The sequence below is a fragment of the Schistocerca nitens genome, chromosome 1, assembly GCF_023898315.1.
Source record: "Schistocerca nitens isolate TAMUIC-IGC-003100 chromosome 1, iqSchNite1.1, whole genome shotgun sequence".
NCBI lineage: Eukaryota > Metazoa > Arthropoda > Insecta > Orthoptera > Acrididae > Schistocerca > Schistocerca nitens.
The window spans coordinates 1,025,496,880-1,025,555,734 of NC_064614.1; the positions used below are offsets into that span (position 1 = coordinate 1,025,496,880).

At 43.0% G+C, this 58,855-nt stretch overlaps 1 protein-coding gene across 1 annotated transcript; it reads left to right on the plus strand.

Moving 5' to 3' along the window:
* The first annotated feature begins 6,406 nt into the window (after window positions 1–6,406).
* LOC126222593 (protein unc-93 homolog A-like) lies at window positions 6,407–57,699 on the plus strand. Its single transcript, XM_049942185.1, has 5 exons — window positions 6,407–6,584; window positions 15,942–16,140; window positions 29,113–29,269; window positions 40,883–41,147; window positions 57,410–57,699. Exons 1-5 carry the CDS (start codon window positions 6,407–6,409, stop codon window positions 57,697–57,699), a joined length of 1,089 nt encoding a protein of 362 aa, XP_049798142.1.
* The last annotated feature ends 1,156 nt before the right edge of the window (window positions 57,700–58,855 follow it).

Here is a 58,855-nt window from a genome sequence, read left to right on the forward strand (position 1 = left end):
TATCTCCCGATTATTCTTCTACCAACGCTGACGAAGAACCTCCAGCGGGTATTTCTCAAAGGACTAGAAGAAACTATGGTACATGACAACGTGATCCAAACGACCTACAACTCGGCGGGACACGACTAGGTCACCAATGAAGACTTAAAACATCTTCCCACGAAGCCTCTGGTCCTAATCACAAGAATTTTCAACAGTTGTCTTTAGTATGGATACTTCCCTGAGGCGTGGAAGACGCCGAGGGTGGTGCCACTGCCGAAACCCGGGAAGGATCTCTCCATTTCGAACAATTATCTCCCGATTATTCTTCTACCAACGCTGACGAAGAACCTCCAGCGGGTATTTCTCAAAGGACTAGAAGAAACTATGGTACATGACAACGTGATCCGACCGAGACAGTTCGGATTCCAAAGTAAACTCTCCGCCGAAGTTAAACTACTCCGCATTAGCGAAACCATACAAGACAACTTTAATAAACGATATTCGACAATTAGAGTGTCCTTGGGCCTCGAGAAAGCTTACGATAAAGTATAGCGTGAAAACTTAATTGTCAAGCTGAACCAAAGCACCACCATAAACGACTGCTACGTTTGGTAAGTTCCTTCAATACAGGAAATTGTATGTGCGCATCGACGACAAGAACTTTGCCAAGAACCCAGTACATGCCGGTATCCCGCAGGGATCTGTAATCTCGCCAGCACTTTTCAACGTCTATATCAATGACATACCCACAGTTCCACATGTGTCAGTTAGCCTCTATGCGGTCGATACAGCATTTTTAACAAGAGGATGAAAATCGGATCAAGGCACTGCGAGATTGCAACAATAACTGGATCTCATTGAGCGATGGGCACACTACATAAGATTACCATCAACGCAGATACAACAGTGGCCATTATTTTGACGAGACGCCGACCAGTCATCCTTACGAGGCTCCACATCGGAAACCAACCCGTGGAAAAATATCTGGGGGTTTACCTGAACACGAAGTTACTCTTCACCCATCTCGTCGCAGAAAAGAAGAAAGCCGGACTAAGAATGTTCAGACCTCACATCCCCTTCGTCAGGAGTAAGGATCTGAATTTCGCCACGAAGATGAGACTATACCGAGTCACGGTGGAGTCCACGCTGCTCTATGGAGCGACTTCCTGAGGCACAACATCCGACACCAAGGCGCTTCAAGTCATACAAAGCAAATGTCTCCGATTGACCCTCAGACCACACTGGAGAATAAGGACAAAGGAACTCCACGGTGCACTCCACAAACATACCTGCACCAAAAAATGCAGGAAAGGTCCCAAAAGCTGTTTGACAAGATCGGCGTTCTACGCCACACCACTCTTCAATTAGCGCCTGTAGGCACGATCTTTCCGCAACGATGGCACACATATAAAGTGCTACCATCCATCCTGGCAGAGGATGGAGTTGCACCAGCAGGACACTAAATAGCGGAACCATGCCTAAGAGTGCGCAGTTAAGGAATAGCCTAAATATCAATAGGAAAACAAAATCATTTTAGGTTTATATTTATTAACACAAAATCTACTTGTTCAGAAAACTACAGCAGCAGAGAGGTAATACTTTCATTGAACTTTACGAAAATACAAAAAATGGGAAATGCGCACTCTTACATTCACCTGCGCTTTAGAGAACGCAAAACATGCCCGAAGAGTACGCTTTTAGCAAAGGTCACAAATGAACGCAATATCATTTTCAAATGTAGAGCACTCAGTGCTCTGGATCCCCTCTCGAAGCGCGAAAAATCTATGTTCCCTACTCACAGCTTTCAGTATTTTTTCTTAAAGCAGACACTTTCGTCGCAAGAGCAGCGGCAACCATTGTTTGCTGTCTCCATTTTCGCCGGCCGCTGTGGCCGAACGGTTCTAGGCGTTTCAGTCCGGAACAGCGCGCCTGTTACGGTCGCAGGTTCGAATCCTGCCTCGGACATGGATGTGTGTGATGTCCTTAGGTTAGTTAGGTGTAGGTAGTTCTAAGTCTAGGGGGCTGATGACCTCAGATGTTAAGTCCCATAGTGCTTAGAGCTATCTGATTTGTCTCCATTTCCAGTTTATTGTCTGGCCTCAGTTTATATGAGATTCCTGTCCGATTTTCGTACTTACTTTGAAGTGATTCGGAAACAAAACCTATCCTTCCGACTCCACAACGGCCGCACGGGGTAGCCGTGCGGTCTGGGCATCTTGTCGCGGTTCGCGCGGCTCCCCCCGTCGGAGGTTCGAGTCCTCCCTCGGGCATGGGTGTGGGTGTTGTCCTTAGCGTAAGTTAGTTTAAGTTAGATTAAGTAGTGTGTAAACCTAGGGACCGATGACCTCAGCAGTTTGGTCCCATAGCCCTTACCACAAATTTCCAATTTCCGACTCCACAACGCAAATTTGCAGTAGTGCCCAAACAAAGACGGAGCAAGATGGCACAGTGGTTAGCACACTGGAGTCGCATTCGGAGGGGCGACGGTTCAAACCCCCCGTTCTGACACCCTGATTTTCGTTTCACTAAATCATAGCGCCATCTGGTTTCCCCCTTCAGGCTAGATGAGTTTCGTTCTTTGTAGATTTTTCCCTGAATCACTTCAAGTAAATGCCGGGATGGGTTCTTTGAAAGGGTACTGCCGACTTCCTTCCCCATCCTTCCCTAATCCGATGAGACCGATGACCTCTCTATTTGGTCCCCTTCCCCAAATCAACCAGCCAACCCTAAAGAGAACTCACGCACTGTTTGCGGACGTAATTTGCGCGCTCTTTCGTAGTGAAAGAATGATTCAAAGTCAAGTCAAAAAGGGCAGCATACGTCTCATTGGCATAACATGTGGATGCAGTATGGTAATTTGCAAGCCACCCTTTCAAAATGCAGTCAAGAATTAAAGGCTATTGCTCTTGTGTTCTGTGTATAACTTATGCAACACTGTACCAGAACTGCAGCAAGAAAGCTAAAACGTTATTCTTACCTGTTTCACTTGGGGAACACAAGACCTCTTCAAACAACTTCTGCGAGGTGTTTCTGATACCAGGCTGAAAACAACTACGTCAGTGGCGAGCTGATCAGTTCAGTCAGCTGTCAGGAACACAAGCTGCGATCTCTTTGGGACTGCGCACTCTTTGGTACATTTACCGTAACCTCAGTTAAAGTATGAATCGTAGTAAAAACAATAACCAAAATAAAATAATATAAAACAAAACAATAACGTCCACCATCCCTACAGGCGAAACCATCCCGTTGTATGCACAACACCTGTAAACAAAGAGCAATAAATAAAGCCTGAAACCTCTCACTTACTTAACATATAGGCGGCAAAATCGCCATAGGTGATAAGGCTCCAACGGAACCCATCCCCCCCCCCTCCGCGCGCGCGCGCACACACACACACACACACACACACACACACAAACCGCAAGCCTGAGTGTAGTTTTTAGATAGTTTCCGACACTCTTTTACGTAAATGCTGGGCTAGTCCCCGAATTCTATTCCAGCAAAACGATACGCAGTTAAACTACTACCCTAAGTCACATACAGTCGGCGCATACAACTTTCCTTCCTTACGTTACCTTGACGACTATGACGTGAAAAACACATCCAGCCACAAAGTTACATAAAAAATAAAATTTGACAGATCTTGAAACAACGTATCTTGAACTGGACGGTCTAAACGCTAGGGAAAAGAAAAGAACGGTGTATCTGTGCAGTCCGCAGCTCGTGGTCGTGCGGTAGCGATCTCGCTTCCCACGCCTGGGCTCCCGGGTTCGATTTCCGGCGGGGTCAGGGATTTTCTCTGCCTCGTGATGACTGGGTGTTGTGTGATGTCCTTAGGTTAGTTAGGTTTAAGTAGTTCTAAGTTCTAGGTGACTCATGACCATAGATGTTAAGTCCCATAGTGCTCAGAGCCATTTTATATTTGTGCACAGTATTATGTACCACGGCCTCTCAAATGGTTCAAATGGCTCTGAGCACTATGGGACTTAACTTCTGAGGTCATCAGTCCCCTAGAACTTAGAACTACTTAAACCTAACTAACCTAAGGAGGTCACACACATCCATACCCGAGGCAAGATTCGAACCGGCCTCTCATCTCAGAACAAAGTTCTTATCGAAAAATATAATTAGTTATATAGTTATAACAGAAAAATCACATAATTCCACCATATTTTTCCAGATGAGCTTGTACTCTTCCTGCCGAGTGGTTCTAGGCGCTTCAATCTGGAACCGCGCGACCGCTACGATCGCCGGTTCGAATCCTGACTCGGGCATGGATGTGTGTGATGTCCTTAGTTTAGTTAGGTTTGAGTAGTTCTAAGATCTAGGGGACTGATGACCTCATATGTTAAGTCCCATAGTGCTCAGAGCCATTTGAACCATTTTTTGTACTCTTCCTCTAGTGATGTCGACATTGACAAACCATAACCGTATGTTTCTTCGTATATGCTGTGTTCAGCAACGGCATAGATGAATTTTTCTATTAATTGTGTGTGTTTGTGGGGGTGGGGTGGGGGGGCGGTGAATGTGAGGTTGCGTAAGCTGAGACGAACGGCAGTTAAGACTTTTGGTACCTCAGACAGTAAGGTCGACTTGCAGTAGATGTCAGACTGATACCTTGTGCTTTTATTCAAATTAATCACCTATAAATAACTTTAATAAAAGGGTAGCTATACCGACTTCAGCCCGTTTTGACCTTAATTTGACCTTCAAGCTCACCACCTAATGTACGTACATGTTTTTCTTACTGCACACAGTGGCATTTAATTGTTCAAATGGTTCAAATGGCTCTGAGCATTATGGGACTTAACATCTGTGGTCATCAGTACCCTAGAACTTAGAACTAATTAAGCCTAACTAACCTAAGGTCATCACACACATCCATGCCCGAGGCAGGATTCGAACCTGCGACCGTAGCGGTCGCGCGGTTCCAGACTGTAGCGCCTAGAACCGCTCGGCCACATCGGCCGGCTAATAGAAGTGTAGCTATCCCGACTTCAGCTCTTTTGACCTTAATTTGACCTTCAAGGTCACCACCTGATGTCCGTTACATGTTTCTCGTACTGCACACAGTGGCATTTGAAATCGCAGCACCAACACGTTATAATTAGAACTCGAGTTAGTCAAATACCGGGTGATCAAAAAGTCTGTATAAATTTGAAAACTTAATAAACCACAGAATAATGTAGATAGAGAGGTAAAAATTGACACACATGCTTGGAATGACATTGGGTTTTATTAGAACCAAAGAAAAAACAAAGTTCACAAAATGTCCGACAGATGGTGCTGGACAGCAAAACGTCAGTGACTGTGCATGACAATCGTATATAAAAGGAGCAGTAATGAGAGAGAGAATCAGATGCGCCAGCAGTCGCAGCATGTTGACGTTACCTGAAAAGGCGCTTTTGGTGAAGCTGTATTACCAGAATGGGGAATTTGCTAGTTCAGCGTTACGAGCCTATTGCCATAGGAAGGGGGTTCGAACGGGTAAAGGTCCATTGAGAAATGCAGTTGTGGCGAGATTGATTTCGAAGTTCGAAGCCACGGGTTGTTTAGACGATAGACCCCATAGTGGGCGACTGAGTACAAGGCGTAATGCTGCTGAGACAGTTAAGGAAGAAATGGAGACTGTAGTGGGTTCGTCTATGCACGGGGAAGTCAGCACTCGTGCAGTCGCACGTCGCACCGGCATTCCATACACTACTGTTCGGTTGGCACTGAGGCGTACCCTCCCATACTATCCGTACAAAATCCATCGGCATCATGAACTGTTACCTGGCAATTCAGTGAAGCGGAGGGGATTTGCGGTGTGGGAGTTTGAAAAAACGGCGGAAGATGACGATTGGTTGAGTAACGTGTTGTGGGCCAAAGAAGCTCATTTCACTCTCCGAGGGACTGTCAACGCCCTCAACTGCAGAATTTGGGCTACCGAAAATCCTAGAACTGTCGTGGAAACTCCATTGCACGACGAGAAAGTCACGGTATGGGTTGGATTTACCACATCTAACGCTATCGGGCCTTTTTTCTTCGAGGAAATGCGTGATTCTGGTTTTGTAACTGCTACCGTGACGAGTGAGATATACTGACTTTTTGATCACCTGGTATGCCCAAGGAAGTACAATGAACAGTTTTTGAATGGTTAGTTGAGATGCAGCCTATTTCTGAATCTATTGTGAACCATTCTGCCTCCGTGTTACGTTCCTACATAGACAATGATCTGAGGTTGGCCCTGTTTCGTCATGTTCCGGTATGTCTAGAAACAGTCGATCAAGACTGATGAGCCACGATTTGAAGCTTGTTTTGGACGTGTGCCAGGTACCTGGGCTACAAGTGGACGCTGGCGGGCTGCATGTTGCTGTACGTGCCGTTCGTGGCGCTGCAGCTGTGACCGCGCTACGAGACGCTGCTGCCCGCGGCTGCTGTGATGGGCTTGGCTAGCGGCCCCCTCTGGACGGCCAAGAGCGCCTACCTCAGCGCCAGCGCGCGACGGTGGGCGGAACTAGCCGCGCGGCCCGCGCAGCACGCGCAGCTGCGCTTCTTCGCAGTCTTCTACGCCTTCTTCAACTTCGCCCTCGTCTCGGGAAACGTGCTGTCGTTTTTAAGTGCGTGACGTATCAAATTTACTTCTAACTTACTTATTTCCTGCTCAAAGTTCATTTTTACTCACACAATCAAACTTTTCTACTCACAGCTATCTACCAACACTTATATTTAACACTATCATTTTATTTCCACACATTCCTAGACACACCTTCCTACCCATTATTTCTACTGACACTTTATTACGATTTTCGTATTCACACTTCCCTTTCTTTCTTTCTTTTATTTATTTATTTATTTATTTACTTTTTTTTTAACAGGCGGCTTTGATGCTGCCTGTCACGACTTACTCTTCTGTGCCAACATTTTTATCTCAGAGTAGCACCTGCGGCGGCGCGGTTCTTTCCGTCCCTATACGATGGACCTGCACCTACCTGTGAACATTGTCTCAGCATATCATCAGTAGGAAAGCCGAGTGGAACCTACCGTACTTCGACGTGAACCAGGCTGCAATTAAAGTCACTAATCTACGTTTTGGGAGAATGTTTTGATATGAAATGAAAGGTTGGAAATTTTGTCCTCAATTAATATATTCTGAAACTTAGGTGAACAGATATCACTGCCAAGCCCGTGCTAGTCTTAACACAGTCACTCACAATCCCTTTCACTCACGTTAGCAAGTTTATCGTGTTGCATTTCCCGAAAACGTAATAGCTACAAAAATACTGATTGTTTTAGATCGATAATGCTCGCCAAATATTAAGTCTGTCGGTGCCAAATGCAGTCACAGTTTTTAGCCACCGACCTGCTCAATACGCCATGCGGAATATATGTCTTATCTCGTCACAAAATTCACTTAAAAATTCCGAAATTTCTATACGCCCATCAGAATAATTATGCCGTCACTTTACCACACTTTTGATGTATGAAACACGGCTAGATCGGGCAACTTAACGTTTCCATCGGAACTACTATTACACACGTCTGAACTGCTTCATGGCTAGGCTCCCACTCTTCTCTAGAATACTCTAAGTCTTCTCTACCAACAGAGAATATTGCTTTACCATTGGTCAGTTTACTTAACAGACAATAGCAAAACAACATTATCCCACGTCAGTCCGCTCTTTTCATCCATAACCAATCGCTAAATAGTAAACCTCACGACTGCACTTTTTACCGACGTAATTATCTAATATGCTGAAGTTTTGTTTATGTATAAAGTTATTTACTATTACTATTTATACCTGAATTAACTTTCCTTTTACCATAAACTTACTTTACAAATCTATTCCACAAAAATCCCCTTTGTTCATACCCATACTTCTTCGAAATGTTCCCACTCTAAATCCTACTACATAACTCGTTAAACAATTATCTTCATATTTACCTTAAACCACACTCACGCATCATTCATACTGCTAAAACACATTTATAACATTTTACATACACAAAAAGAAATAATATCACTTTATGAAAATACTAGAACAATTTATGAAAAACATTCTATTACTGTAGTGCACTCTAGTGGGCACAATCGAAACTAAAATCACAGTCCCCCTATTCAATATTGTCCTCTATCGGCTGATACATAAACTACGTGCGCGTCCAGTCTCGCGTCACCGTCTGTCACTATCCAGCTCTGAGACACATCTCCCACTTAACCGCCTCTAAGGCAGGATCGTTATACGGCGCTACGCCTCACACCTTCAAGCTACATTCTCAATTATATGCTGGATTTATTCCAATCTCTGCCTTCCTCTACAGTTTTTACTCTCTGCAGTTCCCTCCAATACCACTGAAGTAATTACGTGACGTCTTAACAGATGTCCTATCATCATGTCCCTTCTTCTTGTCAGTATTTTCCGTATGTTCTTTTCCTCTATGATTCTATGGGAGAACCTCCTCATTCCTTACCTAATCAGTCCACCTAATTTTCAACATTCTTCTACAGCACCAAATGTCAGATGCTTCGATTCTCTTCTGTTCTGGTTTTTCCACAGTCCATGTCTCTCTACCATAGAATGCAGTGCTCCAAACGTAGTCTCACAAAGTTCTTCCTCAAATCAAGGTCTATGTTTCGCGAGAGCAGACTTCTCTTGTCCAGAAATGCTATTTTCGCCAGTAATAGTCTGCTTTTTACCTCCGCCTTGATCCATTCGTCATGGTTTATTTTGCAGCCTAAGTAGCAGAATTCTTGAACATCGTCTACTTCGTATCACCAGTTTTGATGTTAAATGTCTCGCTGTTCGGATTTCTGCTACTCCTCATTACTTTTGTCTTTCTTCGATTTATTCTCAATCCATATTCTGTACTCATTAGACTTTTATTCCATTCAACACATCCTGCAGTTCTTCACTTTCACCGAGGAGAGCAATGTCCTCAGCGAATCTTATCATTAACATTCTTTCAGACTGAATTTTAATCCATCTTTTGAACCTTTTTTTAAATTTCTGTCATTCCTTCTTCGATGTATGGACTGAATGTTTCTCGTTATGCAAGAAAACATGTACTCATCCCTAGTCTTGGAATATGGCAATATGCACTTGCATGGCTGGAGCAGCGTGCATATTAAAATGCCCCCTCAGTCCTCACAAGAACAATTAACTAACTGTCTGGTTCGTTTCTCCACAGTTGGAGCTCAACGACGCTACAGCTGATGTCTAGCTGAATGTCAGCCGCAGTGAATGCAGTGTTCACACAAATTTCTCCTCTGCATCATACACCAGTTCAGAGAAAAGTCCTCGAAAATTTCGCTCTTGTCTTTCTTGTAGCCGAACTGTCTCCCCACCTGGGTTCTTTCGTTCTCCACGTCACAGCTTTTTTCGACCAATAGGAGCGCCAGTCGGACGTTTAGTGCCCGCTCCAGACGCCTAAAAGTTCCATGCATACATCACATGTCTGTTCACGTGATCAACTGCGTCACTGATTTTGTTCGTATCCATTTGGAATTCCAAAACACAGTTCTCTAAAGCTTGTTTCGGTCCTACTTCTGGTGACCCGTTACTTGCTCTCTAGTTTGCGTCACCTGTCCGGTCGCTGACTCCAGCTGCAGGGCGCCCCCTAAGAGGTTTTCGTAGTGCCTCTCATGGTGCGGCCTCTGCTTCTGTCTGCACCTGCTTCCACACAAAACGTTTCCTCCCGCTGCTTGTTTCACCTTCTGCTCATTGACATGCATTATATAGGAGCAGTGTGTTAATACTGCCGATTGAGTGTCATCCCTTTTGCATTACATACTTATAGGCAAATCTGCTCCTTACTGCCTAAGTAAGTTAGGTGTCATATTCACCTTCCCATTACAATGTATAAAAATCTTACGTAAGGTGCGAAATTGACCTTCATTTATTCTGCCACCTTACAGGTCTGCTCGTCACATAGAAGCCACATGTCAGTGGAATAGCTATGAAGTAGACATATTGATTAATATACTTCCTGTGTGACGAATTTCTGTAACGGTAGTTAGACACCCTCTGTAGACGACGGTTGACACCGGCGTTAGCAACTTCCTCCCCCTCAGAGTAACTTAGAATATGGACAGTTTTGTTGGTTTAAATCTAACTGAATACCTCAAAAATCACTTTCTATTAGTGTTAAGTTCTCCATGAAACCTCAAATTGTGCAGTGTGCATCCTTGCTGTACATCATGTGCTGCAAAGTATTCACACACTTTTTCGTATCATACGACAACAGTGAAACACATTGCACCATCGTTATTTACTGTGGTTTGACGAAATAATTGCATGAAGAACCGCCTCTAAAAGGAAAAGATGTGAGATATAAAGCATTAATAAAAACATTAAACAACATAGTAAGGTATTTTAATTGCATCACAAACTCTCGGGAAAACACAAGGGATTCAGTCACAAAAGGAGCAGGCTGAACACATGAAGAACGTAGATAAAGGAACCATTGGTATAACAGATGTAAATTGTCGTAGCTGTGTTGGGAAAGTACCAGAGCTCCAAGCGCTAATAGAAAGCACTGATTCTCATATCATTATAGGCACTGAAAGCTGGCTAAAGCCGGTCATAACGTCAGTCGAAATTTTTGCGAAGAACCTAACGGTGTTCCGAAAGGATAGGCTAAACACAGTTAGCGGCGGCGTGTTTGTTGGTCTTAGAAGTAGTTTAACTTGTCGCGAAATTGAAGTAGATACTTCCTGTGAGTTAGTATGGGCAAAGCTCATTGTTGGAAACCGGAATAAAATAATAATTGGATCCTTTTACCGACCTCCCGATTCAGATGATACAGTTGCTGAAAGGTTCAAAGAAAACTTGAGTTTGATTTCAAATACGTACCCGACTCATACGATAATAAATTATTTCGAGCAGTTAGTTCATGAGACCACGCGAATATTAAACGGTTGTGAAAACACACTTTACCTCTTAGCAACAAATAATTCTGAGTTAATAATGAGCATCAAAACCGATTCAGGGATTAGTGAACACAGGGTTGTCGTAGCGAGAATGAATATTGTACTCCCCAAACCCTCTAAAAATAAGCGAAAAATATGCCTATTCAAAATAGCAGTTAAAAATTCACTCGACTCCTTCCTGAGAGACAATCTCCACTCATTCCAAATTAATAGTGTATGTGTAGACCAGATGTGACCTAAATTCAAAGAAATAGTATCGACAGCAATTGAGAGATTTATACCAAATAAATTAACAAACGACGGAGCTGATCCTCCTTGGTACACAAAACGGGTTAGAACACTGTTGTAGAAACAACGAAACAAACATGCCAAATCCCCGAGATTGGCGATCTTTTACAGAAGCTCGAAATTTATCGCGGACTTCAATGCGAGATGCCTATAACAGTTTCCACAACGAAATGGTGTCTCTAAGCCTGGCAGAAAATCCAAAGAGATTCTGGTCGTATGTGAAGTATGGTAGCGGCAAGAAACACTCAATGCCTTCTCTGTACGATAGCAATGGAGATACTATCGAAGACAGTGCTGCCAAAGCAGAGTTACTAAACACAGTCTTCCGAAATGCCTTCACAAAAGAACACGAAGTAAATATTCCAGAAATCGAATCAAGAACAGCTGCCTACATGAGTAACGTAGAAGTAAATATCCTCGGAGTAGCGAAGCAACTTAAATCACTTAATAAAAGCAAGTCTTCTGATCCAGACTGTATACCAATTAGGTTCCTTTCGGAGTATGCTGATGCATTAGCTCCATACTTAACAATCATATAAAACCGTTCGCTCGAAGAAAGATCCGTACCCAAAGACTGGAAAGTTACACAGGTCACACCAATATTCAAGAAAGGTAGTATGAGTAATCCACTAAATTAGGCCCATATCGTTAATGTCGTTATGTAGCAGGATTTTAGAACATATATTGTGTTCGAACATTATGAATTACCTCGAAGAAAACTGTCTATTGACAAACAGTCAACATGGGTTTAGAAAACATCGTTCCTGTGAAACTCAGTTAGCTCTTTATTCACATGAAGTGTTGAGTGCCTGCCGGCCAGTGTGGCCGAGCGGTTCTAGGCGCTTCAGTCTGGAACCGCGCGAGCGCTACGGTCGCAGGTTCGAATCCTGCCTCGGGCATGGATGTGTGTGATGTCCTTAGGTTAGTTAGGTTTAAATAGTTCTAAGTTCTAGGGGACTGATGAGCTCAGATGTTAAGTCCCATAGTGCTCAGAGCCATTTGAACCATTTTTTGTTGAGTGCTATTGACATGGGATTTCAGATCGATTCCGTATTTCTGGATGGCTTTTGACACTGTACCACCCAAGCGGCTCGTAGTGAAATTGCGTGCTTATGGAATATCGTCTCAGTTATGTGACTGGATTTGTGCTTTCCTGTCAGAGAGTTCTTAGTAACTGACGGAAAGTCATCGAGTAAAACAGAAGTGATTTCTGGCGTTCCCTAAGGTAGTGTTATAGTCCCTTTGCTGTTCCTTATCTATATGAAGGGAGACAATCTGAGCAGTCGTCTTCGGTTGTTTGCAGATGACGCTGTCGTTTATCGACTAATAAAGTCATGAGAAGATCAAAACAAATTGCGAAACGATTTAGGAAAGATACCTGATTGGTAAGAAAAGTGGCAGTTGACCCTGAATAACGAAAACTGTGAGGTCATCCACATGAGTGCTAAAAGGAAGTCGTTAAATGTCGATTACACCATAAATCAGTCTAATCTGAAAGCCGTAAATTCAACTAAATACTTAGGTATTACAATTACGAACAACTTAAATTGGAAGGAACCCATAGAAAATGTTGTGGGGAAGGGCAACCAAAGACTGCTTTTTATTGGCAGGACACTGAGAAAATATAACAGACCTACTAAAGAGACTGCCTACACTACGCTTGTCCATCCTCGTTTAGAATACCGCTGTGCGGTGTGGGATCCTTACCAGATAGGACTGATGGAGTGCATCGAAAAAGTTCAAAGAAAGGCAGCAAGTTTTGTATTATCGCGAAATACGGGAGAGAGTGTCACAGAAATGATACAGGATTTGGACTGGAAATCGTTAAAAGAAAGGCGTTTTTCGTTACGACGGAATCTTCTCACGGAATTCCAATCACCAACTTTGTCCTCCGAATGCGAAAATATTTTGTTTACACGGACCTACATAGGGAGGAACGATCACCACGATAAAATAAGGGAAAGCAGAGCTCGTACGGAAAGATATAGGTGTTCATTCTTTCCGCACGCTATACGAGATTGGAATAATAGAGAATTGTGAAGGTGGTTCGATGAACCCTCTGCCAGGCCCTTAAATGTGATTTGCAGAGTATCCATGTAGATGTAGATATAGATATAGAAGTAGTTTTGTGCCATATTAGTATAATAGAAAAATCGTTATTTTAGGATTAGTCGTATGCCTCCTTTGCTGTCGGGCGCAAAACGCAGATAATGGACATTTTTGTAGGAGCATCTCTCGACAACAGTAAAGAATTTCATACCACCCAACGAGATCGGCGATAGCAGCCGCCTTCGACAAGGGGCTAGGAAACTTAAGAGTCGCCACGGCAGCCGCTGCCGGGAGTTAGTAAATGGGCCCTACATACAGTGGCGTGTGTGGTGTTCAGAGACAGACAGTCCGCCAATCAATCGGTTATTATTATTGGTTGAAACTATTATTACAGGTGTGTCAGAAATTGAAATAAATTTTAGCACTACTATCATTTCATTCATGACTTCAATATTCAGACGAAAGGCCCTATAAAAGTGTATCCAAGGATGGGTCTCGATCGCGTGACCTCGGGTTTTTTACCTTATTTTTTCGTCTAATTTTGTCTGTTATCGTTTGTTGGATTTGTTCGGGGCGAACTTCCCATGACGCCCGTTTTTTTTTCATTACAGGGGACACCTAACCCTCTGACCGAACACTCTGAGCCACAGTGTCAGCGTCAGTAGACCACGATCACAGCCAGAACGAACTCCCTTGAACTGGAAGTAAGACTTCCTCCAGGAAGTGCCGCAGTATACAATGTGGCCAGATGGTTCAGATTGCCGGACTTAGAATATGTATCAGTGTGGCCAGGTTATTTGTTCCAACTCGCGATTGGCACGGACTCAGGATCTGTAGCGGCCGGCCGCCGGCCATGTTTTATGTTGAAGAATGTACCTTGTAGTTAACATTGCCAGCGGTCTTGCCACTGTGATAACACCGGTTCCCATCAGATCACCGAAGTGCTGCTGGGCTTGGTTGGAACCTGTATGGGTGACCGTCCTCCTCCGCCGAGCGCTGTTGACAAGTGGGATGAAATCAGCTCTCATGAGGATAATTGAGTAGCTTCTTGACTGAGATATAGCGGCCGCGGTCACGAAAACTAACAACGGCCGGAAGAGCAGTTTTCTGACTCCATGCCCCTCCATATCCGCGTCCAGTGACACATTTGACTGAGGATGAAACGGCGGTCGGTCGGTATCGTTGGGCCTTCAGAGGCGTGTTCGGACGTGGAGAGTGTATATATATATATATATATATATATATATATATATATATATATATATATATATATATATAAGAGAGAGAGAGTATATACAGGGTGCGTCAAAAAAATGTATACACACTTTGAAGCGTCATAGAAAATTTATTTCCCATTCTACAATGTTAAGTTTCTGGAAATGGAAAGCTTAAAGGCCAATTGGAAAAATAAATGTACTTTGCAGATATGATTAATGTTCAAACTGGTGGCCTTCAGCATCAATACATTTCTGAGTACGAGTCACCACTGATTCTGTACATCGTACCAAAATGTCCAATGAGATTTCTGCCCACACAGCCTGAATCTCATTCCAAAGTGTGTCCAGGTTACATGGTTACACCTCATTTTTTTACTGTGCCCCATAAAGAAGAAACCCAGCGGCGTGAGGTCTGGAGAGCGTGCAAGAAACTGGATTGGTCCCCTGCGTCCTATCCACTGACCTGGCACATTGTGATCCAGGTATGCTCGTACGTCCCTATGATAGTGCGGCGGGGCGCCATCTTGTTGGAAATAATACTCATCATTACCGTATAATGCACGAATGGCTGGGAATATGGAGTCAGCAAGCATTGTTAGGTACGTTTCTCCAGTAACAGTACCTTCAAAGTGGAAAGGTCCAATGAGCCCCCTTGCAGACAAACCACACCACACATTTACACAAGGCAAATTGACAGCCTTTTTAGCTGTAATGTGAGGATTATCTTCAGCCCAGTACACACAATTGTGCCTATTGACAGTTCCATTGAGTTTGAATTGGGCTTCATGCGACCAAATTATGCTATCCATAAATCTCGATTCACGTCTCACCATCTGCTGAACCCATTCACAAAATTCTAACCTTCGATCTGGATCGTCGTCACTTAGCTGTTGCACCAGCCTTGGAATGTACACACGAAACTTGCCTTTCTTCAGAATGCGTAGCACACTACTAGCACTTACATTACTCTCACGTGCCGCTTGCCTTGAAGATTTTTGAGGCGAACGCTGAAACAGTTCCACGACTGCCGTTGTGGAATCATCACTTGTAGCTGTACGAGGTCGCCCTGATCGACGTTTTATGCACATCAAACACTGTCCCATGAATTTCGAATTTGTCTCGTAGACGTGTAATTGTTAACCTTGAAGTTGGTTCTGTACCATACTCACTTCTCCACTGTCTTCGAACCGCAGCTACATTCTCAAACTTCCAGTACAACTTAATTATCTGCTTCCGCGCTTCACAGCTCAAACGCACGGCCGCCATGTTGCAGTTGCTTCCTTGCCACTGCTGCCACCTATAGAAGAAACATAACATTACTTTCTCACAGATATTTAACCTTGTAGAACGGGAAATAAATTGTTTATGACAGTTCAAAGTGTGTATACATTTTTTATGCACCCTATATTTAACATCATTTAGCTGCTATTGTATCATTACTTGTCAGAATTAGCGTTATACCTGAAGCGCCTTCCCCCGTGCTAATGCCGCAGTCCTCACGGCGGGAGGCACGGAGACGGTCCCTGGCGCGCTGTGCGGCGCCGACTTCTGCCCCTCTGACCGCGGCGCCGACGCCAACCCGAACTTCCGACCGCCCTCCACCAGGCGGCTGATCACGCTCTACGGGGCGCTGGTGGCCTGCATCGCCTGCGCCGTGCTGTTCGTCGCTGTGGGTCTGCACCAGCTCCACAGGTACACACCAAAAAAATGGTTCAAATGGCTCTGAGCACTATGGGACTCAACTGCTGAGGTCATTAGTCCCCTAGAACTTAGAACTAGTTAAACCTAACTAACCTAAGGACATCACAAACATCCATGCCCGAGGCAGGATTCGAACCTGCGACCGTAGCGGTCTTGCGGTTCCAGACTGCAGCGCCTTTAACCGCACGGCCACTTCGGCCGGCGGTACACACCAAGCAGGCGTCTTTGTATCACTATCTGTACTTCTCACAACGAACTAGTGGGACACACATGCCTCTTTTGTCCCTTCCTTTCCAAGAACAACCCAGGATTCCAGTGACTTTGGTTACACAGTTGTGCTGTGTGTTAAGCTCCCACTCATCTGTTCAGTGATGTTAGATTTCTCCCTATTGTCATTCCTAAAGACAATCTCCTAATTCTACATACTTGCAACTACTCATCAGTACAGCTTTATGAATGTTTCCCAGTAGGGGGTGCTTTCTCTGGATGGTGACAGCTAGAACTTTGCGGAAGACCACGGCTTATGTACTTATTGATAAAACAGTGAAAGGTAAAAATAACTGAGCCATTTTGAAGCACTACATATACATTACATTGTGTCTTGTATCGTTTTAATTTTGTTCTTTGCAAATAAACTGCCAGAATAGTTCAAATACTGTAAGGTAGACCAGTAGAACGCGCATATTTCATAATGGCTCAAGCTCACCCATATAGCTAATGCCTGAAAAGTTCTGTAGCTAGATTTCAACAAGACCTTAGAAGGGATCATCCTATTGAATTTCAGACAGATTGACAGTTTGTAGCAGATACCAGAGACGTAAGAGGGGCGTTCAACAGTTAATTCAACACACTTTTCTTCACCCATTTCGGCTTAAAAAATGTGGAATTTGTTACGCGACATCTTTGAATATTCCCGATTCAGCTCTTATAGTTTCATGAATTTCCGATTGTTGGCGGCTCTAGAAGTAGCCTTCCAAATGGTATCTGTAATGGAGGTGCGTTGGAAGCAGAGTGCTATCATTAAGTCTCTTTTGGTGGAAATCCAGAGCGTCGCATGTAATCATAGCTGCTTCTGGAATGTCTATGGAGACATGGCGGTGAACAAAACCACGGCAAGCCTTTCGGCGAGACGTCTTTCATCATCGCGTGTCGGCCAGCCACATACAGCTGTGACTGCTGCAACGTTGGTACGTGCGGACACTCTCATTCGAGATGACCGAAGAGCCACAGTCAAACACCTGGCGAATGGTCTTTTGGGACTCTAAGGAGGTTATTCTGATTGATCCCCTCTCTTATGGTGCAATGACCAACTATGAAGTGTATTGTGCCACCGTCAGGAGATTGAAGAAACAGCTTCATGTCGTTCGTCGCCACAAACATGCAAACAAATTTCTCCTTCTCCATGACAACGCTACACCTCACAAAGGTCTGTTCATAAAACTTTATTCGACTGTTCTTCCTCATCCACCCTACAGTCAGGATCTCGCTTAGTGATTAAAATTCTTCTGGAAGTGGAATTATACAGAGCAGCCGAAGGTAAACTGGGACACAAAGTGTACTGGAAACCAACGCACACTAATCGGTACCTGCATGCGGAGAGCCACCGCCACTCAGCTCAAAAGTATTCTGTTCTGCATACATTAACTGTCCGAGTCTACTCGATAAGCGATGAATATGACATTAAAGAAGAACTAAAGGAGCTACAACACACGTTTCGTGCCAACGGCTATGATGACAACATCATAAGAAAGGTAGCTAAAACCAAAGGGAGCAGAACACGAGAAGAAGGCAAGAGAAGCTTCCACTGGTACACTTACCATATGTAAAAGGCGTCAGTGAAAGGCTAGGCAACGTCCTCTGCCGATGAAGTTTGAAACTGATTTTTCGGAGCAGTCACAGGATCCACGAAATGATAGGTTCCACCAACAATCTTAACACTGCAGGTGTTTACGAACTACGGTGTGAGTGCGGAACTGCCTACATAGGAGAAGCAGGGAGACCTGTCAGCTTACGAGTAGCAGAACACGAATGCTACGTACGATTACAACAACATAATAAATCGGCGATAGCGGAACACCACTGTGACTGTGGACAGCCTACCATGTTCCAGGAAGCCCGAGTACTGACGAAAGAATCGTGGATGCGAGAACGCAAAATACGGGAGGCGATCGAAATTATTAAGCAGCCTGACAACATCAACAGAGAAGATGGCTACAAACTTCCGGCGCCATGGCTGCCGGCCATCCCAGCCCAACGGGCCGCGAGCGGTCGCGGGGCAGAAGCTACACGGGACTTTGACTATCTCCACAAACAACCGTAGAACAACTGTCAGTCCACTTCCGCGCACACCAGGAGGAAAACTTGCCGACCAGAAGCCGAACGCTGATTGGCGGACAGCTACCAATCGTTGACGACATGGACATCCATGAATAGCCTCTTTCCTTCCTTCTTCCCTTACGTCATGACTAGCCAGTCATATTAGAGAGCAAATTAAAAGTTTTACAACCTTGACGTCAGACATCGATAGTCTGTAATAAATAGAAGCACCTATCCCCATGCAAAACCAGTCGTGCCCTGAGGAAGGCCGTCGCAATTCGGCCGAAACGTCGCTTTTAGTTTATTATTGTTGTCAGTTTTTAGCGATGACGCGGCATAATACCCAGAAGAATTTTAATCACTATGACACCGGCCGCGGAAGCCTACGTTCTTATATCAGGAACTCGCATCTTTCGACTTCCATCTGTTTGGCATAATGACTGATGCACTCGGCGGAGAACACTACGTGGATGATGGGAAGTTTATTACTGTTGACTCCGACATCGACCAGCAGAATTGTATCTTGCAGACATACAGCCCTTTCCAGTAAGGTGGCGTAAGGCCATCGCATTGAACGCATATTACATCGAGAAGTAGGGGTTTGTAGCCAAAGGAGTGGGGAATAATATAGTGTATTGCAAACCCTAATAAAACCAACATGCTTTCAGAAAAAAGATGTCATTGAACGCCCCTCGTCTGCTATTGGTTACTTTCTAATTGTAACAGTCTTTTTAAGGAGTCGTAGTATTCATAGGGATGTCACGAAGAGAGTTATTCTTTTAAAAGCTGATCTAAGACCTCATTTCGATTTTTTAAGTACTTGTCAGCTTTATGAACTGTATATAAAAACTCCGGTTTATTTAGCGTATTTTCACATCTTCTCCAACACTTTTCGTTGGTTATATTTTAATCTTTAATCTTCCTTTCGATACAATTACGGATCCCTGTAAAACAATTAAAATCAGTAAAATATATCCTCCTAGAAAGCGTAAAAGAACAATATTGTGTTATATTAGAAAATCAAACAGCATTCCACATACATCTTCGAAGAACTTGGATTTTACCACTCACTTCATTTACTTCCTAGTTGTATCAGCAGAACACACATCTTGAGACAAATAAAACGTTAATGGCATAAAATCACGATAATCGTAAAAGGAAGTCGTACATTTAAAACAGAAATTATGATACATATTTGAAACATCGGGTCATTGTTGTTGTTGTTGTTGTGGTCTTCAGTCCTGAGACTGGTTTGAAGCAGCTCTCAATGCTACTCTATCCTGTGCAAGCTTCTTCATCTCCCAGTACCTACTGCAACCTACATCCTTCTGAATCTGCTTAGTGTATTCATCTCTTGGTTTCCCTCTACGATTTTTACCCTCCACGCTGCCCTCCAATGCTAAATTTGTGATCCCTTGATGCCTCAAAACATGTCCCACCAACCGATCCCTTCTTCTAGTCAAGTTGTGCCACAAACTCCTCCCCAATCCTATTCAATACCTCCTCATTAGTTACGTGATCTACTCACCTTATCTTCAGCATTCTTCTGTAGCACCACATTTCGAAAGCTTCTATTCTCTTCTTGCCCAAACTAGTTATCGTCCATGTTTCACTTCCATACATGGCTACACTCCATACAAATACTTTCAGAAACGACTTCCTAACACTTAAATCTATACTCGATGTTAACAAATTTCTCTTCTTCAGAAACGATTTCCTTGCCATTGCCAGTCTACATTTTATATCCTCTCTACTTCGACTATCATCAGTTATTTTACTCCCTAAATAGCAAAACTCCTTTACTACTTTAAGTGTCTCATTTCCTAATCTAATTCCCTCAGCATCACCCGATTTAATTTGACTACATTCCATTATCCTCGTTTTGCTTTTGTTGACGTTCATCTTATATCCTCCTTTCAAGACACTGTCCATTCCGTTCAACTGCTCTTCCAAGTCCTTTGCTGTCTCTGACAGAATTACAATGTCATCGGCGAACCTCAAAGTTTTCACTTCTTCTCCATGAATTTTAATACCTACTCCGAATTTTTCTTTTGTTTCCTTTACTGCTTGCTCAATATACAGATTGAATAACATCGGGGAGAGGCTACGACCCTGTCTCACTCCTTTCCCAACCACTGCTTCCCTTTCATGCCCTTCGACTCTTATAACTGCCATCTGGTTTCTGTACAAATTATAAATAGCCTTTCGCTCCCTGTATTTTACCCCTGCCACCTTCAGAATTTGAAAGAGAGTATTCCAGTTAACATTGTCAAAAGCTTTCTCTAAGTCTACAAATGCTAGAAACGTAGGTTTGCCTTTTCTTAATCTTTCTTCTAAGATAAGTCGTAAGGTTAGTATTGCCTCACGTGTTCCAACATTTCTACGGAATCCAAACTGATCTTCCCCGAGGTCCGCTTCTACCAGTTTTTCCATTCGTCTGTAAAGAATTCGCGTTAGTATTTTGCAGCTGTGGCTTATTAAACTGATAGTTCGGTAATTTTCACATCTGTCAGCACCTGCTTTCTTTGGGATTGGAATTATTATATTCTTCTTGAAGTCTGAGGGTATTTCGCCTGTCTCATACATCTTGCTCACCAGATGGTAGAGTTTTGTCAGGACTGACTCTCCCAAGGCCATCAGTAGTTCTAATGGAATGTTGTCTACTCCCGGGGCCTTGTTTCGACTCAGGTCTTTCAGTGCTCTGTCAAACTCTTCACGCAGTATCCTATCTCCCATTTCGTCTTCACCTACATCCTCTTCCATTTCCATAATATTGTCCTCAAGTACATCGCCCTTGTATAAACCCTCTATATACTCCTTCCACCTTTCTGCCTTTCCTTCTTTGCTTAGAACTGGGTTGCCATCTGAGCTCTTGATATTCATACAAGTGGTTCTCTTCTCTCCAAAGGTCTCTTTAATTTTCCTGTAGGCAGTATCTATCTTACCCCTAGTGAGATAAGCCTCTACATCCTTACATTTGTCCTCTAGCCATCCCTGCTTAGCCATTTTGCACTTCCTGTCGATCTCATTTTTGAGACGTTTGTATTCCTTTTTGCCTGCTTCATTTACTGCATTTTATACTTTCTCCTTTCATCAATTAAATTCAATATTTCTTCTGTTACCCAAGGATTTCTATTAGCCCTCGTCTTTTTACCTACTTGATCGTCTGCTGCCTTCACTACTTCATCCCTCAGAGCTACCCATTCTTCTTCTACTGTATTTCTTTCCCCCATTCCTGTCAATTGTTCCCTTATGCTCTCCCTGAAACTCTGTACAACCTCTGGTTCTTTCAGTTTATCCAGGTCCCATCTCCTTAAATTCCCACCTTTTTGCAGTTTCTTCAGTTTCAATCTGCAGTTCATAACCAATAGATTGTGGTCAGAATCCACATCTGCCCCTGTAAATGTCTTACAATTTAAAACCTGGTTCCTAAATCTCTGTCTTACCATTATATAATCTATCTGATACCTATTAGTATCTCCAGGATTCTTCCAGGTATACAACTTTCTTTTATGATTCTTGAACCAAGTGTTAGCTATGATTAAGTTATGCTCTGTGCAAAATTCTACAAGGCGCCTTCCTCTTTCATTTCTTCCCCCCAATCCATATTCACCTACTACGTTTCCATCTCCACCTTTTCCTACTGACGAATTCCAGTCACCCATGACTATTAAATTTTCGTCTCCCTTCACTACCTGAATAATTTCTTTTATCTCGTCATACATTTCATCAATTTCTTCATCATGTGCAGAGCTAGTTGGCATATAAACTTGTACTACTGTAGTAGGCGTGGGCTTTGTGTCTATCTTGGCCACAATAATGCATTCACTATGCTGTTTGTAGTAGCTTACCCGCACTCCAATTTTTTTATTCATTATTAAACCTACTCCTGCATTACCCCTATTTGATTTTGTATTTATAACCCTGTAATCACCTGACCAAAAGTCTTGTTCTTCCTGCCACCGAACTTCACTAATTCCCACTATATCTAACTTTAACCTATCCATTTCCGTTTTTAAATTTTCTAATCTACCTACCCGATTAAGGGATCTGACATTCCACGCTCCGATCCGTAGAACGCCAGTTTTATTTCTCCTGATAACGACGTCCTCTTGAGTAGTCCCCGCCCGGAGATCCGAATGGGGGACTATTTTACCTCCAGAACATTTTACTCAAGAGGACGCCATCATCATTTAATCATATAGTCAAGCTGCATGTCCTCGGGAAAAATTACGGCTGTAGTTTCCCCTTGCTTTCAGCCATTCGCAGTACCAGCACAGCAAGGCCGGTTTGGTTAATGTTACAAGGCCAGATCAGTCAATCATCCAGACTGTTGCCCCTGCAACTATTGAAAAGGCTGCTGCCCCTCTTCAGGAACCTCATGTTTGTCTGGCATCTCAACAGATACCCCTCCGTTGTGGTTGCACCTACGGTACAGCCATCTGTATCGCTGAGGCACGCAAGCCTCCCCACCAATGGCAAGGTCCATGGTTCATGGGGGGATCGGGTCATTGAGTAATAGAAAAACCATATCATGTAACTACAAAGACTTTTAACTGTAGTTAAACGAAAAGATGAGACATGTTAAAAGATGGACAACGTCCATTAGAAGTGAAAACGAATAGTGATTTAAAAGTCGTTTAATTGTCTTTGGCACTGTATTTACACAAACATTTGACGGTGAAATTGTTTATAGAATAAACTGCTCTGTGTTAAATATGTATTTAGTGGTGATAATTACTTTTCTCACTGCCAAACTTTTTTGTATATTTTTTTTAGTTTTGTTTTTTGCGTGTGTGTGTTTTTTGCATGAGTAGTAGTGTCCCAGTCTTGTGCTATGGTTGGTAATTATTTATGCGGAAGCTTGGCCATTTATTCAGGATATACAATCGTTCCTTTCTGGGATACCGTAATTGCCCAACTACAGTACTTCCTTAATTTGTGCGTAATTATAGGGTTACGGTCAGAAATAAGCAAGTGGCTGTGCAGATGTTACTCTTGGAGCTACGTTGCTGTAAGCTAATCTTTTATTTAGGCTGTATTCCTCAAATGCAAAAGTGGCGTTAATACGAATATTGTGGAGCATATGATGCCTAGATATTTTATAGCTGACATTCATGTACCATATCTACTTGATTTCGAAGATTTGGAAATGTGGTTATTTCTTCAAGAGATAAGCCATTTCATCTGACAACATTTCTTAATCAATTTTTTCTACAGTAAAGCTGAAAATTTTGGTGTTTGTGTAATACCGACATTGTTGGCGTGCCGAAGCAAGAAGGTGGATACAAAACTGGATATGTAACTTCTCTTGTCCCAAAGCTATAGCCTCTCTGATTGTAAGATAAGCGTTAATTTAAACTTAATCAGTCTTCATAAGCATTTTTGTATCTCCTTCTTTCGTGTCACATTCTTCTTTCATGTAGGTCACACTAAACATATTGTAAGTGTTTGAAAGGCTGACTAAGAGGAATGACTGAGACTGTGAGAAAAAAATTTCACTTAATTGATCAATTTCTAAGTTTCGTTTTACACATTTCGTAAATATTTTAAGACTGAATTTAATTTTTTCCTACTTAGCAAGAACTTCGCTACGAGAATCTTAATGTTCTTTGTGAATATTTCTGGAAGTTCTTTCCATGTATCGTCCACTACCTTCCGAAATTAAAGAGCGCCCTCCGTAATTTGATTTTCTAACGTAGGACATAAGTCATTGGTTCTTCATTGAACAGTTGCCTGACTATGGTTCGTATTATTGTCCATTAGCTTCATATACTCCAACAACTGACTAAAATCAAAATTTACCGGTTCCTTCCAAACTATCGGCGTAGTTGCTTTTATTCTTGAATTTATTACTGGTTCCCAGTGTCTTGGTTGTCACGCAATATATTGATGCTATTTATATAAAGTCCAGAATTCGTATCTGACTCTACATGATCTGTTGATACATAAGTGAGGATGGCCAATGATCCCTCCCGTGCAGATGCACCGCCAAGCTCAAAGTCTTAAAGGAATTGGCGAAATGCCGTGAGTAATGAGGATAATAGGCAAGGGACACTATATCAGTAGCGTGTGGGTAGGTTGAGAATTTGGGTGTGACAGGAGTCGTGCGAGGGTAGTCTGTGTCCACATGGCGAAGTGGTCAGCGCATCTGCCTAGTAGGTAGGAGACCAGGGTTCGGATCCTGGTCTGGCACAAATTTTCATCTTTCCCCGTTGATATAAATCAATGCCCACTCGCAGCTAATGTCTTTAATTCCTTTGTGTCTTGATGAACTGTTGAACTGTTCTGCATATTTACAGCTTATATGCTATTGTTGATATCAATAGGGTCACTAGTTAATACTATTTAGAAACGCGTATTCTAGAACAATTGTATTGTTTCCGTACAAACTTCACAAGTCACGGGTAATTGTCACACTCCCATTCAACACAGTTTGCATGGAAACGAGAAAATGATGGACCATTATACTGAAATGCTGCATACTCGCCAAATACGTCACCAAATGACATTGTAAATGACTAGACGGAACTAGCCAACAAATTGTTTCTAAGAAAGTTTCGTAATTTACGTTTATAGCGCAAACGTCAAATGCAGTCCTGAAAAAACGTGATACTAATAGCAAATAAATGGTCATACATTTCGTTCTCTCGTCTAATATTAAACCATCCAATCTATGTAATGTTATTCATTTGTTCTGTCTTTATTCTTTCTAAATGACAGTCCAATACATCAGTTTATGACTGTGGGTAAAATATGCAATCTTAATTCCTTAATATAAAATGTTCGTTATTGTTTTTGTAATATTCAGAACAATTTAGTTAACCATTCATTACTATGCTTGGTAAATTACCATGCGAGTCAATTGTCAAAGTATTAAAAAAAACACATACGGAGTAGAAGAAACGGTTACAGGCGAACATACGCTTCGTACTAGGAATGAGACAGGAGAGAACAAATTGAGTTCTGCAACAAATTTCACCAACCAATAATGAATATGTTCAAGAATCAGAAGAGGAGGAGGTATACTTGGAAAAGGTCGCGCGATAAGGGGAGATTCCAGTTAGATTACATCATAGTCACGCAGAGATTCCGAAATAAAATATTGGATTTTAAGGCGTATCCAGGAACAGATATAGTCTCAGATCACAATTTAGTACTGATGAAGAGTCGAGTGGAGTTTAAGAGTCTAGTCAGGAAGAATCAGCAACAAAGAAATAGGATACAATAATAGTAAGGAATGAAGATATCCCCTTGATGTTGTCTAAGAGTAGATACTACAATAGTGAATGGCTCAGTTCAGTTGAAGAGTAACTGATGTCTCTAAAAAGGGCAATCTCAGAACTTCAAAAGAAATTCATAGGTAAAAGAAATTAATTGCTTGGAAACCATGTGTAACTGAAGAAATATTTCAGTTGATCAATGAAAGAATAACTCATAAAAATGTTCAGGGAAATTCAGGAATACAAAAATATAAATCACTTAGAAATGAAATAAATGGGAAATCCAGGGAAGATAAGGCGAAATCGCTCTATGAAAAATGTAAGCATTTCGAAAAGGAATAGTTGTCCGAAGGACGGACTCAGCATATAGAAAATTCGAAACAACCTTCGGAGAAATTTTAAGCGGGAGTGGTGACACTGAGGGTGCAACAGGAATACCACTGTTAAATGCAGAGGAGAGAGCGGATAGGTGGCAAGAGTACACTGAAGGTCTCTACGAGGGAGAAGAGTTATCAGATGACATGATAGAAGAAGAAACAGGTGTTGACAGGAAAGAGATGCGGGACTCCAGTTTTTGAATGAAAATTTAGAAGAGCTTTGGAAGACTTAAGATCAAATAAGGCGGAAGGGATAGTTAACATTCCATCAGAACTTCTCAAATAATTTTGCGAAATGGCAACAAAACGACTATTCACATAGGTGTGTAGAATGTATAAGACTGTCACATACCATCAGAGTTACGGAAAAACATTATCCACACAGTTCTGAAGACTGCAAGAGCCAATCAGTGCAAGAATTATCTCACGAGCAGCTTAACCTATGCATCCAAATTGCTGACGAGAGTAATTTACAGAAAACTGGAAAAGAAAATTGACGACCAGTTAGGTAATGATCAGTTTGAATTTAGGAAAGGGAAAGGCACCAGAGGAAGCAGGTCTTATGTTGCAGTTGACAATGGATGCGAGACTAAAGAAAAATCAATACTGTTTCATAGAATTTGTCGACCTGGAAAAAGCGTTCGACAATGCAAAATGGTACAAGATATTCGAGATGCTGAGAAAAATATAGGTAAGCTATAGAGGAAGATGGGTAATATGCAATATGTATAAGAATGAAGAGCTAACAATAAGATTGGAAGACCAAGAACGAAACAAGGGATGGGTTAATCTTTCGCCCCTACACCGAAGAAGGAGTGACAGAAATTTAAAAAAAAGGGTTTAAGGGTTTGATTAAAATTCAGGATGAAAGGATGTCAATAGTAAGATTCGCTGAGGACATTGCAATCCTCAGTGAAAGTGAAGAAGAATTACAAGATATGTTGAATGGAATGAACAATTTAATGAGTAAAGAATATGCTTTGACAGTAAATCGAAGAAAGACGAAAGTAATAAGCAGCAGCAGAAATGACAACAGCAAGAAACTTAACATCAAAATTGGTGATCACGAATTAGGCGATGTCAAGGAATTCTGCTACTTAGGCTGCAAAATAACCCTTGACGAACGGAGCAAGGAGAACATAAAAAGGCAGACTATTACTGTCAAAAAGAGCATTTCTATTCAAGAGAAGTCTTCTCCTATCAAACATAGGCAGTAATTTGAGGAAGAAATTTCAGAGACTTTACGTTTGGAGCACAGCATTCTATGGTATTGAAACAAGGAACGTGAAAAAAAAAACAAAAAAAAGAGAGTCGAAGCATTTGAGATTTGGTGCTTCAAGATACTGTTGAAAATTAGGTGGACTTATGAGGCAAGAAATGAGGAGGTTCTCCAGAGAAGCGATGGAGAAAGAAATACATGGAAAACACTGACAGAAGGGACAGGATGGTAGGACATCCAGCGAGTTAAAACTGCAGAGGAAAACAAAGACTGGAATACATCCCGTAAGTAATTGAGGATTTCAGGATGCAGTTTGCAAGCACTAGTCTCAGATGAAAAAATACAAAGAACTTGACATTATGAGCCAAATATCCGTACCCACTCCCCTGTAGCCTAGATTCATAGACTGATTTGGTTGGGGAGGATTTCGTATAGCCACTGTATCCTCTACAGAGGTAAACTGGCCCATACCTGTTGTCGCTGGTCCTTCATACCCTGTATACTGGCACTGTGACAGAACTGACGTCAGGCTTGGTACCCCACACCTTGTTTTGGAGACAGACACAGAGAGTTTGCTGGCCACAGGAGTACCTCAACATCGTGCAGACTATTCATAGAGGCATGTGTGTGGATGAGCATTGTCATGTTGAAGCATTTCTTCACAATAGTCTCATGTGAGGGGTAACACTTGAAGACTCAGGATCTCCATCACATACCGCCAGAGTTCCCTCAGTCACTACCAACCATAACCTGAAGTCATTCCCTATGGCCACCTTACCAAGGCGACATGAGTTAACACCATTGTGTCTCTCCAAAACACTGGAACAATGGTACATCTACCTATGTCTTTGGAACACTCACTGGTGATGATCATGGATAGTGCAAACCCGTGATTCGTCGCTTAACACAATGCGGAACCATTCAGTCGACAGTCCATGCTTCCCATTCATCGTACCATTCCAAGCACAACCGTTTGTGTTGTGGTGTTAGTGGCAACCTGCACATGTGATGATAATTGTCTAGCCCACCTGCAACCAAATGTCCAACCAAACATTCGGGATGCCACAGAATGTTGCAGCGGCTCTATTATTTGTTTTCTGAAGGCAGGGGCAGATGTGAAGAGGTTACGATGTGATTGGTGTACAATACGGCGATCCTCTCCCGTGGTAATCAGACAACGGTATTTGAGCCCTCACGTTGCCAAGCAGTCCAACATGAGGCAGCTGTCATATTTGAATACCCCACAAATTTAGATTTTCCAGTCAAATGGAGGCTCACAGTAAGACCCCTTTCGAACTCTGCCAGATGCTGTACACATTCTCTCTCTCCGTGACCTTCACAGTGATCAGTCAACATCCGAAGCTCTTCATGCTCCTTATATACCCTACCAGACCCAACAAAAACAGTTAAAACTAGAAACCAATGTCCTCCAATGGCTATTCTACTGGCTATAGAAAATTGCAAGTCTAATCACTTACATACGCACTGACAATGAGTCCATGTATGAAGTTATACTGATATCCAACTACACCTTCTCTATGCTTCCCTTTTTTGCCAATCAGTATTCGTATTATGCCAACTGAAGAAAGATGAAAGTCTGTAGCACATATTGTAATAAACAAAATATATATAAAGTGGGAGAGTAGTGGATTTCTTAAAGTAAAGCCATGGCCAAGAAGCTCAGCACCCAGTAAAGTAGATAACTTAACTGAGTCACTGCTACTTTCACAACATCAGCTATTTAAACCAACAGTTGGAGCAATGTGTTACCTCTATGTCTGTCCAGCAGTCGTAGCCTTGGTTGAAGCCGAGTGGTGGGTGTCCACAGTGACCAAGAGGACGAGGAGTACGGTGACATGAGAGCTACACTGCGGCTGGTGAGCGCTGCCGCCAACCTGCACCGCGATCCCGTGCAGCTGCTGCTCGTGCCCATCACCATCTTCACTGGGCTCACGCAGGCCTTCTTCAACGCGGACTTCACAGAGGTTAGTGCTCCACACGGAAGAGGATACGTTACCAATGCCACTTGAATGCAAGGCACCTTCCTCAATGTGGACTTGCCAGAGGTTAGTTCGCCACACACAAGAGGCTGCATTACCGAGGCCACTTACGTGCAAGGCACCTTTGTCAACAGAGACTTCCCAGAGGTTAGTCCCCCACAAAGAAGAGGCCACATAAGTGCAAGGCACTTTCTTCAGAGTGGAGTTCACAGAGTTTAGTTCCCCACACAGAAGAAGCTATGTTACTGAAGTCACTGAAGTGCAAGGCACCTTCCTCAATATGAACTTCACAGAGTTCTCCACAGAGAAAAGACTACGTTACCAAGGACACTGAAATGCAAGGCACCTGTCTGTGTGCCAAATGAGATTAATTTTTCTCATTATGCTGTGTGATGGAACTCTGAGGCAGATTTACACTGTGCTGGACGAGAATATTATATTTTTCGGGAAATGATCTCATCATCTGTCCACACAATATTAGCCATCTACTTTTAATTATTATATCAAATAAATGTAGTTACGAAATTAATTATTGACTTTTCTGCAGGTACGTCTTTGCAGTCGTGCATGAGACTACAACTGAGCTTTAAGCATAACTCTGTGACCTGCACAGTGAAACGTCCGCCGGCCACTGTGGCCGAGCGGTTCTAGGAGCTTCAGTCCGGAACCGCCCTGCTGCTACGGTCGCGGGTTCGAATCCTGCCTCGGGCATGAATGTGTGTGATGTCCTTGGGTTAGTTAAGTTTAAGTAGTTCTAAGTCTAGGGGACTGATGACCTCAGATGTTAAGTCCCATAGTGCTTAGAGCCATTTGAACCGTTTTGAAAAGGTTACTCGCCATAAGATGATGTTAAATATTAAGACAAAGTCACACAGCGGGTATTATTGTATATCTGAATTTGAACAAGTATGGGCCAATTGAGCATGAAATATGGCTATCATAGCTCAAACAGATATAACGAAGAAGGGTTTCATCAAACTGTGGAATGAAACTGCACGTCACAATGAAGTCCTGTTTGTTGCTAAAACTCATGCACTTGACTCCAAACATTGAAAAGATAGTGCAAGGAATTGCTAAGTGCACAATAGTTAAAATGGATTTTTGAACATATACGATAATACCTCGAAACAGCGGGCTGGAATTGGAAAGGAAATGCTAATAGTGTCATACAATTTGCCAGGTCCACCTAAACTGCCATTGCTTGCTGAATTAGTTAATATGCCAAGGAGAAGACCCAGAAAATTAAATGTGATCATCAGAACTCTTGCCTGAGCACATTTTGAGTTCACTAGCTGAGTATGTCATGCACTGATTTAGAAAAGCAGAAACAACTAGCTTCGTGTCCCTATAAACACATGAATGATAATTTGGCACATGATTACCATCGTTCTAAAACTCAGATGCAGAGAATGACTGCAGTGATAGCTTAAAGTTGTAAGTTTGGCCCCGGATCTGTGATCGGCTCTGAGATAGTCTCGAAAGACCATCAGCCACAATGTTGTCTTCCGGAAGCACGGACGCAGACCAAATGTTGCCTCTCTGGAGCTCTAAGACGAAGTGTTCATATCATCTTCTTCTAAAAATTTTGTTGGTACTGCCAGCGCCGAAATCTGAGTACCCAATCACATTGGAGCTTTCTAGTTCAGTCCGATGAAAATTCATAAAAATTCTGGCAATCACTCTCCTCTCTTAGAGAATCTGCTGTGATTACCATAAATACACATTTCACTCTTAGAGCGAGGCAAGAGACAGCAGTTCTCTCGCAATACGAGTTTGCGACTGGCGCGTTTTCATTCCTACTACGAAAATAATTTTCATTAGGCAATCCTGGCCTTCCTTACAAAACTTACGCATCAATTACTGCTGATCTCTTTTGAGTCCGGCGGATTTCTCTCACTCTGTGTGTCTCATATTTTCCCATACCGTCGCATATCCGTATATTTTTTGGAAAGTTTTCGTTTCACTGCCGTTCACAGTTCCAGTTTATATCTCGCCGAGTGTGGTGTACTCCGACCTGTTGTCGATGACACCAGGGCGCCGTGGCCATCCCAAAGAATGGCTACCGTCCAGTGTTTTCCTGCCAGCGGCTTTGCCTTTTAGCGAGAGAACACTTTTTACTACCAGTTTGCGATTCAACTCCTTCAGTCCTCAGGCCCTCATAGTCAGCCTGCGAACTCATCCCATATATAAATGTCACGTATCTTTTACCACCAAAAAATGGTTCACATGGCTCTGAGCACTATGGGATGTAACTTCTGAGGTCATCAGTCCCCTATAACTTAGAACTACTTAAACCTAACTAACCTAAGGACATCACACACATCCATGCCCGAGGCAGGATTCGAACCTGCGACCGTAGCGGTCGCGCGGTTCCAGACTGTAGCGCCTAGAACCGCTCGGCCACTTTTACCACCGCATAGACATGAAATGAAGAAGTACTGAATATATTCACAATCACTGGTTCGGCCCTCACGTTCTTAAAGTCAGCCAGTGGACTCAGCTCACAGAAAAATTACACATACCATATAGAAACGAAATGAAGAATTACTAATTATTTCACAATCATTGGTGTTTGCTTCAGTTACTTGCATACTTTCATTCTTCACTTGTCTTTGAATTAATTCGGTAGTCTAATTTGAATAGCGCGTTATTAATCAGGTTACGGAGGAGGCTACTCACCTTGAAAGAGACGAGGAGAAGATCTGCGTTCGGACGGTACACTCAAAAGAAAGTTTCAGGGCACATACAGGGAAATTTAAGCTCCCTGCATATGTAAAATCCTTTATTGAATGTGTCTGTCGGAGAATATTAACCGCACTACAAGCAGTTTCTGCAACGACAGTTAATCACTACACCATATCTACTAGATTGGCGTCACGAAGTTAGACACCTCAAGGTCACACCCACAGCCTGTAGTCCGCAGGTGCTAAGTGCTGTGGTTCGCCTTCCTCATTGCTGTGTTGTCACATATACACTGTGAACAGCGCACCAGCTGATTGTTCAACGTTTCCGTGCGCTATCGTGTGTCCACGTGTGGTTTCAGTCTTCAGTAGAACGGTGCATTGACGTGCGCTCGGTAGTGAACGAAATGCAGGAGAAAGGGCCTACGTGTATTGCTACTCTGTTCTGTGTGTGTAAAGGACGAAAAGACATTCGGAAACAATCTAAAATTGTCGTTTCGAATGCACTGAAGTTTCTTATGGCCTACAGTGAAGAAGCCAGGGATAATATAAATTTTGCACAAATTCATAAACAGACAGCAAAACCGTATGATTTTTCCGAGTCGACTGCAGGCATTATTAGCAGAGTAGTAACATCAACAGAATGACCGGATGAACATGAGTTTCGATTCTCCATGAAAGGCGTATAAACGAGAACGGAAATCTACAGAATTTTGCGATTCGAACAAAGAGTTAGTGTGTACAACAGTAATAGGTTATTGCGACAGAGGAGACTGTCCAACGGCTAAAAATGATACAGGGCACTCTTCGTGAAAAAATTAATCATTATGGCTCAGAGACTTCCGTTCTTCGCCTTCTAAGCTCTCTTACTTTTTGATTCAGCAAGTGTAATGATGGTCGAAAATTTTAAATATTATTTGAGCGGCTTCGACGGAAATATTGGCCTGTAAGTCCCTACACTTATTTTTATATAGGGGTGCCGTCACGGTCAGTAGGAACTGTAAACAAAAAATTTTCTGGAGGTAGGGAATATTATCTGTCGTATTAAGACATGCAAAATATTCAAATGTGTGTGAATTCCTAGGGGACCAAACTGCTGAGGTCATCGGTCCTTAGACTTGCACACTACTTAAACTAACTTATGCTAAGATAAACACACACACTCATGCCCGAGGGAGGACTCGAACCTCCGGTGGGAAGGGCCTCACGTTACGTGACGTGGCAGGTAAAACCGCGCGGCTATTCCGCGTGGCTAACACATGCATCTATAAACTTTAAGAATGTTCAGATATAATTTTCAACCCAAAATGTCAGTGAATTTGTTTTTCCCAAGGATTGAGGTAAGAATCCACTTCCTTCAAAATTTTCTGTGCCTTTGGTTGTTTCCTTAGCAACTGACAAGATTTTTTTTTGGTAAATGCTCCATCACGTTACAGACTAAAAATAGAGATGACTAATAATTTTTCGGAATTTTTACGAACATTCGAAACTATAGCTAACTCGCAACGCTATGAGACGGTGAGGTGACTTTGAGGTGCTTAGTTTCATGACGACTACAGTAGCAAACGATCGTGTTGCATTCGGGATAAGCTAATTATCAAGGAATTTCTCTGTTAATTTGCTTTTTGAACTTTGCTGTCATCTGTTCAGAGCTAGAGTTATAGGAAATCAAGCATAACAAATATGTTTCCTGAATACGAAATTTGACACCCTTTGACAAAGGGTCGTCCACACCCACAGACGTACTTGGTCTGCTGCCTTTTTGATCTGCGCTTAAGGAGAGGCTAGAGATGGCTTCCACAATAATGGCTATTTTCTCATGTGGCTCCACTTTCCACTTACCAGAAATAGAGAACACGATTATCTGGCAAAGAACTGCTTCTTGAATGTCAGTCGCTTTCATACCATCCAGGATACCTGTCTTGCCGTTGGATATGTTGTCGTCTGCTCCACAACTACCAGTATCTCATCATAATCGAATGTTGATTTGGATAGTACCAATGACGAATGGAGGAAACTGAATACTGTGTATGGGAGAAGCTGCACATTGCTATGGGATAATGGTTGGGCGATCGTATTAGGTGATTAGGTGATTCTCACTTTTCAGCATGTAGCCAGAGGCGTGCAACAGGAAGCTGCGCATGACGATTGATGTTTTTTTTATATATTGTAGCACATTCAACAATTCCAGGAGAACTGGAGGAACTCTTTGTTTTCAAATTTTGTGGTACTGGTTGTCGTATCAGCATACACATATTGCTTGCCTGGGAGTCTCTAGATTCATTATATTATTTGCCGATGCAGCGCTGCTCTGCAGTGTGATCAGGGACACATTCAAGCAAAACAGCGACTTTGTGCCATTCCGTCACTTCTTCATGTCTACCTACTTTACTGCACAGATTCGGTAGAATCTACTGGCACATCTCACCACTTGCATGGCATGAAACGTCAGGTGCAGGGTCACATGACAACATGGTATAAGTTATATCACATCTACAACGCTCCAAAGCAACTTGTGTGCTACTTCCAGGGAGTGGCTTAATTTTGCTTCGTTAGGTTGTTGACGTTGACCAGGAGCAGGGCTGATGGTACTTTGGTACATGCCGTTTATAAGAATCCAACTCAGACTGAATTGTATTTTCAGGGTGATAGATGTCACCATCCAGCTAAGCATGAAGGGATGTTTCGCACCTTGATTCATAGGGCCCACGTCGCCTCAAATCCTGAAAGTTTGTTAACTGAGTTGGCCTGGAAGTCGCCTTTTCTCAGAATAGTTACAGTAGTAGTGGTAGTAGTAGTAGTAGTAGTAGCTTTATTCATCCGTAGATCTCTTTTTACAAAGATATAGGACATGTCAAAGTATTTACAAATTTAGATCAGTTTAAAATAAGCTAATTCGTACACACATATATTTACATACTTCTAGTTAGAGATTTTCTCCTGGTATACAATACTTTTTTTAACAATAACTTATTAAATAATGTAATGCCACACTGTTCACTCATATCTCACTATCGGTCACTGCACACACTATATACACATTGTTTCATAATACTTCACTCACTACACACACATACACACACACACACACACACACTGATGATCTCTGGGCCATTTTCTGTACCGCAACTTCCCATTTCCTATCCTGGAAAGCTGAGTCAGTATCCCTCCATAATGAGTGAAATGTTTAGCTCAGAAAGAGGAAGAGGTGTTAGTATTGTGCTATGCATAGCTTGGGGGTAAGTATTTCTAGAAAGGAAAAAAAAAAGAAGAAGAAAAAAATAAAGTGAAGTGTTATGTGGAATGTTGGATATTTTGTAATCATTAATATTATTATTTATTTTTATAACATTTTTTACCAAACCCCTACTCTGTTTTAGCTACGCAATCCTTCAATGTATAAAATGTAATGCATAACAGGTACATTTTAGCTGCTTTTTTAAATAAATATATTTTTGCAATTTCTTTAATCTCTATTGGTAATTTATTGTAAAGTTTTATTCCTTGGTAGAAAATGCTGTTTTGAGTTTTATGTTTATTTTTTCTTGTTAAATGTAAGTTGAGTCTATCTCTTGTTGCATGATCATAGGCAGAACTGTTTGTGCAGTAATTAGCAATATTATTTTCGATGTGTGCAACTGACTGGTAAATGTATTCACATGGAGCAGTTAAAATCCCAAGTGTTCTGAACAGATCTTTACAATGAGCCCGACTAGTATTTTTGGTTATTATTCTTATGGCTCTTTTCTGGAGTTTGAAAATTATGTTCATATTTTGTGCATTTGTTCCCCAAAAAAGAATTGAGTGTACATATGAATAGTATGTAACTAAAAGACACTGCATGTTACACACTGATGATAGGATTCTAAGGGCATAATATGGTGATGACATTCTGTTTGCAAGTACCTTTGTGTGTTCACATCACTTCAGCTGAGAATCAATATTCATTCCTAGAAACTTTGCATAGAGTAAAATAGAGATGAGCCACACGTTGAACTGTCGACCAAATGTGCATCGGGTGTCGCCTCCTGGGACGAGCTTGAACGAAGGTGTGGCCTGCATAGCACAATCAGGAAATTCACGACAGTGTGGAGTGAGGTCTACTAAGTCATCTTTAACAGAAAATGAGAGTTAGAAAGTCTCCTAGAAGGCTTAGCACATTTGATTCTGGAATTGAGAGGAGAACTTGTGTTCGTGGGAACTGAATAAGGGGGCAAACACTTGATGTTTCTCTTATTTTCCCAACAGCTCTGTCTTAATTGGAGAGCTGTCTTACAGAGGCTGTATATCATCGCAAACGAGAACACACTATTACTCTACATCGGGCTTCCCAGCAAATCCCAGTTTCTCTGTTATACTTCGCTCTATTAGAGATGAAAACTCTGCTCGCAACTCTTTGCAACAATACACAGTCAAATACTTTAAGCACATTAGGAGACAAGGGCAAAATGGCACTTCTTCCTCTTTATATTCTAGCCGACAGAAAATGTCAGTTATTACTCATTGCGATTAACGTAGATCAGATACCTTATTCACACGAGGAGATAAGCATGAGACAGATCATCGTGCTATTTATTTTCTGACAAGAAATAATATAATTACTACTCGTTGCTACTAGAGACAAACTCTGTAGCGCTGGTGCTTCCCTAAGAGGTAGAAACTCAAGATAATGACTGTTACTGGATACTTACCGCAAACTCTGTTCTTCTCCCTCGAATGTTTTCTCGGCATCTTACTGCAACAGCACTGAAGTGTCACACAATAATAAGTCTGGGGCTCGGCTGTAACATTGCTTGCGGCGAATCACTGCGACCGCTTTTTGGTGATGACTGTTTCTAACTCATTGTACCAACTGACTGCGCTGTATACGCTAGCCGCTTATATAGTGATGTTTCAGGGCTCTCGGACGTGTTTTTCTCGTAGAGTTGCTATCCTCCTACTCTTCCAGAAGTCTTCCTAAGGACCGAAATTTTTCCAGGACTTTCTAAAACATTATGGCTGGTTCTAACATCTTGCTTCTGTTGGGTGTAGTCAGCTTTGGGCCTCCTGGCTATCCTGAGGGTGCTGTTGTTCTCGCCAGCAGTCACAGCACGGCTGCGTTCTTGGCTGGCTGGCGATATCTTACCCCATACCTAGCTCTGGCTCAGAACCCGTTTCCTCGTGCCCAGGAGTGGCCGTGCGGTTCTAGGCGCTGCAGTCTGGAACCGAGTGACCGCTACGATCGCAGGTTCGAATCCTGCCTCGGGCATGGATGTGTGTGACGTCCTTAGGTTAGTTAGGTTTACTTAGTTCTAAGTTCTAGGCGACTGATGACCTCAGAAGTTAAGTCGCATAGTGCTCAGAGCCATTTGAACCATTTTCCTTGTGCCCACCTGACCCAACCTTAGCACTACACTCATTTCATAGCATCTATGCCACTCTTAAATGAATAAAATTTGACAGCCGTGACGTGGGTGAGTGATGAAAATAACAAGATAGGATCAAAGTGTATGGTCTTTTTGACTCACCCAGGTAGCGTTTCCAGCAGGATTAGTCATGTTCTGCAGAAACGTGATATCAAATGTGTTCTTCAACCATCATCTGAGGTTAGTACCCTTTTATGATGTGTAAAGGATGATGCTAGTTCGTGTAATGTAGGTGTCTACCATATCCCTTGCATTTTTGGCATGTCATATTGGTCAGACAATCAGGACCAGGAGGTCTGGTGTATTGAGTGTAAGCATCACACACATTTACAACAGTAGAGTAAATCTGTTATTGATAAGCATTGCCTATGCAATGCTTATCACATGGGATAAAACAACGCAGAGATTCTGGCAAGCACTTGAAGTTATCAGGATAGTGTTTTTAAGGATGGAGTTGCGATTAAATTATCGAGTTACCTTACAAATAATGAAGGAGGGGTATGGCCTAAATTTTGCTTCAAATCGTGTTCCCTCCCTGGTGCAGCAGAGGAATAGAGATAATACTACCTCACCCACTGGTAACTCATATTCACTAACTTTTAGCGTTAGTCATATTTAGTCATGTGGCGTGCTGGTTTGTTTTCGATGTGTGTACTGTCCTCTGGCAATGGTGTGTTATGGTTCTTGGGTGGTGTAGCTAAGCCTATCAGGGATTAAAATTTCATTGCACGGGATTTCTTCATTGCACTTTTCCCTCGAAAATGACAGCGTGTTCAGATATCGAATATCAGCAGTTGCTGAAGCCATCACCCCACTTCATTCCTGCAAGTTGTTTGAATATCTCATACGCCAGAAGAAAAAGATTCACAAATGGGACACAGTTCTACAAATACACACAAACACAAAACACACACACAATATCTTTTCCCTAAATCGTTGAAGGCAAATAAGGGGATAGTTGCTCTGAAAAGCGTAAAGCTTATTTGCTTCCCCATACTTTCATAATCCAAGCTTGTTCTCCATGTCTGTCGACAAGACGTTGAACACTATACTTCCTTCCTTTAACACACACACACATTCACACATGCACATTGGTATCGCATGACTTTTGTCAGCTCAGTGTACACACACACACACACACACACACACACAGAATGAGGTGAAAAAAGTCGTGGAATACCTCCCAACTTCGGGTCGGACTTCCATGCCCAGTGTAGTGCAGAAATTCGACGTAGCATGGATTCAACATGTCTCCGGAAGTCTCTTGCAAAAATATTGAGCCATGCTGTCCCTATTGACGAACGTAATTCCATAAGTGTTGCCGGTACATGATTTTGGGCACGAACTAACCTCCCAATTATATTCCATAATTGTTTGACGAGTTTCATGTTCGGCGATCTGAGTGGCAAATCATTAGCTCAAACCGTGCAGAATGTTCTTCAAACTAATGGCGAACAGCTGTGGCCTGGTGACATGGTGGATCGTCATCCATAAAAATTACATCGTTGTTTGGGAACATGAAGTCCATGAGTGGCTGCAAATGGTTTCCAAGTTGCCGGAGATAACCGGGACCCAGAACAGTCCACGTAAACACAGCTTACACCATCATGGGGTCACCACCAGCATGCACAGTGCCTCGTTGACAACTTGGGTTCATTGATTCGTGGAGTGTACGCCACACCTCGAACCCTACCATCAGTTCTTACCAACTGAAATTGCGTCGCATCTGACTAGGCCACGGTTTTCCAATCATATAAGTTCCAGCTGTCGTCGTCACGGGCCCAGGAGAGGCGCTGCAGGCGATATCGTGCTGGTAGCACAGACACTCACATCGGTCGTCTGCTGCCATAGCCAACTAACGCCAAATTTCGCCGCATAGTCGCAACGGACACGTTCGTGATACGTCCCAGATTGATTGCTGGGGTTATTTTATGCAGTGTTGGTTGCCTGTTAGCTCTGACAAGTCTACGCAAACGCCCCTGCTTTCGGTCGTCAAGGCCGTCGGCACATTCTTGACACTGTGGATCTCGAAATATTGCATTCCTTAATGATTTCCCACCCTGTAGGAATCAGCATGGGTTTCGAAGAAGACGGTCGTGTGAAACCCAGCTCGCGCTATCCGTCCACGAGACTCAGAGGGCCATAGACACGGGTTCCCAGGTAGATGCCGTGTTTCTTGACTTCCGCAAGGCGTTCGATACAGTTCCCCACAGTCGTTTAATGAACAAAGGAAGAGCATATGGACTATCAGACCAATTGTGCGATTGGATTGAAGAGTTCCTAGATAACAGAACGCAGCAAGTCATTCTCAATGGAGAGAAGTCTTCCGAAGTAAGAGTGATTTCAGGTGTGCCGCAGGGGAGTGTCGTAGGACCGTTGCTATTCACAATATACATAAATGACCTTGTGGATGACATCGGAAGTTCGCTGAGGCTTTTTGTGGATGACGCTGTAGTATATCGAGAGGTTGTAACATTGGAAAATTGTACTGAAATGGAGGAGGATCTGCAGCAAATTGACGCATGGTGCAGGAAAATGGCAATTGAATCTCAATGTAGACAAGTGTAATGTGCTGCGAATACATAAAAATAAAGATCCTTTATCATTTAGCTACAATATAGCAGGTCAGCAACTGGAAGCAGTTAATTCCATAAATTATCTGGGAGTACGCATTAGGAGTGATTTAAAATGGAATGATCATATAAAGTTGATCGTCGGTAAAGCAGATGCCAGACTGAGATTCATTGGATGAATCCTAAGGAAATGCAATCTGAAAACAAAGGAAGTAGGTTACAGTACACTTGTTCGCCCACTCCTTGAACATTGCTCACCAGTGTGGGATCCGTACCATATAGGGTTGATGGACGAGATAGAGAAGATCCAACGGAGAGCAGCGCGCTTCCTTACAGGATCATTTAGTAATCGCGAAAGCGTTACGGAGATGATAGATAAACTCCAGTGGAAGACTCGGCAGGAGAGACGCTCAGTAGCTCGGTACGGGCTTTTGTTGAAGTTTCGAGAACATACCTTCACCGAAGAGTCAAGCAGTATATTGCTCCCTCCTACGTATATCTCGCGAAGAGACCATGAGGATAAAATCAGAGAGATTAGAGCCCAAACAGAGACATACAGACAATCCTTCTTTCCACCAACAATACGAGACTGGAATAGAAGGGAGAACCGATAGAGGTACTCAAGGTACCCTTCGCCACCCACCGTCAGGTGGCTTGCGGAGAATGGATGTAGATGTAGATGTAGATACCTCTAGCTCCAACAACCATTCTGCGTTCAAAGTCTGTTAATTCCCTTCGAGCGGTCACGATCACGGCGGGAACCTTTTCCAATGAAACACCAGAGTACAAATGAGAGCTCCAACAAAGCACTGCCCTTTTATTCCTTGTGCACGCGATTCTACCGCCATCTGTATTTGTGCATATCGGTATCGCATGACTTTTGTCAGCTCAGTGTACACGCACACGCACACACGCTGATTGACGACTTCCGCTGCGCAGGCGTTCGTGTCGTGCTCGTGGGGGATCGCGCACATCGGCGGCGTGGTGGCGTGCTACGGCGCCTCCAACTGCGCCGCGTCGGTGGCGCTGGGCTGGCGCGGCCGGTCTGCGGGCCACGCGGCGCTGGTGTCGGCGTACGGGGGCTGCTACTGCCTGCTGCTGGCCGCGCTCTTCGTCTGGGCGCCCGACGCCAGCAAGGCCGCGCCCTTCTTCCTCCTTGCCGCCTTCTGGGGGATTGCAGACTGCGGAATTCTCGTCGTAAACTGTACGTCCACTGTGCGCTAACTGCTGTATGCAACACTTGACGGTTAGGTGACTGTACGACTGATGACCACTGAGTCATAGGTGACTGTACAGATATCTCTGAATATTTTTAACGAAATTAAGAATTTATAGCATTTGTAGACTTAGAGAAAGCTTTTGACAATGTTGATTGGAATACTCTCTTTCAAATTCTGAAGGTGGTAGGGGTAAAATACAGGGAGCGAAAGGCTATTTACAATTTGTACAGAAACCAGATGGCAGTTATAAGAGTCGAAGGGCATGAAAGGGAAACAGTGGTTGAAGGGAAGGGAGCAAGACAGGGTTGTAGCCTATCCCCGATGTTATTCAATCTGTATATTGAGCAAGTAGTAAAGGACCCATGGTCTAGGGAGCTCTCTGCAATAAAAAAACTGAGTCAAGGCATCAACGATCAACTTGAACGGATGTCTTGTGGCGTCCGCCCAGACCAAACGCAACGAACTATATCGAACAAAAAAAAAAAAGGCGGTGGTTCGCGTCCCAACCCTCCCAAAACGCCGGCACGGTAACTCAGCATGTTCGGTCAGGGGGTTCGTTGCCCCCTGTAATAAAAAAAAACTGAGTAAATGGATAAGCGACGAACTGAAACGGGTGTCTTCCGACGTCCGCCCCGAGCAGATACAACGAACGAAAACGAAAAAAATGAGATTAAAAAAAAATGGGTAGCGTCTTTGATTCATAATCAAAAACGTCTTCGGTCCCGGGTTCGATCCCCGCCACTGCCTAAATTTTGATAAATAATCAGCATTGGCGGCCGAAGACTTCCGGCATAAGAAGTCAGCCTCATTCTGCCAACGGCCTTGTCAAAGAGGGCGGAGGAGCGGATAGAGGTTCAGGGCACTGTCTTGTCCTAGGGGTGGGAAATTGCCCCTAAAGGCGGAAGAATCAGCAATGATCAACGACATGAGGATGCAGAAGGCAATGGAAACCACTGCATTAAAGACACGTAACGTGTATCCACAGGACATGTGGCCTGTAATTGAAGAAGTGTCATGATGATCTCTCCATCGGCAAAAGATTCCGGAATAGTCCCCCATTCGGATCTCCGGAAGGGGACGGCCAAGGGGGAGGTTACCATGAGAAAAAGATTGAATAATCAACGAAAGGATAACGTTCTACGAGTCGGGGCGTGGAATGTCAGAAGCTTGAACGTGGTAGGGAAACTAGAAAATCTGAAAAGGGAAATGCAAAGGCTCAATCTAGATATAGTAGGGGTCAGTGAAGTGAAGTGGAAAGAAGACAAGGATTTCTGGTCAGATGAGTATCGGGTAATATCAACAGCAGCAGAAAATGGTATAACAGGTCTAGGATTCGTTATGAATAGGAAGGTAGGGCAGAGGGTGTGTTACTGTGAACGGTTCAGTGACCGGGTTGTTCTAATCAGAGTCGACAGCAGACCAACACCGACAACGATAGTTCAGGTATACATGCCGACGTCGCAAGCTGAAGATGAACAGATAGAGAAAGTGTATGAGGATATTGAAAGGGTAATGCTGTATGTAAAGGGGGACGAAAATCTAAGAGTCATGAACGACTGGAATACAGTTGTAGGGGAAGGAGTAGAAGAAAAGGTTACAGAAGAATATGGGCTTGGGACAAGGAATGAAAGAGGAGAAAGACTAATTGAGTTCTGTAACAAGTTTCAGCTAGTAATAGCGAATACCCTGTTCAAGAATCACAAGAGAAGGAGGTATACTTGGAAAAGGCCGGGAGATACGGGAAGATTTCAATTAGATTACATCATGGTCAGACAGAGATTCCGAAATCAGATACTGGATTGTAAGGCGTACCTAGGAGCAGATATAGACTCAGATCACAATATAGTAGTGATGAAGAGTAGGCTGAAGTTCAAGACATTAGTCAGGAAGAATCAATACGCAAAGAAGTGGGATACGGAAGTACTAAGGAATGACGAGATACGTTTGAAGTTCTCTAACGCTATAGATACAGCAATAAGGAATAGCGCAGTAGGCAGTACAATTGAAGAGGAATGGACATCTCTAAAAAGGGCCATCACAGAAGTTGGGAAGAAAAACATAGGCACAAAGAAGGTAGCTGCGAAGAAACCATGGGTAACAGAAGAAATACTTCAGTTGATTGATGAAAGTAGGAAGTACAAACACGTTCCGGGAAAATCAGGAATACAGAAATACAAGTCGCTGAGGAATGAAATAAATAGGAAGTGCAGGGACGCTAAGACGAAATGGATGCAGGAAAAATGTGAAGACATCGAAAAAGATATGATTGTCGGAAGGACAGACTCAGCATACAGGAAAGTCAAAACAACCTATGGGGACATTAAAAGCAACGGTGGTAACATTAAGAGTGCAACGGGAATTCCACTGTTAAATGCAGAGGAGAGATCAGATAGGTGGAAAGAATACATTGAAAGCCTCTATGAGGGTGAAGATTTGTCTGATGTGATAGAAGAAGAAACAGGAGTCGATTTAGAAGAGATAGGGGATTCAGTATTAGAATCGGAATTTAAAAGAGCTTTGGAGGACTTACGGTCAAATAAGGCAGAAGGGATAGATAACCTTCCATCAGAATTTCTAAAATCATTGGGGGAAGTGGCAACAAAACGACTATTCACGTTGGTGTGTAGAATATATGAGTCTGGCGATACCATCTGACTTTCGGAAAAGCATCATCCACACAATTCCGAAGACGGCAAGAGCTGACAAGTGCGAGAATTATCGCACAATCAGCTTAACAGCTCATGCATCGAAGCTGCTTACAAGAATAATATACAGAAGAATGGAAAAGAAAATTGAGAATGCGCTAGGTGACGATCAGTTTGGCTTTAGGAAAAGTAAAGGGACACGAGTGGCAATTCTGACGTTACGGCTAATAATGGAAGCAAGGGTAAAGAAAAATCAAGACATTTTCATAGGATTTGTCGACCTGGAAAAAGCGTTCGACAATCTAAAATGGTGCAAGCTGTTCGAGATTCTGAAAAAAGTAGGGGTAAGCTATTGGGAGAGACGGGTCATATACAATATGTACAACAACCAAGAGGGAATAATAAGAGTGGACGATCAAGAACTAAGTGCTCGTATTAAGAAGGGTGTAACACAAGGCTGCAGCCTTTCGCCCCTACTCTTCAATCTGTACATCGAGGAAGCAATGATGGAAATAAAAGAAAGGTTCAGGAGTGGAATTAAAATACAAGGTGAAAGGATATCAATGATACGATTCGCTGATGACATTGCTATCCTGAGTGAAAGTGAAGAAGAATTAAATGATCTGCTGAACGGAATGAACAGTCTAATGAGTACACAGTATGGTTTGAGAGTAAATCGGAGAAAGACGAAGGTAATGAGAAGTAGTAGAAATGAGATCAGCGAGAAACTTAACATCAGGATTGATGGTCATGAAGTCAATGAAGTCAAGGAATTCTGCTACCTAGGCAGTAAAATAACCAATGACGGACGGAGCAAGGAGGACATCAAAAGCAGACTCGCTATGGCAAAAAATGCATTTCTGGCCAAAAGAAGTCTACTAATATGAAATACCGGCCTTGAGGAAGAAATTTCTGAGGATGTACGTCTCGAGTACAGCATTGTATGGTAGTGAAACATGGACTGTGGGAAAACCGGAACAGAAGAGAATCGAAGCATTTGAGATGTGGTGCTATAGACGAATGTTGAAAATTAGGTGGCCTGATGAGGTAAGGAATGAGGAAATTCTACGCAGAATCGGAGAGGAAAGGAATATGTGGAAAACACTGACAAGGAGAAGGGACAGGATGATAGGACATCTGCTAATACATGAGGGAATGACTTCCATGGTACTAGAGGGAGCTGTAGAGGGCAAAAACTGTAGAGGAAGTCAGAGATTGGAATACGTCAAGCAAATAATTGAGGATGTAGGTTGCAAGTGCTACTCTGAGATGAAGAGGTTAGCACAGGAAAGGAATTCGTGGCGGGCCGCATCATACCAGTCAGTAGACTGATGACCAAAAAAAAAAAAAAAGTTAAGGAAACAAAAGAAAAATTCAGAGTAGGAGAAGAAATTAAAACTTTGAGGTTCGCCGATGACGTTGTAATTCTGTCAGAGACAGCAAAGGACCTGGAAGAGCAGCTGAACGGAATGGACAGTGTCTTGAAAGGAGGATATAAGATGAACACCAACAAAAACAAAACGAGGACAATGGAATGTAGTCGAATTAAGTCGGATGATGCTGAGGCAATTAGATTAGAAAATGAGACGCTTATAGTAGTAAATGAGATTTGCTATTTGGGGAGAAAAATAACTGATGATGGTCGAAGTAGGAAGGATATAAAATGTAGACTGGCAATGGCAAGGAAAGCGTTTCTGAAGAAGAGAAATTTGTTAACATCGAGTATAGATTTAAGTGTCAGGAAGTTGTTTCTGAAAGTATTTGTATGGAGTGTAGGCATGTATGGAAGTGAAACGTGGACGATAAATAGTTTGGACAAGAAGACTATAGAAGCTTTCGAAATGTGGTGCTACAGAAGAATGCCGAAGATTAGATGGATAGATCGCATAACTAATGAGAAGGTATTGAATAGAATTGGGGATAAGGGGAATTTGTGGCACAACTTGACTAGAAGAAGGGATCGGTTGGTAGGATATATTCTGAGACATCAAGGGATCATCAATTTAGTATTGGAGGGTAAAAATCGTAGAGGGAGACCAAGAGATGAATACACTAAACGGATTCGGAAGGATGTAGGCTGCAGTACGTACTGGGAGATGAAAAAGCTTGCACAGGATGGAGTATCATGGAGAGCTGCATCAAACCAGTCTCAGGACTGAAGACAACAATAATAATAAGAGAGTGTACACAGAAAGAAAGCGAGTTACCTGCATAGCGAAGGCCAGCGCGAGGCTGCTTGAACTACAGCAATATGAATCAGTATGAAGGCAGGGTTGCACGAAAGTAATAGTACAGTGTGTAAAGCATAATGTATCCAATTTACTGCTAAAGTAGTAGATACATAGACACATAAACAATCGTGACGAAATTACGTAGTGTCTTTCATAACACGAGTAACAAACTAAGCAGTTTGCATTCCCTGTATATAAATTGCTATAACATTACTCACTGTCCTGTAGTGCTATTGCGCTGTTGGTACTTTGCCCAACCTCCGTTCTCCCTACTGCGCTGCTTCCTGGACTCGGGTAGGCGCGCCGGCCCCGGATCGAATCCGCCCGGAGGCTTAACGACGGAGGCCGGTGTGCCGGCCAGCCTGGATGTGGTTTTTAAGCGGTTTTCCACATCCCACTAGGTGAATACCGGGCTGGTCCCCACGTCCCGCCTCAGTTACGCGGCTCACAGGTATCTGAATACATTCGCACTATTCCATGGATTACACTAGACACATACCGTTGGGGTACACTAATTCCGTCCCAGAGGGTACGTGGTGGCGGCAGGAAGGACATCCGGCCACCCCTTAAATTAACCTTGCCAAATCCGATTAACCATGCCAAACCTGCGTCATTGTGGGAAAACGGCGCAAGCAAAAGAAAGAAAGAATACGATTTCAAATTAGCTTCCATTGTGTTAAACACAGCTTGCATCTATTCCACAAAGGTGTTCCACGGGTTTCAGATCCGTGCTACTTTCTGGCCAGCGCAAGACATCGGTATTTTTATCTACAACCGATTCTTTGTTTCTACCACAACCATACATCATATTGTCGAAGCACTAGACTTTTGTCACCTATGTTCTCATACATTCTAATCAGTTCTGTTTACAGCATCTCAGTGCACATGTTACAGTTCATTCTAGTGTTCGGCCACGCAATGCATGACTTACCTTTACTGCAGAAGGCTGAACAAGTCATAACGCTTCCACCTTCGAAATCTCTGCTCATTCTTGCCTGCTGCTTTGTTCGCATATCATGACAATAACAATGAAATCCATTCTGCCGATCTAAATTAAACTTCTTCTCACTTCTGAAGATCACTCTTTACGCCATACCGACGTCAATGACATACGTTTTTCAGCAAACTTCAATCCAGCCTCTTTTTGTTTGGGTGTTAGAACGGCTTTCTGCAGCCGTTTCTTCAATACAAGATGTTTGTCATGTGACAAAATTTGTCGTGCACGTCTGATAGTTACTGTCAACTGTGAATCAGCAACAACTCGAGAAGAATAATCGTCTATGGCCCTCGCTTTGCGCAAAAGTAAACCTTTCTATGACTTAGTTAACATTCTACTTTGCCCATATTTTCCCTACTACCCATATCGTGCGCCCAGTCTAACGAAGTAATCCATTGCTGTGCTGCAATGGTTCAGCTTCTTTGGTGACTTGACGATTACAGAGTCAGATTTACCTGTACCATTGTCCGCCGCTGGTAGCTGAGTGCTCAGCGCGACGGAATGTCATAGCTAACCGACCATGTTCGATTCCCGACTGGGTATTGTGTTGTCCTTATCATCATCATTTCATCACCAACGACACGCAAGTCTCCAAAGTGGCATCAGATCGATAGTCTTGCATCAAACCAACGGTCTACCCGACGGGAGGGTCTAGCCACACGGCATTTCCATACCTGTACCACTGATTTTTCCTTTTTCATCACATGATAACCGTTTTCCGCATGACCATATCACAATCGTGGTTTGTGTACAAAACACACGCTGTCGCTAATGGTCTCTGTTTCCTATCTTCAGAAAGGAAACGTACGCACACACTAACACCCTACAGAGCTGACTGCGTTTATACCGACCTCCACCCGCTACTACTAGAATAGTTGATGTCTTGCCGGCCGGGGTGGCCGAGTGGTTCTAGGCGCTACAGTCTGGAACCGCGCGACCGCTTAGGTTAGTTAGGTTTAAGTAGTTCTAAATTCTAGAGGACTGATGACCTCAGAAGTTAAGTCCCATAGTGCTCAGAGCCATTTGAACCATTTTGATGTCTTCTTATATAGTGTACTACTGACATCAAATGCGGTACCATTCGACTGCATTTATCATATACTGGATTTCATATCATTGCATACACATTGCCCACAACTATTCCAACCGACAACGTTAATTTTCCCGCATATGTCCTTGCCTGAATATTGATTTCCACTACAATAGCGCAGAAAATAGCCCCGTATTGTCTAATGCAGCAGCACACAACGGCAGCCGGGACCGACGACATGTACGGGCCCTGCAACAGATTTATGACGGCGTACTAGTCCGCCACACTTCACGAACGCTCCGCTCCGTGCAGGGCCCATGAGATCTCAATATTTAACTGAAAAAGTGCCCACTAAGGGTATTAATTTTGTGGTGTGCTATCCAGAGCTTGCACGCATTTAAACATGCAATTAAGAATTATTCAACTGGTCTGAAACAGTTACTCGCTCCCGCCGGAGACGGCTGCGGGCACTCGTAAGACTAGCAGTGTGACGTCGAGGACGACAGGAAAGACAAGCGGGGCGCGTACGTCACGAAGGCAGTCCTGCGTTCGCTCGCTCGCTCGCTCAAATCGGCAGACAAACTACGTTTCTACACCTGTTAACTCGTAACTAGGCGTGTCCGTACAAACGAAAACTGAATCCGCTGGAATCCGCTATTATGGAATCTTAATGTTATTAGTCCTACCATGATGGGAAGTCCATCGGCCTACTTATAATTTGTTACGGCTGTACTGGCGTACAATAAAATAAAATCATGCTAAAATGATTATCAGTTGCATAAGGCACTACTTCCAGCATGTAATGAGTACTGTTAGGCAGAAGAGACTAAATGCTATAAACATGCCGTTATACCACTTATATCGAGTATTGATCTTAAATTAAATCAGTAAGACTTCATAATCGCAGATTCCAGTGGAAGATGCAATTCTCGTTAGTACTTACACCCCCAGCTGCGAGTTAACAGGATTAGAAACGCATTTTGTCTGCTGAGCTGAGCGAGCGAGCGAGTTCAGGACTACCTTCGTGTCTTTCTCGTGGGCGCCGGCCGCGGTGGTCTCGCGGTTCTAGGCGCGCAGTCCGGAACCGTGCGACTGCTACGACCGCAGGTTCGAACCCTGCCTCGGGCATGGATGTGTGTGATGTCCTTAGGTTAGTTAGGTTTAAGTAGTTCTAAGTTCTAGGGGACTTATGACCACAGCAGTTGAGTCCCATAGTGCTCAGAGCCATTTGAACCATTTTTTCTCGTGGGCCTCGATGGCAGCCATGTGCCGTCACCGAATCTCGCGGCCCCGGGACCCTGCCAGCAAGCTTGAACGTTCGAGACGCTGTTTGTCCGCCTTCTGCGCCGCCGGCTGCGACGCGCTGCGCTGACAGAATCGAGGCGCGCGCTGCGCAGTGTTTCTCAAACGATTTTACAGGAACTGTTCTGCGTAACAAGATTTAGTTAAGCGTTACTTATGTTTATATGCCAGCTTCATGCCAAAATGCCATCATATCGTGACTCGTCATAGTTCTTGTGTTATTTCGCATTTAAGTAAGACACTGAAGGAAATTCGAAAAGTTTACAATGAGAAACGCTGAGTGCTATGGTTTTGTGTTCGGTGCATATCACTCATATGTTGCTGCACTTGAAATTTAGCTAACATACTTAATTTGTCTTCAGACATGGGTGCAGTTGCTCACTCTGTCTCCAGCGTCGAGAAAATGGATTCTACGTAGTGCACTCAGTTCTGATAGCGCACGTCAGTGATGAAGCCACGATGAAATATTCACAAAATCCCTGATATCTAGTTAACGGTTTGAGATATCGTATCGAGGTTTTGGCAGATGAAGGCATGCTAACCATGTAGTTAACAATCGAAACTTCGTTATCTTCTGCGTTTTTCAAGTAGCTGTTAATTTTCAACGAAACGAATCAATTTTTAAAGGTCATCGAGAGCTGATGAAACGAAAAATTGCTATGGGTTTTGCAGCAACGTAAGTGAAGGACTTACATGTTTGGTTTTACACTGATGACGTGTATAATGAAATAATAAGCAACCAGTGCATAAAAGAAATTTAATTGCTTTACCAAAATGATTGAGATTAGTCTCTCCACTTGCTCCAGTCACATCTTCCAGCCCCATGATGTACTTCGTATTTTATTTTTGTTGTCAGGTTCATTACAAGCATGCTTCTGACCTCGCTACAGCTGTATGGAGATTTAATTTTCAAATTTTCACGTCCATAGAGCCACTTGTCGTCGGTATTAAATTATTTTATTTATCATTAGATTTTTTGTATTATTTACTACGCTGCTTTTATTCACCTACAATTTTATATTTATGCCCTTTTTTTTCTTTTTTTCTTTTTGTCATCAATCTACTGACTCGTTTGATGCGGCCCGCCACGAATTCCTTTCCTGTGCTAACCTCTTCATCTCAGTGTAGCACTTGCAACCTTATGCCTTATGACAACCATAGTTATTTTGTTTCATTATTTTATCGTACTTCCATCCCCACTCTGAAACCAACTTCAAGATATGCATGCCATTGGCTGATCGGCTCGTGTTGTGGCGTGATGTCTCCACTTTTCGTTCCGCTTCTTTGTACTAGTTTTATGCAGACACTGTGAACTACTCGTATGCTTCTAAGAGCTCTTATTGTATTAACGGTTTCAGTATTCTATTATTTATTGCTACTGCATGCATTTTTTGCACTTTATTACTGACTCTTGCAAATAGTGCGATAGGCATAAGTATGTAACATTTTGTATCTTTTAATTTTTAAAATATTTTTAAACTTTTCGTCCTCAATTTTAATATTGCTATCTGACTTGTACTTATTTATGGTGTATTCTCCTCCACAGCCTTCTGAAGAAGGGCACTAAGTGCTCCAAACCGGTAAAGAAGCTAAATTTCTTTTATGCAACTGTTTTCTTATTATTTCATTATCTATGACTATAGTTTCTGAAGACGGGTAAAATACTACACTGATTATGTGCTTTCTCTTAAGCTATTCTCCTGCCTTGTCCTGAGTTCTTCGCTTGATAAAACACAGTCTCACCTTTTTGTTTCAATTGCATCTGCACCGGCGTGTTATTGAGGTTACATTGTGTAAACTCCAATAAGTTTTAGCAAAAGATGAAACTTTTAATATCGCAAGAAAAATATGTAGGTTTTAGTCAGAATTCGCTACTGATGACGTTTCTCTGAAGAAAATGGGTAAGAAGTCTGGGGTATTTAAATCGGTCCTTTTGTCGCAGTTTGCGTGGAATCCTCTAACCCACTGTGTTTTTAAGAAAGTACAGCTGGTACTGAAACACAGTACACAGTGCACCATCTTTTTATTCCTATCCCCATCGAAAGTCAATTCATGAACTGTTTCTCCTCAAATATTTTTTGATTTGTTAAAGATATAATTTATTTTCTCTCGTTCAGCAGTTCCAGCGGCTCATAAAAGGAATTAACTACTTTTTTTAACCAATATAACGAGTATTCTTTTTGGCTCTGGAATAGCAATTGTTCTTGAGACAGTATATTTGTAGTTCTGAAACTGTAATGACTCAGATGACTTGCAGAACCTTATCGACTGCTCCTCAAGGGGAAAACAGATTACCAATATATTTGGAAAACTAGAAGCTATTTAAGGTGAGTAAGTTCAGTCCATCACTTACAGGATCAAAATAACCGTGTGCTATTTGTTGTCATTTTCGTCGTATTTCCCAAATCATTGAAATGTACGTCGAAAAGTCTTCGGTTTAATACCAGCTGTCCATTATAATAAACCCAGTGGGTTGCACAATTCCACTGAAATTGCAACAAAAGAAGAGATTTAAATGACTCGTTCTTCTTACCTACTTTGTTCAGAGAAACCTCATCAGTAGCGATTTTTGAGTAAAAGCCTATATTTTTCTTGTTACTATGTTGAAATTAGCTTCTTTTGCCAAAACACAGAGACGTTTGCACAATGTCACCTCACTAACATGCCTGTGCAGATGCAGCTGCGTTACAAAGCTGACATTGTGGTTTATTAAGGGTCATTCCCCTTTGTCAGCCTATAAGAATAGCAATTTTTACGATTTTTTGGAAAAACTAATGAAGAAACCAAGGTAAATATATTTGCACATTATTTATTGAATCATGGACAACATTTCCTGCTTTTTGTAAAAAATTCAGTTATCATTAAGCCCCTCACTCTAGGAGTTAAAGTTTCTCTGTCCAAAGTGAGGTGCGTCCATGACGGAAATCCTGCATTCTGCAAATCTTACATGAAATCAAAAAAACATACAACTTTTTAATCTATAGTATGTTGCACTCGGTTGAATAGCATAGTTTTTGGAAATTTGAGAAAAAACTATAAAATGGCTGTCGTTTGAAAAATGTACTTTCGGCGTGTGTGTTTGGTCACGTTTTTGCAATGACTGAAAAGAAAATTGCGGATATGGCCGAGGAGTAACTAAGCCAAATTTTAGAAACATATCTTTGTTAACGTGGCAGCAATCCATTTCGTCAACTGTATCGAGAAATAGGCGTTTAAAGGTAACCTATGACTCTATCAGATCAAAAATGAATTTATGTAGAACTTCTCATGCTCTGCTATACTATCACCGTACATGAGACGTTTCACGACCACAGAATCCTCCTGCTCCACATTTTTCTCATGTATCCTCGCCGCCCACGCTTCGTGAGAATCGTGCAGTGTGCAACGGTAAGCATCCTGCAGGCGATCATTTTCGCGACCGATGGCAAACGTTTCTGCGTGATATCCAATTTCGACTCTCATTATGTGCAGCATTTTCAAAATGGGTTTGAAATCTTCAGGGTAGATCGAATTTTGCATAAAGCACGATACTTCTGTGGTTCTCGAGTCGCAATTGATGCCTGATGCCAGATGGCCCGTACTGACTGACATTCGTGAGTACCATCAAATGTTTCACAGTGTGTACCGAGCGTGTCCGCATACGCACCTGCTCTCCGGCTCGCCGGATCGTGTCTGAACTAAATGACGTGTCACTTTGTTCCTAAGATGAGGTGTCAACTCGTGGTTTTGATATGATATTTTACACACTTGTAGCTTCAAAAAAATCGTAAAACGAAAAATTAAGTTTTTGAAGCTGACTGAGGAGAACGGACCCTTAAGTGAGCAACCGAGAACAAGTCAGGCAGTAGCTTACGAAGAAGCACATCCTTGATATAAAAATAAACGTTTAATTTCTTCACTTATATTGTTACAAAGCACCGGCCGCGGTGGTCTCGCGGTTCTAGGCGCGCAGTCCGGAACCGTGCGACTGCTACGGTCGCAGGTTCGAATCCTGCCTCGGGCATGGATGTGTGTGATGTCCTTAGGTTAGTTAGGTTTAACTAGTTCTAAGTTCTAGGGGACTGATGACCACAGCAGTTGAGTCCCATAGTGCTCAGAGCCATTTGAACCATTTGTTACAAAGCCCACAACAATTCTCGTTTCAACAACTGTCGATGACACTTAAAAATTACATTGTTTCACTGGAAAAATGTATAGTTAATAGAATAGTGTGGTAGATAACACTTCCCTTGCATTGTTAAGTACGTATAGCAGCGTCTACTTGTACTGAACGAGCTGTACAAGCTGTACACACGAGAATGTGTGCAGATCCATCACACCTCGCCAACAGGATCTGTAGAGGTCTCGTACCTGGCGTCTTCTACAGATGATGTCCCTTTCACAACTGTTGACAGCAGCAGGTCATGAACCTGTTGGCTCGTTGAGATTCAGATTATTATTAATTGAGCATGGGGGAAAGGGACTTTACTTCAGTAATTAACACTTCAAGCTTTAATAACTGTCTGCAATTCCTGCCGCAGCATAGTATCACTGACATCACACAGCACTTTAATTCAATGGTGCCTAACAACACAGTATGGTCTGTGAGCCTGAAGGTCTTGTGCAATATTGCACCACCTTACAAAACCATTAAACGTTTATGTTACAGGCAGATAATGAAGTTCCGCCTATTACCCAAATGGCAAAATACTCTCATCTTTGCATGCTGTCATTTGTCAAAATCTCAAACCATTAACGAGACGTGAAGGATGTTATAAATAAATTAGTCTGGTTTTATTGCTGGCGCGCGCTATTGTAACTGAGTATGCTACATAAAATTCAGATAGTTACCTCCTTCCATCTCCACAGAAAAATCCTTTATGTTAGGTAAATTTCATACACAGGAACATATACACTAATATGTACCAAATGCAAAATCATAGCCACCCCTAATTTTCATTGCATACTTTTCAAATTCCCTGCAGTGTCTTACTTAAATGCAAGATATCGCAATAACTGTGACCTTTAACGATGCTGACAAAACGCAAAAATCCAATTCTTATACAGAATAGTTTCCGTAAAATCTTGTGAGACGACTGCAGAGCTAAAGGAGCGTTGGCGCCTTTCTGCACCAATCAGCAGGCTAACTAGCGTTCTCTGTGTGCACCTGTAGCCGCATCGGTACGTAGATTGTTATCTTTATTTCATGCACTGCGCATGGTGTTCACTAGGCGAAGACGCGCGCGCGCGCGCGCGCGCGCGTGTGTGTGTGTGTGTGTGTGTGTGTGTGTGTGTGTGTGTGTGTGTGCGTGTGCGCGTGAGAGAGAGAGGGGGGGAGGGGGTAGGAGGGGGTGAAAGACACAGCCACCTGCACGGAATGCATAGACATATAGTGCTCATACCGAAGCACCTAAGCAACGAAGTTCTGCCTAGTGACGTAGCAAACCACTATATACCCTTAGCATCATGGAGAGGGTCACAAGCCAGTTCAGTCGCAATCGGTGAGTGGTCGCCTGCGAGAAAGCGAGCAAGACCGAACTGCATTGATAGTGATCGAATGGCCGCCGCTCACTGTGCTCTGCCACGTGGATGCAGTGCCCTACCGTACACGTGCAAGCAGGATACCGAGTAGCTAAATTCATTTATACTGATGGCTCTAAAATGCAGAAAAGGCGGGATTTGCTTTCATCCAGGTCGAAGGCCAAGAATTTTTAGCAGAGGACTATAGTTTATCACATTCTTGTCGGGTTTCCAGCCGGATCAAACTGTCATCTGAGCACAATATTTCAGCGGTCCACCTGGCCGCCATCATCAGGTGAGAAAAGCTGCGCTGCTCTCGCCGATAACTGATTCCACTCGTTTCTTTTTTTTTTTTTTTTCCTTTACTGAATTTCGATTCCCGCCGAAGGGGTGTGGGCTGGCAGCAGCTTATTACGCTGCTATGCAGCCTACAGACTTGTTAAAACGTAAGAAGAAGATAAGAAACAATAAAAGGAAGCGATAAAACGGTGACTTAAATTGTTAAACGGCGGAAAATTGCGGAACGTTAAAACATAAAGCAAAGGGTTGGCAAAACTAATAAAATACACAGGAAGCAGACAGGTAACACAGTAGACAAACAGTTAAAAAAATACATGGCGACAGTCTGGTTTCTGTTCACACAAGATATAAAAATCACACCCAGCGACAGTATGATGTCCGTTCGCAACACTTCGGAAAAGACACACAACACTGAACACTCACTGTAAACATTGTACTAAAATGTCGGCACAAAGATGACACACCATAGCCAAGGGTAGATGGGGGGGGGGGGGCACCTGGACAGATGGGGCGAAAACAAGGAGGGAGGAGAGGAAAACCGAAAAGGAGGGGGAACCAAAGGAGGGAGAGGACTCATAAGGGGGGAGGGGCAGGGCAGATGGGAGAGGGAATGGGAAAAGGCAGAAGAGGGAAATGCAAAAGGACTTGGGGGAGAGAAGGGGGGCAGAGAGAGGGTAGGTGGGGAAAACAGAGGATGGAAAGGGGGCAGAGGGAGCCCAGGAAAAGGATGGAGGAAAGGAGGGGGGGGTGAGGATCTGAGTTGATAGGAGGAATAAATGGAGGGAGAGAGAGCATCATCCGGGAGGGGGAGTTGATGGAATCCACCTTGGGAAAGGAGATGAAAGGTGTAGAGGTGGAGGGTAAGGGGGGGGGGGGGGGCACAACAGTGAAGACGGGGCAGGGGGCGAGGATGGGAGAGGAGAGGAGCAACCAGGGGGTGAGGGGGATCAAGGCGGCAGGAGGTGTAGAGTATGTGGATATGTTTGAGGAACAGGAGCAGATGGGGGAAAGGAATGAGGTCATAGAGGATCCGCTGGGGGGGCGGGAGGCGTATACGGAAGGCGAGGCAGAGTGCATGACGCTCAAGGATTTGGAGAGACTTATAGAATTTGGGGGGGGGGGGGCAGATATCCAGACGGGACTGGCATAACAGAGGATGGGACGGATTAAGGATTTGTAGGTGTGGATGATGGTAGAGGGGTGCAACCCCCATGTCTGGCCAGAGAGGAGTTTGAGGAGTCGGAGGTGGTTGTTGGCTTTGTATTGGATGGAGCGGACACGAGGGATCCAGGTGAGGTGACGGTCAATGGTGAGGCCAAGGTAGGTGAGGGTGTGGGTGAGGCAGACAGGACGGGCGCAGACGGTAAGGGAGAAATCCAGGAGCCAGAAGGAGCGAGCGGTACGACCTACGATGATTGCCTGGGTCTTGGAAGGATTGATTTTCAGGAGGCACTGGTTACACCTTGCAGCAAAAAGGTCAAGGTGATTCTGGAGAATGCGTTGGGACCGTTGGAGGGTAGGAGCGAGGGCGAGGAATGCGGTGTCATCGGCATATTGCAAGAGGTGTACTGGAGGGGGTGGTTGGGGCATATCTGCCGTGTACAGGAGGTAGAGGAGAGGGGAGAGGACAGAGCCCTGGGGCACACCTGCAGAGGGGTAGAAGGTGTGGGAATTGGCATTATGGATGGTAACATAGGAGGGGCGGCGGGAAAGGAAGGAATTCCACTCGCAAATGACTGCACCTTTATATGCATCGGAAGTACAACAGCGCATGCGCTCAATCATTCCTGCTGCCCCCTGGCGCAAAAAGATTTGATTTGCAGCGCCTCCGGTGGTGAATACTGTTGAAAACGATACATCGTTACAAATGATTATTCATAGCCGCCCGATTCAGATGCCGTTGTTTCTTGATATCTGATAAAACTGGATTCCACGTTTTACTTAGCGGATATCCATTATCACGATTAATGATATTATCTGCTAGTCTGATTTCGACAGATTCTTTTAAAACACAATTCCAGTACCGCAAAGGATTTGCAGCGACCCTACATAGCTAGTTCGCACTGCTGTCCCACATTGTTTCAGTGGCGCGGTGGGAACTACAGGTCAAAAAATTGAGATACTAGTATAGGTATTTTGCTGAGTCTTTTGTAACTCTAGTGTTCTGAAGCCCCGGATGAAGTTATTTAGAACTCGGGGTATAGAAAGTAGGGGTAATTAATGACGCATGTGTTGATTGCAGCTGTGTGTGGCATTCTGTTTCGTGGCCGCGAGAAAGCGGCCTACAGCAACTTGCGCTTGTGGGAGACCGTGGGCTTCCTGTACAGCTACGCGTGCAGCCCCCTGCTGTGCATGCGCGTCAAGCTGGTGGTGATGGCAGCGCTCCTGGCGGCGGCCGTTTGCGGCTACTGGGCGGCAGAATATCTGGCAGGCCAGCGCGTAGCCAGCGGCTTCTGGCTGCAAGAACAGCAGAAAGACCAGCAGGAGGCCCGCCCCGCAGACTTGCAGCGGGCTGCACTTGAAGGTCGCTAGGAGAAGCCGGCTCCTGAAGGAAATGCGTGAATGTTCCCCATTTTTCGTAGGCAGGCGAATAATATCTGATGAAGACATATGACTTTGCAGCTGTGAGAAAATGCTTCCAAGAACTACGTGTACAATAGCTATTCCAAAACTACTAGACGCTGTGTTAATAACGAACTTCCAGTTCGCCACTTAGAATGTAAAGAAATCTGTTTCACAGCTTTACCTGTGTAGGATTCTAAGCTATGACATGACCAATAACATTTCCGACTCAGGTACTAACAAGACATGAGAGATTGTATAGATTATCAACAGCACATGGAAACAGCATGTAGACTAAGTGAATGTACAGGCTTATGTTGTGTAAACAGAATGTTACTGACGATAATGTACAACCAAAAATAAATATCACATGCCATGTAACATTAGCAAAATTTGTGAATCAAAATAATACTCCTTAATTCCGAAATCTTTCTGTTGAAGTGTCTTCCGTTCAGCTGGTATACCTGATATTGTTGAAATGAAAAAGCAAACACTAGTACAGAAAGTACACCCATACAATTTTAATATTTGTAAACTGGGACGACCATCTGCCCCTTTCATTTATTCGCCTGATAATTACATACACTGACGCGACGAGGAAAATATTTATGCTGGTTTCTTACGGCGTGTGATACTATTTCTATTTTGTCCCTATTAATCATAGAACTGGACCCACGTTATATTCACCAAATCCTTTCATTGTATGTAAACTTTTTGTCACACCTAGGTCCCTAATTTATTTATGTTGCATATTGAAAAATTGTTTCACGAACACACTGTATCCAAAGAAAGAAGTCCTTCTTTCGGTTATATTTAATTCTAATAATATTCACATGTACTGAACAACGTACGCTTAACAAAAAAAAAAAAAAAAAAAAAACTGATTCAGTCCCACCAACCGACAGATAACTCGTGTCAACAGCGCACGATTTCAGGGACGATGTTTACATCCATGGTAACATCTATGTTTCCCAGCCACGGATACATAGTAATACACTTCGAGAAAGGAGAAAAAATATTTGAAAAATACTTACCGTAGTGTTCCCCACAGACTCGACTACAATGACACTGTCACTATGCTACATGGTCTTATAGGGTCACAAGAGCTGTCAGTAATACAGATACA

Coding starts and splice junctions, on each gene's coding strand:
- LOC126222593 (XM_049942185.1), top strand. CDS start 6,407: ATGGGCTTGGCTAGCGGCCCCCTCTGGACGGCCAAGAGCGCCTACCTC. Junction 6,585..15,941: donor AAACGTGCTGTCGTTTTTAA/GTGCGTGACGTA, acceptor CTAATGCCGCAG/TCCTCACGGCGGGAGGCACG. Junction 29,270..40,882: donor TCAACGCGGACTTCACAGAG/GTTAGTGCTCCA, acceptor TCCGCTGCGCAG/GCGTTCGTGTCGTGCTCGTG.